This window comes from Rhineura floridana, chromosome 12 (assembly GCF_030035675.1).
Source record: "Rhineura floridana isolate rRhiFlo1 chromosome 12, rRhiFlo1.hap2, whole genome shotgun sequence".
Classification (NCBI taxonomy): Eukaryota; Metazoa; Chordata; class Lepidosauria; order Squamata; family Rhineuridae; genus Rhineura; species Rhineura floridana.
This window is the reverse complement of record NC_084491.1, coordinates 32,195,564-32,256,511: the sequence shown is the minus strand read 5'-3', so window position 1 is coordinate 32,256,511 and position 60,948 is coordinate 32,195,564. Positions and strand designations below refer to the sequence as shown.

The 60,948-nt window shown below is 42.3% G+C and overlaps 1 protein-coding gene across 3 annotated transcripts; it reads right to left on the bottom strand.

The window, feature by feature from the left end:
- Positions 1–2,807: 2,807 nt before the first annotated feature.
- TMEM45B (transmembrane protein 45B) lies at positions 2,808–38,852 on the bottom strand. 3 transcript variants are annotated; one of them, XM_061592518.1, is made up of 6 exons: positions 38,800–38,852; positions 18,667–18,863; positions 14,697–14,909; positions 7,817–8,001; positions 5,638–5,783; positions 2,808–4,909 (listed from the first exon to the last, which is right to left on the bottom strand). In XM_061592518.1, exons 2-6 carry the CDS (start codon positions 18,848–18,850, stop codon positions 4,792–4,794), a joined length of 846 nt encoding a protein of 281 aa, XP_061448502.1. In that variant the 5' UTR covers positions 18,851–18,863; positions 38,800–38,852; the 3' UTR covers positions 2,808–4,791. The 3 variants fall into 3 exon arrangements, with proteins under 3 accessions (XP_061448502.1, XP_061448500.1, XP_061448501.1); XM_061592516.1 differs by lacking the exon at positions 38,800–38,852 and adding an exon at positions 19,241–19,368; XM_061592517.1 differs by lacking the exon at positions 38,800–38,852 and adding an exon at positions 19,245–19,331.
- Between the last annotated feature and the right edge of the window lie 22,096 nt (positions 38,853–60,948).

The window sequence follows — 60,948 nt, the reverse complement described above, 5'->3', positions numbered from 1 at the left end:
TATTCTTTGTAAACCACTTAGAGGTTTTATTTACAATTAAACAGTACTCAGATGAATTCTGTGTCTGTTTTAATGGCAGACGACCCTAACCCTAAGGTCACAGACAATATAGCCAAGTTCCTTGCGGTAGTCAGCAACGCTGGGTCACAATGATGAAAAAGAATATGAATTCTGAGACAAAAACTGCCTGCATTTTTAACAATTTCTGATTGTTTATGGATTTTGTTATATTCTTATTAAAAGGCACACCCACACAGAGTGTAAGATCATCAAGACCCCTATGGCAAGATATATGCCCCATGGTTGTCTTGATAACCCTACACAAAGGGTAGCCAACCATGGTGCCCTCTAGATGCTGTTGGACTCGAGCTCCCATCACCTCTGACCATTGGCCATGCTGCTGGGACTGTTGGGAGATGGAGTCCAACAATATCTAGAGGGTACCATGTTGGCTATTCCCATCCTAAACTGTATGATGTTTCCAGTCTGTAGTAGACCAAATAACCCAAAGCTTGACTTGTTATAGTTTTTGTTCAATGAAAGTATCATTCAGTACCAGGGCAGGCATACTTCCCACCCACCCCTGTTCAGGTGTTGTTGGTGTTGGTAGAACAGAACTACTTTGGATCCAGGGGCTCCAAAGAGAGGGGGATGATCAATGCAAAGTCCCTCTGGTTTAGGGATGCCAACTCTTGTAATAATAAATTCTAGTATTTGGATAGAGCCTAGAGGTAGAGAACAGAATAATTCTTGGGGAAGGGTGTAGCATCTCTCCCCCACCACCACGTTTGGGTGGGCCCAGAGGTAGACCACTGACGTTTTGGATGGGTCTGGTGGCAGAGGCCAGTGCAATAGTAGTTCTACCTTTTTTCAAGACAAAATGTCATAAAAGGTGAAACAAACATTCAAGGTGGTGATGGTGGAACCTGGCCTTCCCCCCTTGATTTCTACCAACTGGCCTGAAACATAAGAACCCTGGTCAGTTGGTAACCCTTATTTGATTATGCCCTTGTAGTAATTGAAATTGTACATCATTGGTGTTCACCTGGTTGGTCAGGCTTTGCCTGCAGTAGATTGCTCCAGTCCAGACTGAGGCACCACTGCACTGTTCTTGTTTGGTTTCAGGAGAAAGATTGGGAAAGAGACAAAAGGGAAATATGGTATGGGAGGAAGAAGAGACAAGAACGGGGGAAACGGGTGAGAGTGCGAGAGTGAGAGCAAGAGATGGGTATGTATGTTAAGGTAAAACCAAGGGTCTGAAAAGAATGAAGAAGATTCTTGTGCTATGCCATCCTCTCTATTTCTGCTGCCCTCTTTTGGACGTTTGATTTTTGCATCAGGAGAACTCGTGTTGCATTTGTTACATCAGAATAGCAATATTTTAAAATAAACAAACAGAGCATGGGGGCAGAAGATAGACCTGTCAGATCTCTGAGTGATTTGATTGGCAAAGATTTCTGACTTGCAACTGATAAACAATAGTAACAACAAAACAACTCCCCAAAATTATACTAATACAATTAAGAAAGCTGGGCGGGGGATAACTAGGAGTGGATTTTTGCATTGAAGGACTACTATGAATCCAGTTCAGCTCTGGTACTCCAAACACATTTCTTGAGCTCAGAATTCCTTAATTCTGAGTGTATATCTTTTGCATCAGGCTGCAGCTGGTGGATCTTAGAAGGTTCTATAGAAACCTTATGCCAGTGTTGGAATTGTTTTTAAGATGTTTTCAAAGTTTTTTTTTTAAGTTGTTTTGCTTTAAAGATGTTTTATAGATGCTTTTAGTGTTTTGTTGTTTGTTTGCCACCCTGGCCTCCTTCAGGGAGGAAGGGTAGGATATAAATGTAATAAATAAATAAAACAGCATAAAACAAAGTAGATCCTGCTGCAGTCTGTCCTTCCCTGTATTAAGCCTTATATTTCTCCAATACAGAGAAGTATCAGGGGAAATGCTTGATTGGTAAAGAGATCTCACTCCATTCCTACCTCCTGCTCTAAGCTTTCATGCAGGGGTGGGATAAAGAATGCTCCTCTACTCTTTCTTTCCTATGATTGGACAAAAGGCACCCTTAGGAACAAGGAGGGTCTACATAGCGTTTGACCCATGAAGCCATGCACGCATCATTCCCTCCATTATAGGATCTCTGTTGGTTATTAAATAAGCATCCCAGAGGACAAAGACAGCATGATTGTCCATCAGTTTGTTAAAGGAAATTTTGGCAAGCTCCTGTAACAGTATGACAGGATTTTGCATTAATTCCCCCCACAACTCATGCATCAGTGCCTACTTGCTGTATTCACGCTAAGAAAGATGGCTGCTCAAAGGATGTTCTATGAATACAGATTATGCATATAAAAATGTGGCTGGTTATAAACAGAGGGGGGAAACAGAGCTCATGGCAATTGCCTTAAAAAGAAATGATTTGCTCTCAGATAATCTGATAAAACAGCTGAAATAAATCACATAGCTGATAAAATTGGGATCGGGGAAGCTGAGGATTTGAGGGCAATCAGGATGGTGAAGGGGGTCTGGAGTCCAAGTTATTTGAGGAATGGTTGAAAGAGCTGGATATGTTTAACCTGCTAAAGAGAAGATTAAGAGAAGACATATCTTATTTACTAAACTCAGCAGTGGCAGGATCTAGCTGAGCTTTTTCACTCAGTTTGTATCTTACAGTCTGCTCTATTGATGAGATAGAACAGCTAGAATTCTTTCTGCAGAATGTCTGTATAGGCCAGAGGAAAAAGAAAATTTGGTTCACATTTTTTCCCCAGCATAATTATTGCAGTGGCTTACATGAAGTGCTTATTTGAACACTGCTTGGACGTCACTCAGGAAGGTTTTTTTATTTCAATTTTCTTTTAGAAGATAGCAGGCCTTACATCACAGAAGAAACAGCTAAATTTTTGGCTGATAATATTGAAACACATAGCAAACTCGCACCTTTGTTATCAAACAGACATTACATTCAGGGGAACTTTTATTTTACACTGCTGTTTAAAACATTTGCATAGTATGCTTTTTAAATACAAGACACTCTTGTGGATTGACATGTTTAGTGCCAAATTTCTGTAATCTGCAATAGTCAGACAGTAATGTGAAATGTTTAGTGCAGCCCTTCTTCAGCCTGGTGTCCTCCTGATGTTTTTGACTACAACTCGCATCATCCATGATCACTTGCCATGTATAAAACATCTAGAGGGCACTAGGGGAGGGAAACCACTTTAATCTATTCTAGCAATGAACTTTCCATCTTCATGTGTCTTTCTTGTTTTTTTAAAAAAAGATATTTTACTGCATAATAGATAAGAACAATGAAAAAACAAAACAAAACAGAAAAGCTATACAACATTGCAGTATACAGCGTGTATAGCTTCATCCGTCTTTCTGAATCTTATTCCCCACAGTAGTGATTTCAAAATGTGTCTCAGGAATTCCTGGGGTCCCTTAATAAGAGAAAATAATGAACAGTAGACAAAGTTTATTGAAAAACAGCTTGTTCTTGCTCACCACTATTGTCTCCCTGTGTTTAGCCACAGGAGAGTACTGAATATGGTCCAGGGTGCACTCTTAGTTTATGTGGAATGGTCATGAGGGCCAAGTGTCCTGGAGGGAATTCCATATTAATCATGTACTCTAGACTGTTCCCCTGAACCTCTACTAAAGTCATCCCCAACCTAATGCCCTCCAGCTGTTTTGGACTCCTAACTCCTGTTGGCTGCAGCCAACATGGCCAATTGTCAGGGTGATGGGAGTTGTAATCTGAAACATCTGGAGGGCACCAGGTTGGCAAAGGCTGCTATACTGCATCCAGAGTAGAATGTGGCAACTCTTCTAAGGTTCCTTGGCAGACAATTGATGTGGCAAGAGAAGCTGGGAAACTTTGAATACTGTTGCTCTAATTGAAGCAGACAGAGGGCACCCAGATACACTAATCTCAAATCAGGCATAAGTACACTTCAGAAGGCACCTTAAATCTGCAGTACTTCCACAGAGATAAAACATGGATATTAATCCTAATATTCAAAGTGGAATCTATTCATTATTTATCACATTTGTATCCTGTCCTTCCATCAAACAGATCAGGATGGCATAAACAGGGCTATCCATTTTACACTCACAACAACCCTGTGAGGTAGGTTAAATGGAGAAATTGTCAACAGGGATATGAATCTAGCTCTTCCTGGTCCAAGTCCAGCACTCTACCCACTATACCAGAAGTGTGGAACATGCGACCCTTGAGATGTTGCTGTAATACAATTCCTGGGTGCTGGAGTTCAACAACATCTGGAGGGCCACAGATTCCTCACCCCTGCATTATACAATATCAGCTGTCTTGGATTTTGGAATTCACAAAATATTTTGCTTGTACTCTAGAGCCACCTCTCGTTAGAGGTTTAGGGCAGCAGGAGTGCTTTTGCCATTGGAGTGTTTAAGCTGTCTACCTCCACCTGTGCTCAACTTGTATATCTGTAAATACATTCAAATATAACAAAACACCAATGAGTCTCGAGTGACCTCCTTCTAAAAGAAACCAAACCTGTCAGAGTTATATCCCTGTAACTTCTCACCATCTGGGAGACAAGAGCATCAATACATTTCAAGTTGAAAGGATTTAAAGGAATTTGAGGAAGTGCAGCCTTCTTGCATCTCATATGTCTTTGTACTGCACAGCAGACGTCCCATGGGAAGTGCCTTTGCTGATCCTCCAAAGCAGAGTTAATTTGAAGGTATGATTCTCAAGTCTTCTGGAAAGGAATGAAACCAATCAGGGCAGCCACTATGGCTCATTCCTCATCTGATCCATTTAACAGGGCAATGTGAGAGCTTTTCTCTCGCTTCTGCTTCCGAATTCCAAGCCCAATTTCTATTAGTCCATTGTTTCTCTTCCACCTCTTGGTGCAGCTGTGAACAATGAAGACAAGCACAGTTCTTATCAGTCAACACACTGGTGCTATTAAGAAGGTTATTCTGAAACTAAGGCATTGGGTGGTGAGTGTCTCTTGAACTGGGACTCCCATGCTCAGATTCTGATGCCTTCAGCACTCTGTTTCCACTGCAAGCCTCTTAGGCTGAGCTCTGAGGATGCCATCTAGGCTTCAGGACTAGCTTTTGGAATGTTCAGTCAGTTGATCTGAAGGGCCAGTCCTTGCTCACTTGGTCCTTATAAAGCCCTCACCTCAAAACTTGCTGCTCAGGTCCCAGGCCCACCAGAAGCAGCAGGCACATGCATTGCACAGAGGGAAGAGACTGCACCAGAATATGATAGAGAGGGAGTGGGGTGTATTATGAAAGAGATCATCTGCTGCAGGCTCTGGTCATCATTTCCTGCACTTGGCACTTTTGAAGAACTGGCTAGTTATATTATATTAATAGTATTCGTAATCTGCCTTTCAGCCAAAGGTCCCAGGGCAGATATATACACAACACAAACAAAACATTAAACAATAAGACTAAACCGGCATAAAACAAGATACAGAGTTCAGTTGCCATTAAAACTGACTGCATTGACTGAAATTCAAATGCCTAATACTCCACCCCTCCCCCAAACTCTGGAAAGAGGTGTGTTTTCACCTGCTGATGAAACATCAGCTCGATTGGGGTCAATGATTTTAACATCCCAGAAAACTTACCAATGAACCAGAGAATAGTTCACAACCATAATGAGCATACTTGTGGCATAATGCCAGCAGAAGCACATAGTGATGAACATCATGTTGCTGTGGTCATTTTCATCCCAAGCTGGTCCTCCCCAAGGTGAGTAAAGCACAAAACCTATCTGGGTAGAATAGAAAGACTCATGATCTTCCATGCAAGGTGTGGCACGTCAAGTGGTGAAGCTTTGCAGCAGGGAACAAACTGAACAGGGTAACTGAAAAGTGCCCAGTGCAAAGCATGGTAATTAGCACCTTAATTACTCTAGCTACATTACAGCAATATCTCAATGATTGTGGTAGTGTGCCTAAGGCAGTGGTTCCCGACCCTTTTCCCCTACGGACAACTTGAACAGTGCTGAGGGTCTTGGTGGACCACTTCATGATTTTTTTCTACCTGTTGTAGCAACTGTAATGTGATGTGCTAGATGATGCATGATTTTAATTGCACTTTATTGCTTCTTTTATTTCTTATATTGTATTTTATTGTATTACAATTTGAATTCCATAGATTTCTATAGAATTCAAATTGTAAGTGTTCTTAACAGACACACCATGGCCCACATGAATGAAGCCCATGGACTATTGGTGGTCCACTGACCACAGTTTAGGAACCACTGGCCTAGGGAATCAGAGTAAAACGAAATATAAAATTAAATGCTACAGTGTACAAGTTACCATGACTGTACAACATTTGGAAATCTGGTAATAATGAGTTTCTAATGCTTCAGTTCCATTTTGGAAAATAGACCAGTTAATTTGGAAGTCTGTAATGTGGGCAAATACATGGATGAGGAGAATTTTGGAAGCAAACCTTATTAAAACACAAAATCATAGAATAGTAGAGTCGGAAGGGGCCTATAAGGCCATCAAGTCCAACCCCCTGCTCAGTGTAGGAATCCAAATCAAAGCATTCCCGACAGATGGCTGTCCAGCTGCCTCTTGAATGTTTCCAGTGTTGGAGAGCCCACTACCTCCCTAGGTAATTGGTTCCATTGCCGTATGACTCTAACAGTTAGGAAGTTTTTCCTGATGTCCAGTCAAAATCTGGCTTCCTGCAACTTGAGCCCATTATTCCATATCTTGCACTCTGGGACAATCGAGAAGAGATCCCAGCCCTCCCGTGTGGCAACCTTTCATGTACTTGAAGAGTGCTATCATATCTCCTCTCAGTCTTCTCTTCTCCGGGCTAAACATGCCCAGTTCTTTCAGTCTCTCCTCATAGCGCTAATCACTGCATGCAAAACCACCCCAACCTGGAAGACCTTATTATCTATTTTAAATCTGCTCCTGTTGTATATCTGTATACTGTACATTTCTTTTACTTCCCAATACAATGGATCAAACACTTTACACAGCTGTATTAATCTAAAGCAGGTGTAGGGGACTTTTGGACTTCCAGATGTTGCTGGGCTACAACTCCATGCAGCCCCAGCAAGTATGGCCAGTGTCTAAGGATGATTGTTGTTCAGCAACATCTGGTGGGCCAAAGGTTCCCCACACCCGATCTAGAGCCATGGAACGTACACGGTGCCAGTTCCAGGTTTTGGCAGGCCCTTATCAAGACACCTTTCATGGGCCCTGTTCCTTTTGTGGGCGTACCTCTTACTTGCCATTATCATTACCATTTGCTCCACTTCCTCCTGAGCCTTTGCTCAGTAGTACTGCTTTGCATGCAAATGTACTCTGGTTCAGTTCCTGATGTCTTCAGGTAGGGCTGGGAAAGACTTTGCCTGAAACCCTAGAGAGCTGCTGCCAGCCAGTGTCAGCAATACTGAGCAAAATGGCTCAGTAGTCTGGCTTGATATAAAGCAGCTTCCTATGTTCTCATCATTTCTATGAGCTGCTTGCTTGCCAGGCAGAGAGCCAATGAGTAAGTAGGCAGTGGCATCAACTGCACCTCTCTCTCATCACCACCACTGTTTGGGCCAGTGAGAGGCTGGTGAACAAGTAGGGGAAGAGGGGATGCAGGTGTAGGGATCTCTTGTGAGTAGGTCCTCTCCTGGGGTGTGGGTTCTGGCAGGGGCCTGATCTTGCCAATTTTGACGCCATACTGAAAGTACGGCCCAATTCTTTAGACAGGAATTTTGCACAGTGTCATAACCTTTTGGACATCATCAATAGCAATCCTACTTATTAAAACCCCAAAGTGGCCAACCTGCCAAAACCAGGTTCCTTGCAGGAGGGAAAGGCTGGCACGGAAGAATTCCAAGATGATGTTATCTCGCAGGAAAACTTCCATTAGGGTGCTGGCAGCTCCACCAAAAATGGCAGTCAGCAACAGGGAATGGATGTGTTGATCCAGCATTGGTCGGTTGCTAACATGGAAGTAGAAGAGGAAACCTGTTGAAATAGGTAACATGTTCAGAAAGGCATAAAAACAAATATTTCACTGTCACAAGGATATTGTATTTTTATCTCTTCTCTAGCATACATATGGAATTGTAGGAGAACACGTGAAGTTTTGCTGCAGTCTTGTTTATGGGATAAATGTACAACATTGAATTGGCATCTTATTAATGCAGAGGTTTGCAGTAGCATGTCTTACACCATTTAGTTTTAAGCCTTGGGCCCAGTGGAAAAATGGACCGATGTGAATTACTTATAGAAAGCCACAATGGAGTTCACCCATGTTGCCTATTCAGACTGTGGGTTGGATTCAGATCTTGTAATGTTTAAAGTAGACCCATTGTAATTCATTAGACTTTAAACTGGTAATCACTAAAATCCTCATTGGTTTCAGTGGGTCTCCTCTAAGCTGTCAGGATCCCATTGAACTCAGACCTTGGAGAGACCTCTTCAGAACCCTCTGTAACCTGTTGTTGCAAGTTTCAGGATAAAGTTGCTCATCTCTGCTCTGATCTTCATGCCACTATTAGTGCAGCCTCAGAACATATTTTATAAGAACATATTTTAAAGCATCTTCCTTGTTGGTTATGGTTAAATTTAATATGGGATAGTACCAACTCTGATGGGAAAAGACCTGGGGTGAGCCTTCAGACCCTATAATATTTGTCGCATATTTTCATAACCCTAGGTGGATTTAACTCTTCATATTTCTTCTTTCCTTGCTGCCGTTCCCCCCTCCCCGTCCAAAGTGACACCACAAAAGACTTTCTAATGGAGCCTGAATGCACTATACTACGGAACAGTTACAGGAGAGACTGCTAGTTTTATACTCTGATCAATTTGCTTGCTTAATACAAGAAAAGCTTGAAAAAAGGCCCCAGACTCGCATGAAAATGAGCAGAGAATACTAAATTATATGCAGTCCATGAGCCTGCTGCTTGGATTGGATGTGCCAGGTGAAAGCAGACAAGGCTGGGATTGCCCAGAGAGGCATTAGTTGCTCTCTGGGGAAAAGCAGGACACAGGAATGCTACCTGATAATGTCCTACAACCTCTGCTAGCTATTATTGTAACATGACAACAAGCTCCAATATTACACTACCTGAGGGATTCCGCACAGCCAGCTGGCAGATTGTATGGGGAGTCTTTAAACTCCTTGCCATTAATTAGAAGGTAATGTAAGAAGAGCTGCTTGTCTTGAACCAAATTATAATCTTTAGCTTTGTCAGTCAGCCTATTCACTTCATTTGCTCATGCAAATCACCTGCCCAATATTCAGTGATGGGCGTACAAAGGAAAGTTTTAGGTATTTTGTATTATACATTGTCTTAGGTTTTCTGGTTTTAATCATTTTTATCTGTTGCACTTTATCTTGTACGTCACCTTGAGACATTTTGAAAGGTAAAAAGTGATTAACAGATGTTGCTATTATTAATAATTGGTTGAGGGGGTGCAAACACTGTCACTAAGGCTGGAGACAGACAATAGCTTTTAAAAGAGTTGGCTTGAGAAATAGTTATCTTCTCAGGTGTGGGGAACCTTTGTCCCTCCAGATGTTGCTAAACTACAACTCCTGTCTGCCCCAACAAACATGGGAGTTCTGGTTTAGCAACATCTAGAAGGCCAAAGATTCCCCACACCAGCTTTAATCCTACTGCCTGTTATCTCTCATTAAACAAGTTTTGCCAAGTTTTTGAAATAACATCCAAAGTCTTTAACTAGTGGTGAAAGGTGAGAAGAGTGTGTGGTAGGGATAGGGAACCTATGGCCCTCCATATACATTTAAAAAGAAGATATAGCAATGATATTATAAATTCTGAGAGTCCTGCCACAATAATCTCTCTGTAAACCTTTGGACAGGATGATTCTCTCTTCTTTCACTGTCCTTGGGTTTGTAGACTAACCAGAGCCATGCTATAGCTCAGGAGTACAGCACATACCTTGCTCATAAAAGGCCCAAGGTTCTGTCCTTGGCATCTCCAGCAGCACAGGAAAAGATTCCTGTATGACACTCTGGAAAGTCTCTGCCAGTTGGTGTAGGCAGACCACTGCTCTGACTCCAATATGAGGCAGTTTCCTATATTCACCTATTATCACTCAAAGTCTCAAGATTACATAGACATGAGAGTGGCTGTATACTATAGCCAGCATGGATTTTTCACATTCTGCCATGTCAAATTGAAAATACCCCATGTCATTCTGCTGCTTCCCATAAACTCATTTCAAAACAAAATCTTACAGAACGTATAGTCCTGAACTTAGAAACACTTGCTTAACAACCCTCTAAGATTTTGTGGTGATACACAAAACACTCAGAGGGAATCTAGAGTTCAAAGTCTAAAACAAGAGAAAACAAATGCAGACTGTCATGCCAGTTTGATCCCCTTAATTATTTTCCTGGGTCACTGGTAGTAAATAGTTAAATCTTTTGATATTTTCCATCCCGGTGACCTGGTGATTTTACAGCCCAGCTGTATCAGCTTGCAGCAATTTGGCACCTCTCTATCAGCAAGAGGAGCCTGGTTCCGTCAAGGCCGTAAAAACTCCCTCGGCTTGTTATGGGAAACCAGGAGGAACGGCACCTGGTGCTGTGGGAACATCATTTCATCATTCCTGTGATGAAGCTGCTAATTAGTTGATTGTCTCCGGCTGAGGCAGGAATTTTCTCCATAAGAGGAGGCCTCGGACTTTGGGCTGTGTTCCACTTGTGGGCACCACCTTGCTTATGGTGATGCTCTGCAGTGGCTCCATTATACCTCCTGACTGGCAGTCCCTGAGGGGAAGGACGCTAACGACTGAGAGAGAGCTGAGGCTTTGTGAGTATAGCTGAGGCAGTTAGTTTTATTATTTTCATTTTGTGCCAAGAACCTTGTGTAGACTGTTTGTTATATACCTTGCCCCTTTGGGTGTTGGTTTTAGGATTTGATTTGCTGCTCAAAACTATTTGTATGTACCTTTTTATCTTTTGTACTCTTTATCCCTTTTTTATTTTTTTTATTTTAATAAACTTTACTTATTTTAAAGCAACGTGTGTTTATTCCAGAGAAGGGGTTCAGTTCCTAAATTCAGTCCTGGCTACTTGACCAAACTACCGTGTACTAGAGGAACGTTTTCACTTAAGACTTCTGAAGGGGCCAGGAGGGTATCAAGCCTCTGGTCCTGAGAGGCTTAGGTGTTCAGTGGGCTCTGGGGGTCCCTTCACCCCAGAGTAGTTAACCAATAGAAGGGTGGTGGCAGTACTACCATGCAGGGTTGGTGTAAGCATACACAACCCTAGCAGACCAGGTTTGCTAGGATCAATTGCCCAAGGCTGGGGGTTGATTCCTGGGACAGTAAAAGTAGGAGGAGTGGAACTCCCTGCTTTCACTACACAGACATCTGTTGGACTTTTTTCTGTCAGTGGTCTCTATGTTGAAATTTTTTAAAAATAAGCCATGTTCACAGAGGACCTGTAATTCTATTAGTGACCTTGCCCCCATACTCTGACTTTCATCTTCTGCAGTTTAAAAGTGGAAAAAAAATGCATGGCTGATTTTTAATTAATTTAAGAAATTTAACATGCAAGTCTATGATAGTGCAGGCATACTCAGTAAGAACCAACTATCAATGTCCTAAAAGCCAGACTAACAGCTGTTTCCCTTGGCTAATCAGGGAGCCACACTCATACCAGTCATTTTTTCTACTTTAAACAGTCATGACTTCTCCCAAAGAATCCTGGGAAGTGTAGTTAGTGAAGAGTGCTGAGAGACTCCTATTCCCCTGACAGAGCTCCAGTGGCCAGAGTCAGCCCCTCTTCTGGTGATTGCAGCTCTGTAAAGGAAATAGGACCTCTTCTAACAACTCTCAGCACTAGAGTTGCCAGGTTCAGGGCCTGAGACTGCTTCTGTATCTTTAGGAGAAGAGAAAGTCAGCCAAGTGCAGGTGTTCTTGCAGCACTGTAATGGGAAAAACCACAAGGTGGAATTCTCCCTTCCCCCTGCACAACTTTTAAAGATACAGAAGACTTCTGGAGGCTGGCAACCGTACAGCACCCTTAACAAATTACACTTCCCAGGATTCTTTGGGGGAAGCCATGACTGTTTAAAGTGGAATAAATGTCTGGTGTGGATATGGCCAGGGACAGCTTTGGTTTAAATTTGATTGTCTGCTGTAGATTAAAAAGGTGGGGGAAATCCCCCAAAATAATGATACTGTTAACAATGTTTTCCTTTTGGAAAGGAAAGGAAAAGAGCTTTCCCTCTACCCAGTGCCCACCCACCCAATCTATTCCCTCCCCTCCCCCTTCCTCTTCCTCCCCTTTCCTCCCTCCCCCTCTTTCCCTTCCCTCCCCCTTTCTCCTCCTTATCCCTCTTCCCCTTTCCTCCCCCTTCCTCAGGTCAGTTTCACCTATTCTAAGCATGATTGCACAGGTGTAAATCCCACTGAACTCAATAAGCATGCAAATGATCAAACCTCCCCTCCTCCTCTCCCTTCCCTCCACTCACCATATGCTCAGAGGCACATGTTACCAAATTTTCCAAGCTACACCGGAAGTGGATTGGACTGTGAAAGACCAATCCAAATTGTGTTTGCATTTTGACAAATTTGTAGGGCAGTACAATATCTCAGGTCTCCTGCTCCCCTGATGCATTAACTATAGCTGCCCAATTTCCCTGCTTTTTAAAGTTTGAAGGAAATATCTGTGGGCTATAAGTACATTCTTAACCACAAGGTTTTTTTTTTTTTACAATAATTTTTATTCAAATTTTCATAAAACATACAAAACAAAATCATAAAACATTCAAAGACAAAAAACAAAACAAAAATAATTGAACAAAAAAAATAAAATATTGACTTCCCATTTGTCACAGATCAAATCAGTTATAGGTCTACAATATATAACAATCCTGTCTCTTAAATCATATTATAAAATCACTTTCCTCCAGTAGTTATCTTAATTAATCATCAAATCTCATAAACATTACTTTATTCTTTCCACAAAAAGTCAGAGAGGTTTCAATTCTTTAAGAAATATATCTATCAATTTTTCTCCAAATAAACATGTCGATTAATCCATCTCGTTAATAATTATAATAATCTTATTGTCATAACCATAGTCCAAATAAACATTTCGATTAATCCATCTCATCAAAATCTGTTAGGTTCAATAATTTCAATAGCCATTATTCCATTATCCCTATTAGTTCCATCTTCCATCTCCAATAGTCCTGTTAAGTCCAGTAATTTCAGTGTCCAATCTTCCATTATCAGTATTCCATAATAATCTTGCTGTCGTAGCCATAGTCATATAATAAGAGTCTGATGGGAATTTCCTCTATCCCAAATATTTTCTTGCCGTCCATTCTGAATAAGTTGCTGAAATACTGCTGTAAAGTCATATCTCTGTTCTTCTTTTTTACAAAATGCACTGGCTCATCTCTTGAGAGTTTTTCCATTGTCACATGGCTGCAGTTAATTCCATAGATTTTCTCTATATCAAACTCCATCACGTCATTCCAGTCCAAAAGATTATCCAAGCCATTGATAACTTTATCTCTAATATCTTCATTAATTTCTTCAGAGATAACGTTAAATTCCAAACAGTAGATTTTATTTCTAAAATCCATAAACTCCAGATCTTTTTCCAATTCCACATTTGTTCCAATCTCCAGGGCTTGTATCTTCCCTTTATTTTTTCTTTTCTCATCTCTGATCTCATTCTCCTCTCTCACAGGATCCCCTATTTCTTTAAGCTCCTGTGTCATTTTGCTCAGTTCAATTTTCAGCTCCTTACTACCCTGTCGCAGGGTTTGTTTGGTTATCTCAATCTCATCCATTATTTTCTGAAACATAGTTACTTCCAGATTCTCAGCCACTTTCTTGATTGCCATTTTTAAAACCACGAAAACAAAGCAAAACAAAAATAAAGAAGAACCACTTCTTATTTCAGCAACAATCGGGTTAATATTCCAGGCTTGATGACATCACAGTATAAACAGAGCAGCCTGCCTTATCTCTCTATGTTCGAGAATGCAAAACAAATTTAGTTCCCAGCATCAAAACAGTTAGTGGCGTCGTGAAGAAGCAGATTCGTCAAAGTAAAATAAACCAAAAAGAGAATAGTCCCAGACAATATAATATTCCTCGGAATAGAAATCAGGAATAGAAATCCCTCTTCTGTTTATATCTTTAGAATGCACTTCCAGGACAGCTTTTTGCGACAGAAACAGAGATAAGCTGTTAATTTCGTGAATAACAGAGAAGAGTTATAGCTCACCCAGAAGTTGTCCAAAGCCGATCAATCTGACAAATCTCCTTTTGCTGCAACAATTTAGACCAAGTAAAAAAAAAATAATAGAAAGAAGAGTGCTTGCCTGTTAGTCCGTTCTCTCTTTAAAGAAAAGATAAACGTATCGCTTAAACAGATAGAGCTTGTTCGGAAGTCCGTCCGGCATTGTTGGCTGGACCTTATCTCATAAATTAATGAAATCCAGTCCTCCCAACAAAAACAGGCTTTTGAGGTTGATCTCTGTTTCTCCCTGCCCGGGAGAAATTTCATCAGTCAAAAAAAAAAAAGTTCTGACTGATTTATATCTGAATAAGCTTCTTTTGAGGCGGGAGCCCGTCCCAAAAGCAGGCACAAGCGAAGTCACCCTTCCCGGAAGTCCACCACAAGGGGTTTTTTTGCCTATTAGTGAATTAGTAGTTACCTTCCATGAAGAGTGCAACAGCAAGTGTGAGGCGATCCAGTCCTACAGGGATTATGGCTGGGGAATAGGTGAGTATCTCAACTGCTCCACAGATACCAAAGAACAGGTACATGGTCGAATGTTGCCAGTTCATCAGCTTCACCCAAGAATGCTGCTCTCCACTGTAGAGATACAAGTGGGGACCATCTGGAACAAATTGCTCAGCCAGGATCCCTAAAGAACAGAGGCAAAGGATGAGCAGATCCACCTGGAGGAAAACCCTCCCCTTCCTTGCAATTAAAATGTCACAATTAAAATGTCACAATGTCATTTTTGAACTGTAGAGCAGTGTTTCCCAACCTTTATGAGTATGGGACCCCCTTTGTAAGCTCAAAAAATTTCATGACCCCACCCTCTGCTAATTGTAATTTTAGTCTCTGTTAATTAAAAAAATGGTGTGTGGCAAAATCACATCTCCAAATATCCCTTTCCATTAAAAACTCCCTGCAGACAGGGAGATGTTGTTTTCTTTTCTTAATGCAAAGGTCCAATCAAATTGGTATACCCCTCCCCCCCACAGTATGAAGATGTATAGTCCTGTCTCCCAACACTAGGGGGTTAGTGTTGGACTTAAGATCCAGGTTCAAATCCCCACGCAGCCATGAAGCCCACTGGGTGACCTTGGACCAGACACAGCCTCTCAGCCTCTCACAGTCGCTCACAGGGTCTGTGTAAGGATAAAATGGAAAGGGAGGGAACCATGTGCACCACCTTGAGCAACTTGTTGGAAAGGTGGGATATAAATGCAATAATAAATAAGTAAATACATTTCAGCTGCTGTATGTGAACCCCAGCCTCAGCCAACCTGAAGCAGCAATGTGGTGGTGGTGGTGCTAGATTGTGCAGACAAAAGGATGGATAGATTGAGGAGGAGGGTTAGTGCTTTTAGGCCTTGAGATGATAATCAGAACTGATGACTTGGGAAATGAGAGCAGAGCAGAAGACAGATCAGCACACACACGCATACAAACACACCTGCCCCTCCTGCAAGCATCTGCATCCATGCATGCGTTCAGGCACATTGGAGGGGGGAAACCCTAAACTGCCACAGCATCTTGGAGAGAGAGATTGGGTGTGTGGAGTGTAGGTGGAAGAAAGGGGGGGATGCTGGCACAAACACAGCCTCAGAGATGGGGAGCAAGGAAGTGCCGGGCTTCCTCACTTTCTCCTTGGCTCCATCTGGGCCAAAGGTGAGATCTGGGTGGCTGCACAAATAAGAATAATTTTTAAAAGGAGTTGGCAGTGAAGCAGGAGCCAAGAAAGGCAGGCAGGCCGGCCGGCTGCCAGGAAGGAAAGGGGAAAACAGCCTTTCCTTGCAGCCTTGCTTCTTTTGCTTCACAAAAAGCCCTCTCATTCTGAGCAAGGGCATCAGCAGCAGTGAGGAGACAGGAGTAGGAGAAGACAGAAGTCAGCAATAGTAATCCCCAATTCTTCCCTGATAGCTCCACCCTCAGCCTCCTTCAGCGTCTGCCATGTTTTATATGCAGACGCTTGCCCTCGGCACACCTGAAAGACACTTTGCCACTTCAGCAAAAGTCCTCCCCTCTTATCTGGAGCAAGGGGAGGTATAGCCTGCAGCAGCAGTGGATAGCAGACAGCATCCAGGGAATAAAGACTTTTTTAAAAAAATAATAAATAATTCTTTTCTTTTCTTTTTGCTTTTCTGGATTAATTCATGGCCTCCCTCAGGGTCACGGCCTCCAGGTTGGGAATCACTGCTGTAGACTATTGAAGGGTGCACCAGGCTCAGGGTTGACTTCTGCATGCTCCCCCCCCCTTTTTTTAAACTTCTGCATGCTTCTTGCCCACTGATGACAAACATAAGTTTGTCTGTCAGTTATATCAGGCTAGCAAAGATTTCATGTTTCTGTGAGTCAGAATGCTGTTACAGGGATGTTTTTAACATTTTTTAAAAAAAATTATTAAAATTTTTGCCTCTCAACTTCCAGTTTAAAATAATTTCATAAGGGAGCTAACAAAAATTAAAAGTGAATTTGTTTCCAGGCTCAGTTCAAAGTGCTAGTTTTGACTTAGGCTGTGAACACATTAGTCACTAGATTAAAGCATTTCCATTAGCCACATGTGGAGGGGGAACGGGTTGATCTGCTGATTAGTTGTGAAATCTCTCTTTTTTTAAAAAAAAATCACTCAAGCTGCTCCCACCAGGTTTTATAGTAGAAAGAGGCGGGACTTGACCCCTTTTTCATCAAAGAGAGGTGGAGATGCACTGGAACAGGCAGAATTGTGAGTGTGTTTCTACACTTATAAAAGCCTTATGTGGCTCAGAACCACAATACCTCAAGGATTGCCTCTCCTCGCGTGAACTGACACAGATGCTGCAGTTGTCGTCTGAGACTCTTCTACGTGTGTTCCCTCTATGGGAGGTCAGGGGTGGCAACATGAGAATGAGCATTTTCAGTGGTGTCTCCCCCTCCCCCTTCGTGCAATACTCTTCCCAGTGAGGCATGCCTGGTGCTATCCTTATCTACTTTAAGGCACCAGGCAAAGACTTTCCTCTTTACCCAGGCTTTTGGCTCTTAATTTGAAGGGTTTCAGGAATTTGTGCCTCTTTTAGTGGAGTGAAACACTGTCTTCATAGATGTGTTTTTAGTGATTTGTGTTTGTTTTAATTCGTTTTAATGTAAGTTGCTTTGGGTCACTTTTGTGAGGAAAGACACTAACAAATATAACCACAGCTAAAGACAAACCAAAACATTAACAGCAGCATTAATACAAATCCATATCCGATATCGTACAAGTTCAAAAACACAGGGACAACATAGCTAAACACCACAGTTTAGGCTGCAATCCTAACCCTACTTACCATTCAATTCAGTAGGATTTACTTCTGAGCAGACATGGTTAGGATTGCATTGTCAGTTGGTTAGAATAACCTAGTAAAAACATTTCGGCCAATGAAAGGTTGATCAAATTTTTAAATATACATATTGCTAATAAAATTACTTATAAAAATTTCAGATGGTCCACAACGCTTTTTAAAAAAATGTTTTTCTAATGCAAATCTTACCAGATTATTTGTCTAAGGACCAAACTAATTGTGACATTATTCATGCAGTTTGTAGGAAGATAGGAAGCTGCCTTATAATGAGTAAGTCAACTTTCAACTTTCCTCTTTCAACAAGCCTTTTAGGTTGAGACCTATCCCGGTCTGCGTCCATGTTAGAATTGCTTAATATGTTTTTAAATAATGTTTTTAACCCTTTTAAAACATTAAAAACATGTTTTTAATGCTGTTTTGTTTTAATGTATTTTAAGATCTGTTTTTATGATGTTTTAAAGTGTTTTTAGCGCTTTGTTTACTTCCCTGGGCTCCTGCTGGGAGGAAGGGCTGGATACAAATTAAATAATAAATAAATAAATAAAGTCCATTGGTCCATCTAGCTCAGTACTGCCTACACTGACCAGAAGCAGCTCTCCAGGTTTTCAGGAAGGAGTCTTTTCCAGCTTTATCTGGAATTAAAGGCATGTGCTATACATCTTCCACAACCTGTGTGAACTTTAAAAAAGTAAATAGTAGCTGTCCTCCCGCACCATGTCCAAATCTGGATTGGTACCATGGGGTGGGGGGAGTTAAGGTTTGGCTTTTTGCTCGTTGTGGTCCTGATCCAGACCCCTCCCCCACAACCACTATATCCAGAGGAAAGCTCTTGCTGGAATCAATCCGACCTTTCCTCGTAATGCAAGTAGTAGCTCCTCCCCTCAGGCCTGCTGCCATGCTCCTGAACCAGATCAGGCTCCCTGTGACTGCTATTTAAAACATTCTTTACCATGTGTGAATAATGTCACTTCCAGTTTGGCCTTAATATTTTATTTGATTAGGGGACAGCCTGAGTTGAAAGGCACAGGAGAAGTTAACTAGAAATGGTGGCAACCCCCAACACTTGGTAAGTCATTATATTTTGAAACTCACCTATGATTGCAAAGACAACTTTGACTGTCCCTTCAACAATCTCCAGGTGCTCAAAGCAACGGTGTGCATGGCCATTTTTGTTTAGTTTCCTGCTGTGGTATTTCAGCGAATATTTCACAGACCACCAGAAGCCAAAGAGTATGAAGAAACTGCCTGGAAGAGCATGGCCCTTAAAATTTGCCATTCTCTCATGAACCCTACACGGGGAAAACAGAAGCTAGTTTAAACATCCTGGCAGTGATGGACTCCATAAAAAGCATGCAGATTATAATAGTGAGCTGTGAAACAACAAGGTGACCAGAACTTAATGGGGAAATAACCTCCACCCTCCTTTTCCTGGTGCGACTTCTGGAGGCACCACATTGGGGAAGACTGTTCTACAGCATCAACCTATTGTTTGTCTATTCATTGTCCCCTCCTGTTATGGTTTTGAGCAGGAACAGGGGTTCAGACGTAACATAACAAAAGTCAGGATACATTTATTTTTGTCCTTTTAACGACTTCTCCTATTTACTCGGATATAGCACATTAGTAAACAATAGCAACATAAATGGCGTAGCTGCTAGCTACATACATACAAAGTCTTTTCACAAGATGTGTTTCCTTTAGATAACCAGCGTATAGTCGTAGTATCATCCAGGCGTTATCATCTGCAGCATTCCATTCAGACAGGCACAATCATGTGTTCCTTATTCCCTCCTGCTGCTGGTACACTGTGCTGCTTTTCTTCTCATGATGACTAAATGCTTTCTTCCCTTTAAACAGTCCCACCTGTTCCTTCTCTTAGCTATTAACCCTTTATGATACTAATGAAAACATAAGGTTCCTTTGTAAAACAAACACATACATTAACATACCCCTCCTGGTTTTTTTTTTTTTTTACAATGGATCAGAGGTGTTAATCGGTTTTATTGTTTGTTCACCATGCCCAGCTGTTTCATAAATTCCTCATGTTTTTCTGTGGTAAGAGGTTTAGTAAAAATATCAGCAATCATCATATTAGTGGGACAGTAACGTAGGGTTATTAGGCCTTGTTGTACACAGTCTCTTACATGATGGTAACGAATATGAACATGCTTAGTTCTATTAGTCCCTGTATCTGTAATACAGTATTTGCTAACTTGATACACGCTTGATTATCCTCATATACCGTGAAAGGTGTTTTTACATCTATCTTTGTGTCAGAGGTCAATTGTTTAAACCAGAGAAGTGTACTGCATGCTGCTGATAGGCTTATATATTCAGCTTCTTTGCTTGATATTGCAACCACTCCTTGTTTTATGCTATGCCAATCTATTATTATTATTTATTATTATTATTATTTATTATACTTTTATACCGCCCGACTAGCAATAGCTCTCTGGGCGGTGAACACAGAAGATACAATAAAATCACACAATATAATACAGCAAAAACATAAAAACAATCTGAGATCAATTAGAACAAAATTAAGTTAACTTAAATGAAATGAAATGAAATGAAAATGCCTCGGAGAAGAGGAAGGTTTTAACTTATTACTGAGTCATGATATTTTATTACAATGCCTGAGGTTGATTTTCTGCATATTTCATCTGCTGCGTGGTGAGCATCAACATAGCATATTAAATCGTTATTTCCAGCAGCAGACAAACATAAACATGTATGTAGAGTTCCCTTTAAATATCTGAGTAGTCTTTTAACACTATTCCAGTCCTTTAGGGCTGGTTTTTCTACTTTTCTACTTAGAATACCCACTGTATTGCATATGTCAGGTCTGGTTACTTTCGCAATGTAGAGCAGTTTTCCGATAATGCTCCTATATAGTATGGGATTATCAAAAAACGTTTCCTCTTTCTCCTTTTGAAAGTTCACTGTCATTGGCGTTTTGACGGGTTTGCAGTCTTGCATGTTACTATCTTGCAATAGCTGCTCTATTTTGTTTCTTTGATGGAGAACAAAACTACCATCACTTTCCCTTTCGATTTCTATGCCTAGGTAGTGTTTTACGTGTCCAAGGCTTTTTAGTGCAACAGTCTCTGATAACTGGGTTTTGAACTCAATCTTGTCCTTATCTGATTGGCATATCAAAAGAATGTCATCTACAAACAATAAACAATATGTATAGCTTTTTCCATTATGTTTGACGTATATACAGGGATCAGCAATACCTTGTTTGAAACCCATGGATTCTAACAGTTGGTTTATTTTGATGTTCCAACATCTAGCACTTTGCTTTAGTCCATATATGGATTTGTTTAATTTGCATACTAAGGTAGGGTCTGTAAGAAAACCAGGAGGTTGTTCCATGTATAACGTTTCCTCTAATTCCCCATAAAGAAAAGCTGTTTTAATATCAAAATGAAATACTTGTAATTGTTTCAAGGCTGCTATTTTCAATAGAAGTCTGATTGTCTCATGTTTTATTACTGGTGCAAAAACGGCATCATAGTCGTCTCCATATTTTTGACTATAACCTTTTGCAACCAAACGTGCTCTATATCTTTCGATGTTACCTTCTGCATTCCTTTTTATCTTGTAAATCCATTTACAGCCTATTGCTTTTCTATCAGGGGGTAATGGAGTCAGTGTCCAAGTGGAATTTTGTGTCATGGCATTGATCTCCTCTTCCATGGCCTTTTGCCAGTTCTGGGCTGTTTTTAGGGGTAATTTTTCTATATCAGCTAGTGTTTCAGGTTCTTTATCGGCACATACTTTCTTTACTGTACTTATCTGGAATCTGTCAGGAGGTTTGATCTTTGTGATCTCCTAAGAGCTCTTGGGGAAGGACCCATATCTGGGCTTACCTTAGCTTCTTCCCCCTCCTCTTCCTGTAATCCCTCGGAATCCCTTACCTCATCCCCGTTTTCCTGTTTTATCTTAAGTTCTTGCCTGTCAGGCGGGTGATGTGATTTGTCTTTATATATTTTTTGTGGGTTGAGCTCCTCGATTTCTAAATTCACTTCTGTGAACTGTCCTACCTCCTTCCAATCTTGTTCAAAGGCTTTTACGCTTCTACTCACTATCAGCCTTTTTTCGGCTGGTAGCCGTACTCTATAATAAGCATTTTTGAACCCTACAAGGATTCCCTTCTTTGCTCTTGGAGCCAATTTTCCTTTTCTTTTTGCTTTTGGAATATGTATCCAACATTCAGAACCAAATGCTTTTAAATGACTTACTTTTGGTTTATTGCCATGAAATACCTCAAAAGGTGTTGTATTAATAGCTCTGGCATATAATCTATTTTGAATATAATTGGCGTATATAATGCATTCACCTCAGAATGTTACAGGAAGTGGTGAGTCATTTATCATTGCTCTCACCATATCCTGCAAGTATCTGTTTCTTCTTTCTGAAATTCTGTTCTGAGATGGGGAATAAGGTGCTGTTAATGCATGTATAATCCCCTTTTCAGCTAAATAACATTCAAACGTGTCTGCTGTGAATTCCCCTCCTCTATCTGTCAATACATCAGCTATCTTTTCGTTATATTTTGCCTCACTCCATTTCACAAAATGTCGGAACGTCCGTTCAGCGTCCTCTTTTCGTTTTAACAGGTAAATGAAACCAAAATGTGAAAAATCATCAACAGTCACCATATAATATCTAGCTCCCCCTATTGTTTTTTGGAATGGGCCTGCTAGGTCTATATGTAACAACTCCAAGATTCTTTTGGTGCTTCTTTCACACGTTTTCGGAATGGGAGCTGTTGTCGCTTTTTGCTCATTACATATATCACATTCCATAAAAGCATTGCATGGTTTTAATCTCATGTCTGTGCATAACTGTGGCATTTTACTTATTGTTCTAAAGTTGGCATGTCCAAACCATCTGTGATATAAGTGTATACAATTATCATGTGGCGGTTTGTTGGTTATTTTACCTGCTTTTACACTGTTTCTTGTACTACTATTCTTCACAATGTACAATGCCTCTTCTAGCTTTCCTATCGTACATAGCCTTTTTCCTTGTAGTATTTTACATACTCTGTCACCAAACATTACTGTGTAACCCATGGAGTCTAGTTTGGATACAGACATTAAATTGTTTTCCAGCTGAGGAACAAACAAAACATCAGTCACAATTGTTCCTAGGCTGTTAACAAAAATGTTCCCCCTACCGTCCACTTTTCTTCGTGTGCCATCTGCTAAGATAACATACTCACTTGTAGAAACCATGGATTCAAACAGTGTTTTGTCCTTAGATAGGAAATGAGTGGCTCCAGAATCAACTACCCATGTTGTGGCAGCTGTTGTATCTGCTCTTCGATATTGCGTCTTCACGAGATGCGCAGAAAAAGGCTTTTTCCAGTATTTTCCTTTGTCTGTGGGATTATAACCCCGTTTCGTTCTTGGGCAATTTCTTTTGATGTGTTGGTCGGATCCACACTCATAACATCGACGCACGCCGTATATTCTGGATGCGTTGTCATTTTGGTTTTCATCTGTTGCAGCTCTGCGCCGTTGTCTGGGCTCCATTATCTAGCTTTGTTCCTGCTGCCTTTCCCATTCTTGTAGTAGTTTCCCTGTGACATATTCCAGGGATAGATCTGCTTCTGCTATTGCTTCCATGGTACAGATAAGAGTATCCCATGACTCGTCATGGGATGAGAGAATGATATACACCTGATGCAGAGGGGTGTAGGTCATGTCTCTTTCTTGTAAGTCTGCAAAAAAACGTTGCAGTGTTTTCAAATGGGCCGGCAAGGAACCTCCTTTGCTTAATCGTGTCTGATATAAACGTCTTGCTAAATAAACTTTGCTTCCAGCTGTTTTTCTTACATAAATATCCTTCAAGGCAGTCCAAACAGCTTTCGCAGTTGTTAACCCTCTTATCATCGGCAATTGGCTGTCCTCCAAACCAAGAATAATAGTGGCCTTGGCTCTTTCTTCCTTTCGAAGCCATTCAGGGGGAGGATCGTCTGGCGGATCTTTCTCTATGGGATCCCATAAATCCTCCCTGCGGAGCAGCATTTCCATTTTTACTCTCCAACATGCATAATTCCTCTCAGTTAACCACTCTAATGGCATACTAGAGCTCAAGGACATAGCCATTTTTTCTATTTATTTTATTTTCGTGTTTGTCTTCTTTCGTGCAACATGAGCACTCGGTCCCACTGCTGTGCAATGGTGCCCCCTTCAGGCACAGCGCTGGCACCTAGGGTCTGGGCCCATAACCTTTGTTATGGTTTTGAGCAGGAACAGGGGTTCAGACGTAACATAACAAAAGTCAGGATACATTTATTTTTGTCCTTTTAACAAGTTCTCCTTTTTACTCATAGCACATTAGTAAACAATAGCAACATAAATGGCGTACATACATACAAAGTCTTTTCACAAGATGTGTTTCCTTTAGATAACCAGCGTATAGTCGTAGTATCATCCAGGCGTTATCTGCAGCATTCCATTCAGACAGGCACAATCATGTGTTCCTTATTCCCTCCTGCTGCTGGTACACTGTGCTGCTTTTCTTCTCATGATGACTAAATGCTTTCTTTCCTTTAAACAGTCCCACCTGTTCCTTTTCTTAGCTATTAACCCTTTATGATACTAATGAAAACATAAGGTTCCTTTGTAAAACAAACACATACATTAACAGCTTCAAGCCACATGATTAGTCCTCAGGAACATCCGTATTTCTCAACAATTCATCTTGTAGGTGTAGTGATAACTGCTATTAGTGAAGCCATATGTTCAACTTTACAAAGACAGTCCTCCAGGGTTTATTCTAAGCTTTTTTTCCTACTGCACAAGCAGCCAGCACACTGCCTGCCCCCAAACTTGTCAGGTAATTTGTCCCATAATATACTATTGCGTCTTTTTTGTGACAGTACTCACCAATATGCAGTACCAACACCTCTTCTTTTGCTGTCCATGCCAGCCATTTTGTGCCGGCACCCACAGTACTTTTATCAAGATATGAGTAGTGGCACCTCATTTTTTAATAAAAAAGTGCTGCCTATTAATATATGAGGATTATTATGCGGATCTGAAAGGTGCCAGCATTTATCTTCACTTTCTTATCTTTTCTCATCTATTTCTTTTTTAGAAACTAACTCCTTATTAAACCCCATATGCTCAACTGCATAAAAACTTATTTCACACAGCACAAAAAGTTTTGATACTGCACAGAATGTGTCTAGCTGCACATCAGAATAAACCCTGCAGTCATCTGTTTGAAGAGCTGTCTGGTCCAAGTCCAGTTAAACAATATAGAACCCTAAAAAGGGAGAGCAGGAGGGGCCTTGAAGTTGCCCATCAACAATTAGCATCTGGACAACTGAATGAGCAGGTACACAGGCCAACTGGTCACAGGCTTCCTGCTATGGTGATGTCTGGTATTCCTATCTAAATCATAGTATTTCTAAATTTGCACCTATGCAAATCTGTGTCCTCTTTTGTGGTTGATGTATAAGTGGGCCACCCTAACTGTTATAAAGGGTTCAGAAGGCCAGTGCACTAGCTATGCATGCCTGGGGCACAAATACCTTTGCTTAGAGAGAGAGAAAAGGTGGCTATTTGATAACACCAATCAATTATATGTATATCACCCCTTCCTCTGAGAGGACAGAACACAAGGTTATTCCCCCTCCCATTTTATTCTGAGTGACACCAATCCTATAAATGAACTGAAATGTTGCTGCAGTTCAAAACATGTACTTTTCTGAATTTTACAATGCAATTCTTCAACCAAAAATGCTACAAAAAGTGTATATTAGGGGGCAATTAACACAAAAGTGTGTGCATTATTAAAAAAGGTACAAAATGCATTATGTTAGGGAAATGGTTTATGAATTGCTTCCGATAAAACATCTCGAAGCAATTTCACACTAAAAACACCAGCAATTAATTTCACTTATAAAAGCAATGAGAGCAATTACAAAAAACTATTAAAACTCATATATATATATAAATTAAACAACTCCATATGTAAAAACAATTTCAAATCCAATACAGATACAGACTGGGATAAAGATCTCAATTTAAAAGGGTTGTTGAAAAAAGGCTGCTAAAATGCAATAGAAATGGCACCTGTTTGACAACACCAAACAGTCAATTACATGTCCAAAAGGAAGGAGGTCCAAAGGGTAAATGCCACCATGCTAAAGACCCAAATCCTTTTTGTATGGAAAGGGCCTCCTTATGAGATATCTGCAAGAGGCTCTTTTCTACACAGCACATTAGTTAGTTGTATTGGAACATACTGTACATTTTGGAATGTGCAAATTTGATGGTTTTGGCTTTAAATGCTAATGGGATCAAATTTCTCCCCCATCCCTAATCAGCACCCTCATCCATGATCAGATCATAAATGACTGAGGTCTTATAATGTGCTGATCTGGCGTTAAACAGCAGCATGCATAGGTTGGTGGGCACATCAGAGAAGCAACAAAGAGTTCTGCCATGTGGGGGATGGAAGTGAGGAACTGTTTTTGCAAGGAAACATGCAAGTTTGCCTATTCCAACAGAAACAAGGTGTAAATAGTCTCTCCCTCACCTCCCCATGCCCATGTCTTGCCATGATCACTGAAACGGGGATGGCAACACTCATGTCTCTCCTCCTGAAACAACTCATCCCCAAAACATAACATAAAACCAGAACCCAGTAATATAATCAATGTCAGTTATCCCACAAGGTATTGGGCTGATCAGAAAGTTTTATTAAAAATGTACAGGAGCCTGCCAATCCCTGCCACATGAGAACATATACTCCCACTCTTGTCTCACACTTATGCTAAGTAAAGACTCTCACCACGAAGGCACCTATCTCTTATCATACAATTCACAGCACAGACTTCCAGTGCCCTCACCTTTGGGACAACCTGTTTTAGGTGTAACCTCACTGGCACCAGGCCCACTGCCTATGAGCTGCTAGGCTTTTACGTCCCTTCATCCAATCAGCTGATGTAAAAGGCTGCAAAATTAGATGCTGCCTCTGTCTCGGTGCTGAAGCAAGGTAGGGGTCTCATAGCATTTATAAGGGACCTCAGCTGTCTCAAGAAACAGTAGTCCAGGGAGGCCAAAAGAGCATAACAGATGGGAATAATCACTCCCTGGGAGATCTTCTCCAGTCCCACTATGCTGCAGCTCTTATTAAACAAAAGTTCATACAAAAATGCACATATTAGGAAAATATACATAAAATACATGTGTGTTTTTGTGTGGACTGTTAAAAAAAGAATTGCAAACTAATGCAGAAGTTAGGTGAAGTGAGCTCAGATTGGAAAAATGAGAATCCGAGAAAAACTGAAATTGTCAGATTCATCAATCCCTAGTTACAACTAAATTTGGTGGCTAATCAGAGCAATTAACACTTTGCTGAGAATCTTGCCACACCCTAGCAGGCAAGTTATTTTGTAGGACAACTCTGCATCCCTCCAGGAATGGGTTTGTAAAGCAACCCAAGTGGACAATGATATGACTGCTTTTCATGTGAACATTGCCAGACCATGTTGAACAAATCAGTCCTAGTTACTCCCTTCCACACAGAGCTGCTCTCCAGTGGCCATGCTGGCTGGGGCTGATGGGAGTTGTAGTTCAAAAAAGTAACTTTTCCAAGCTCTGCGCAGGGGGTGCTCTCAGCCTGATGATGTAATCAGCCCAGAGCCATTTTAAGTTCAGTTGAGTAGCTGAAAAAATGGAAATGGAGTGCCTTCAAGTCGATCCTGACTTATGGCTACCCTATGAATAGGGATTTCATGGTAAGCAGTATTCAGAGGGGGTTTACCATGGCCTCCCTCTGAGGCTAGTCCTCCCCAGCTGGCTAGGGCCTGCTCAGCTTGCCACAGCTGCACAAGCCAGGCCTTTCCTTGTCTGCAACTGCCAGCTGGGGGGCAACTGGGCTCCTTGGGACTATGCAGCTTGCCCATGGCTGCACAGGTGGCAGGGAACGTAACCCCTGAGCCACTCACTGTGGGGGTGATCTTTAGTTGGCCCTTGACACCCAGGAGACATGAGCGGGGATTTGAACTCACACTCAGGACTCCCAGCCAGGCTCTCCTCCTCACTGTACTATACCAGCTCAGTTGAGTAGTTAGATTGAGTCAAATGATATGTAGGAAAAATGAAGAACATTATAACAGGCAGCAATTGTTTAATAGAAACCTCCAGGTTTAGAGACAATATTAGGGTGGCCCTGTATTCTACTTTACACAGGACAGTCCTTTATTTGAAGAACTGTTGAAGAACAATCCTCAATATGAGACCTCTGTTTGAAGGGCTGTTCTTTAGAATGTCTGGTTTAAACTTAAAGAAGAACAGAAGAGCAGGAGGGGCCTTGAAATTGCCCATCGACATCTGGGCAGCACATTTAGCATTGGGGAATCCTTGTCAAAAATTTAAAGGGGGGAAAGTAGACTGCACTAGTGCTGTATTATGAACACCACAGGCCCATTGCTAACCTGTTCAATAATCCGGTCTTTGTCACAAATGCTTCAATGTCGTTGTCATAAAAAATAAATCAAAAGCAGAGACAAGTACAGAGGTGCATGACTGTTCTACAACCTTTCTGCAGTCCGCTTGAATGGAGAACCCCTGTTCTAGGGTGCCTACTTCATTCAGATGAGGTGCGGGCCAGCTTCTTGACCACTGACCATTACAAACATTGTTCTCAACAGAACAAAACCTGTGTTCCTCTGTGGTGGACTGTTATGAAAAACAGTTTTGGTGTCTTGGGGTCTTCTCCTCCAGGATATTGATAACCTTCTGAGGAACTCCAGAGTTCTCTGCATCAGTTTGAAAATGACTGTGATATCAAAACTATAATCATTTTTCATAAAAAAAGTTTTACTTAGAGGCCTGACATGTGCTTGGTGACACTTTCTAAGGTCTCAAGACATGCTGGTCCTGACACCGGCCTCTAAGAGCCTTTTGCCTCAGGCCAAATTCCCTAAATCTCCTCCCGAGCTAAATTCACTCTAACAACACAACCCAGCTATTGAATACCATCTACCCAAACCCCAAAGGTTCTCCAGTTGCATTTCTGGGTGCCTGGAGAGTTGAGCTGATTTTTAAAGCCTGCTTGTTGTGTCCTTCTTCCGGTAAGGCCTTTACACAGGGTAGCCTCTTAGCTTAACCCAGCCACCGGCTCCCTTCTTCTGGTCTTTGCCAGCAAAGCATAGTTATGACACCGGGGAAGAATAGCTTAATATTCAGGCCTCAGATGTCCCCTTTCACCTCAGCTTTCTGTGGCCTTTGCCACACACCTCCCTCATCAACTGACTTTCCCAACTGACAAGTGTCCTTTCTTTGCTGACTAGAAACTCAAGCCAATCAGAGCCTGCTGTTTCCCAGACCAATCAAACATAATTTACTTAATCCAGAACCACCCCACCTATAAATACTCAAAGGGATCATTTGATCATTTGATCATTTGAACCTATCGCCGAGCAGCTACTATTAAGCAGGCCTGGAATATAGCAACAGCACAAGGCCTCGAAGTTGGGCAGTTACCACTGACATCCAGAGGTCACAGAAATCTTTTCCAAAGCCCCAAACATAAACAGACAGACATATACACAGCATTTCTCCACACACTTCCCCCAGAGCCACAATTATGCACACGCATAACACTGTGCTATAGGATGCCCTTAAATTGCTGTTGTGCCACTCATTCCCCCTCTTCAGGGGGAAGTAAAGTAACGGACACATAAAAGTGTGTGTTATGACATACATTCTTAAAATGCACACCAGAGGGCATTCTCTTACCTTTCCTTATCTATAATTTGTGAACAATATATGAGTGAAATATTTCTGACATTGTTGTGTGTTTTTTAAAGCACACTCTTCAATTTCCATTGTGTCGAACATTTGAGCAAACAGTCAAAAGGGGGCAGGACTCTGCAATCAACTGTACATTATGCTGGAGTGCTTTGTTGTTGTCTCATTGCAACACACACACACATTTGGCTGCTGAAATAGCCAAGTCATCTTTCCTGGGGAAGGAAGGAGAGTGATCGAGCTGAATGCCAGAGACAGCAGAATGACCACTAACATTTTCCTAACCAGGATAGTCTGATTTCTGGAATCAGAACACACAGCTTGGTCTAAGATTAACCAAGTTTTTGGAAGGGCCATAACTCAGTGGTAGAACATCTGCTTTGCATGCAGAAGGTCTCAGGTTCAATCCCTTCCATGTATGGGTAGTAGGGTTGCCAGGTCGGAACCATCCAAAAACCTGAGAAAATGGGGCGGGCCTTAGTGATGTCATGGGGCGGGCCCTAGTGATGTCATGGGGCGGGCCCTAGTGATGTCATTAAACATGATACATTGTATCAACCACAGTTGCTTGGAGCATACCATTCAAAAAAGAATTCTCTGACTGGAGATTAAAATAGAAATCTTACCTAAAATAGGGTGTTCCTAGGTCCATCTGAAGTGACAAGGTCATTCTTTCTCACAAGCTTAGGGTGATGCAAAATGGACTGCCTTCAAGTTGATCCCAGATAGTGTCTTCATGGTATGCAGTATTCAGACAGAGGTGGTTTACTATTGCCCTCCTCTGAGTCTGAGAGGCAGTGACTGGCCCAAGGTCACCCAGTGAGCTTCATGGCTGTGTGGGGATTCGAACCCTGGTCTCCCAGGTCATAGTCCAACACCTTAACCACTATGCCACACTGGCTGTCTTTTTGAAAGCATCCTAAAATTCTCAGCATGTAATCCCCAAACAGTTCCTGTAACAATACATTGCCACTGGTCTCCCCTCTTTATACCCCCAGACAAAAGTCTGGATGAAGAGGTAGGTTTTAACTGGCACTTAAAACTAAACAGAATTGGCACCTGCACCATGGTGCCACCACTGAGAAAGCCCTTTATGGAACTTCCATGTTCACAACCAGTGTGGCACTGAATACCAGTTGCTGGGGAGCAATCATGGAAAAAGGGTTCTATCTTCATATCCTGTTTGTGGGCTTCCCACAGGCATGTGGTTGACCATTGTGGAAAATAAAACACTAGGCTAGATGGTCCTCCGGTCTGGTCTGATTTGGCTGGGTATTTGTTGAAGAACATAATCACAGTGAGAGGGAGACAAGGCTAGCAGAAGGAACATCTTGCAAGGAGCTTGCTTCTCTTTCCCTTCACCCTGCACCCCCCCCAAATAACTGTTTGCTCCCGATGCCAGTTGCCCTGAGGCTGCAGAAATAGGAGGGGGGAGGGAGGACACTGGCCCATCCATTGACCCAAGGCAGAAGAGCTACCAACTGCTGTTCAGGCAGGAAGGCCTGCAAAGGAAGGTCAGCCTGGCCTGAAGTGGATGTAACTGATTCTAGCTCAGTATTGTCTGCCAGGTCACAGTTCAACGCCTTTAGGGAACATTTAATCTAGTTTACTTGCTTCTGGCAAGAAGGGTTTACGTGCCCTCAGGCCAGGCCATTATTGGAACAAAGAAGCTCAGTGTTGCAGAGATGTTAGATTGGAGCACAGATGGATGCCCCTGAAGGCAGCAACTGTAAGCATGCTTATTAAGGAACTAAGCCCCATAGAACTCAATAGGACTTACTTCTGAGTAGATATGGTTGCAGCCATGTTAAACAAATTAAACCAGAACTATCACTAGAAGCTAAAATGATGAAACTGAGGTTATCATACTTTGGACACGTAATGAGAAGACATGATTCACTAGAAAAGACAGTAATGCTAGGAAAAACAGAAGGACATAGAAAATGAGGAAGGCCAAACAAGAGATGGATTGATTCCATAAAGGAAGCCACAGACCTGAACTTACAAGATCTGAGCAGGGTGGTTCATGACAGATGCTCTTGAAGGTCACTGATTCATAGGCTCGCCATAAGTTGTAATCGACTTGAAGGCACATAACAACAACAATACCTGGGTTAAAAGCTTCACCCACAGCATTTCTTAATATAGTGTTGGCCAATACAAAATGATCTGGGGATTATATAAGGAGGGTAATTGGTCCATGGCATACTCCATGTTTTGCATGTAAAAGTTTCCAGGTTCAGTCTCTAGCATCATCAGATAACAATAGAAGGGCCAGGAATGAGGGCGCTTCTGCCTGAGACCTTGAGATTTTTTTCTAGTAATGATTGAAAATATGGTTCCAGATGGTCCATTTGTATTGCTTTCTAGTTTTTTATATATCCATACTTTTAAACTCTAACCATTGATGTGTGACTAAATGTTCCACATCAATCTTATCTTCTTTCATGTTTCTTTAATGATTGCAGAAGTGCATATGCTGGCAAACCTTTGCAATCACTTTAGGAATTTGTGTCTTGTTTGTTTTGTAGGGAGGAACCTAGAAACTTGATACAAGCCTTAGATCCTTCTAACCTGATCCTTATCCCATATAGAGCATGTAACTAGTGAAGTGGGATGTATTGCGTTTATGGTATCTCCCTGATATCAGATTATCTGATCCCAGAAAGTGTGGGAGAGGCCCAGGAAAATACAGCCTTCAAATAAATGTAGTAGACTTGTACCTTTTACTCTGAGGGGAGGAGGATGAGTGTGATGTCCAGAAGTCTTCTGTTTTATTCTATTCTGATTGCAAGTAAAATATTCCCTTAATATCATGGTTGCGTTCTTGAGCTCTACTTCTGTAGTGGGGAAGGAGTGATCCATGTGACAAAATCATTACAAATGCACTAACGCTAGCACTGAGGTGAAAGTTCTAACAGAAACATTTCTCAGCAATGTTCAGGGGCATAAAGGAAAGGAGAAAATTGTTGATGTTTTTCAGAGACTGCTGAGCCCCATCGCGGCCGCTGTCACCCAGCAGTGCCCACAGCATGAGGGGTGAAGCAGCCAGGTGTCCTTTCCGGAGCAGGGGAACTGGCTCCGGGGCTAAGAAGGAGCCGGCCCGGCATGCCCTCCACAGCTCCTGCTCGGACTGCCAGGCCGTGTGGGCGCCGTCTCGGCAGCAGTTGCTAGGAGACGGCGTCCGAGCGGCCTGCCAGCCTCAGCAGGAGTGGAGGCCGGCCAGAGCCAGCTCCTTCTTAGGCTGCTCCGGAAAGGACAGCCGGCTGCTTCACCCCTCATGATGTGGGCGCTGCTGGGTGGCAGCGGCCGTGATGGGGCCCCCTAGCCAGAGACTGCTGAGCCCCATCGCGGCCGCTCCCGCCCAGCAGTGCCCACAGCATCAGGGGGTGAAGCGGCCGGCAGTCCTTTCCTGAGCAGGGGAACTGGCTCCGCGCCGGGGCCTAAGAAGGAGCCGGCCCAGCCTGGCCTTCGCTAACACCACCTCTTCACGGCTCCTGCTCAGACTGCCAGGCCGCGTGGGCGCCGTCTCGGCAGCGGTTGCTAGGAGACGGCTTCCGAGCGGCCTGCCAGCCTCAGCAGGAGTGGAGGCCGGCCAGGGCCAGCTCCTTCTTAGGCCCGGAGCCAGTTCCCCTACTCCGGCAAGGACGGCTGGCCGCTTGATCCCTCATGCTGTGGGCACTGCTGGCTGTCAGCTGCCGCGATGGGGCCCCCCAGGCAGAGACTGCAGAGCCCCATCGCAGCCGCTCCCGCCCATCGGGGCCCACAGCATGAGGGGTCAAGCAGACACCCGGCGCTACTGCTGGGGAGGGCCCTGCAGGGGCAGCGACTCGACGAAGGCGCCCACGTTGTAGCAGACGCGGCCCAGGAGACGCGGCCCAGGAGGCTGCTGTCACTCGGCCAGGCAGCTACGGCCTTCACTCATCACCCTCACCTGTACTTGTGTGGGCGGTGGGAGCGGGCAGGGGCTGCTGCTCGGGGGGGCTGCAGGGGGGGCGGCTAGACCTTGCAAACGACTATGGTGGCAGCTCAAGTCCTCCTGTCTCTCCAGTCCCTGCCTCAATGAGAAAGGGCGGGAAGGCGGCCAGCCACAGCCGTCACGCATGCGTGTGTCAATCACGCATGCGTGCCTGAGGGAGACACTCAAAAGCCGGAGATCAACATCTTCAAAGAAACAATGGCCGGAGGCTGGAGACGGCCCCCTTTTGCCAGAGACTCCGGCAGAAAACCGGAGATCTGGCAACCCTAATGGGTAGCATTGAGAATGCCCCCTGTCCAAAACCCTGGGGAGTCACTACCAATTAGTGTGGTCAAACTAAGTTAGATGGACCAATGATATAAGACAGCTCTCCTAGGTTTATATCTGATGTATTACACCAAAATACATGAACACCATTTGTTCCCGACGAAGAGTTTTAAGAAAGTAAGATATCTGAGCCAGCAGGCTTTGTTGCCCTGGATCTAGGTGCCAAGGTCTGACCCTAATGGCACCACTGGGTCAACCCGTGGGGATGGACCATAGCTCAGTTGTAGAGCCATGCTTTGCATGCTGAAGGCCCCAGGTTCAATCCAATTAGGGTGGGGAGAAATGCCTGCCTGAAAACCCTGATAAGCCGCTGAAAGTCAGTGTGGACGATACTGAGCTAAATAGACCAGTAGTCTGTCTCAGAATAAGGCAGATTTCTATGTTCCTAACCAGATGCCTACGGGAAGCCACAATCAGGAGATGTGCTCAATTCTTACTTTGGCTCAGTCTTCTCCCAAAAGAGGGTCTATGACCTTCCTGGCAAACATGAAGTTGAAGGTGCAGGATTGTAGCTTGAGATTGATGGACAAATGGTCAAGGAATACCCAATCACTTTGAACAAGGTCAAATCTCCAGGGCCAGTTGAGCTGCATCCTAGAATATTGAAGGAACTGGTTGAAGAACTTTTGGAACCACTGTCTATTATCTTTGCGAAATCTTGGAGGATGGGTGAAATGCCTGATGCTGGAGGAGGGCTAATGTTGTCCCTATTTTCAAAAAGGGCAAAAAGGAGGAACCGGGGAACTACAGACCAGTCAGCCTGACACTGATCTCTGGGAAAATTCTGGAGCAGATTATAAAGCCGCCAATCTGTAAGCACCTTGAAAATAATGCAGTGGTTACTAGAAGCCAACATGGATTTATCAAGAACAAATCCTGTCAGACTAATCTTATCCCACTTTTTGATCAGGTAATCTCCCTGGTAGACTGTGCAGATGCTGTGGACATAATATATCTCGACTTTGGCAAAGCTTTTGACAAAGTGCCCCATGATGTTCTGATTAGCAAGCTAGCTAAATGTGGGCTGGATGGAACAACTATCAAGTGGATCCACAGTTGGCTCCAGAATCATACTCAAAGAGTGCTTATCAGTGGTTCCTTCTCAAACTGGGGGGAGGTAACAAGTGGAGTACCGCAGGGCTTGGTCCTGGTTCCAGTGTTCTTCAACATTTTTATTAATGACTTGGATGAGGAGGTGCAGGGAATGCTTATTAAATTTCAGATTATACAAAATTAGGAGGGATAGCTAATACCTTGGAAGACAGAAACAAAATTCTGATAGGCTCTTGATAAGCTGGAGCATTGGACTGAAAACAACAGAATGAAATTAAACAGGGACAAGTGCAAAGTTCTACACCTTGGAAAAAGAAACTGAATGCACAATTATAAGATGGTGGATGCTTGGCTCAACAATACTACATGCAAGAAGGATCTTGGGATTGTTGTTGATCACAAGCTGAATGTGAGCCAACAGTGTGATGTGGCTGCAAAAAAATGCAAATGCTATTTTAGGCTTCATTAATAGAAATATAGTTTCCAGATCGTATGAAGTATCTATTTGGCACTGGTTAAGCCTCATCTTGAATACTGCATCCAGTACTACACCACCACACTTTAAGAAGGATACAGACACTTTAAGAAGGATACAGACAAACTGAAATGGGTTCAGAGGAGGTCAATGAGGATGATCAGGGTACTGGAAACAAAGCCCTATGAGGAGAGACTGAAAGAATTGGGCATGTTTAGCCTTGAGAAGAGAAGACCAAAGGAGATATGATAGCACTGTTGATATGATATGATAGCACTACTTGAAAGATTGTTGCACAGAGAAGGGCCAGGATCTCTTTGTGATCATCCCAGAGTGCAGGACACGGAATAATGGGCTCAAGTTACAGGAAGCCAGATTTCAACTGAACATCAGGAAAAACTTCCTAATTGTTAGAGCGGCACGACAATGGAACCAATTACCTTGGGAGATGGTGGGCTCTCCAACACTGGAGACCTTCAAGAGGCAGGTGGACAGCCACCTGTTGGTATGCTTTAAGTTGGATTCCTGCATTGAGTGGGGGGTTGGATTTGATGGCCTTTTAAGCCCCTTCCAACTCTACGATTCTCTGAGACTTTGATTCTATTCTGTCAATAAGCCCCTCCCACTGTTGTTCCCCAGCAAATGATATTCAGAGGCATTCAGCTGTCATAACTAGTAGCCATTGACCTTATCCTTTGATGAAGCAGAGTATACACTTCTGCCCTCACTCTTCAGTGAAAGTTTTATTACGCAAGGAAGAGTTTTTTGCTTGTTGGTAGAGATGACTGATTGCTCAACCAAGTGCTTCAAGGTCACGGTCTTCACCTGCACATGCAAACAGGGCCTCTGCTGTGTCCTGAGATTAGTTACTAAGGTGAACTGCAGTCATTCAACCAGACTTCCCCAGCAAATCAGTTCCTGGTTTATATGTAGTGAATCTGTTTGCTCTTTGTTTTAGCCATGCTCATGAACAGTAGGAAAACACCGGTCGTGTGGAATGATTTTAGCTGCAGAGATTAAATTAATTTGCTCCCTCTCTCCCAAAAAATTTAAAATAAAACTTTGTTATATATTTCCCAGCTGTTGTCTGAATGGTTGCATATTTCCCAAATGTTATTTGATACCTGCATTTGACAGCTTATGCAATTCTGATTTCTATGTCTGATTTCTTGCAGCATTTAATAGACAACATGCAGTGACTCTTAGCTCTCACCATCTGCCAATTAGCTACCAAGCTGAGTTCAAGTTATTGGTACCGGTGTACAAAACCCAATTGTCTCGCTCCTGCCCCTTATATACCCAATGAGTCACTGCACCAAAGGGAGCCCAGGGCAGCAAACAGATGATAAAGCACTAAAAACATCTTAAAAACAAAACATCTTAAAGAAGCATTCCAGTACAGACGCAGACTGGGATAAGGTATCTACTTAAAAGGCAAGAGGAAGGTCTTCAGTAGGATACATACTGGGACCGCTGAAACCTCTCGCCGCTTGGAGACTGGGCACCTTCTTAAAAGGTGGTGTTATCATTGTTGTTTTATGCAGCCCTGCCTCCAAGGAATTCAGGGCAGCACACATGATCTACCCCTTTGAAAGGCTCTTCCTTAACAATCTAGTTAAGTGTTATAACAGGGCCTTTCAAAGGGGTGGATCATATGTCCTGCCCTGAATTCCTTGGTGGCAGGACTGGATAAAGCAACAATAATGATAATATCTTCTTTTTTCAGGAAGGTACTTCATGCATTATTTGCTCATAAAGCTAAGAGTACAATGGAGCCTCTATATCACAAGATCTTAGATGGCTGTCGCAGCAGGGCAAACAAGCAAAATGATATATTGGAGGTCTTCCCAGGGGCAGATTTATGCAGAAGCTAAATACACTACATCTTAAGGCCTCAGATTATGACGAATCTCCAACTGCAATTTTTTTTTTTACTAATTTTCAACTTTCACATAATCACAAAAGTGTTTAATTGCATTTTATGCCGTCAGCAAAACACACACAGTGCATGTCATATTGCCTCTTCCGTTTTGTAAGTGCTAAAGTGCGTATAACTGCTTTTGTGTTGCTGTATGTTAAATGTTTTCATATAAGCTAAGGAAGAAATAGCAAAATATTTTCATTTAAAGGTATATCATATGCATACAGGCTTATCACAAGATATAGACTTTACTTAGGTGTTTATTTTTTAGTGATATCCTTGTCCTGTGCTTTTTTGGTAGAAAAGGAGGTGCAGGTACACTTGCCTTCATAAAATTGCTGTGGGTGCCAGCACAAAATAGTTGCCAATGGCAGCCAAAAAAGAGGTGCCCCTACTCCGCACACAAAAAAGCCCTGTCCTCGCCTATATACTGGTATATATGCAAATATAAAAGTTTATTATTTCTATTTTCATTGAGCTTTCTGTTTGAATAATACACATTTTTGATAACGCTATGGGACCTCTTAAATTTAGCTCACAGCCTCAACATGTCTTCATCAAGCCTTGTTTTGTCCTTATTTGCTCCCTCTTTAAACCTGTAACATCTAAAATGCACTGTGTACACACCATTCATTTTAAACACATGGCTTCCCCCAAACTGTAGTTTACCCTTCAGAGAGCTACAATTCCCAGCACCCTTAACAAACTACAGTCCCCAGGATTCTTTGGGGGAAGCTATGTACTTTAAATGCATGGGGGGTGTATACAGCCTGTTGCATTACTTCTGGCTTTTTATAATGAATCATCAGGAAAAGTGCATTGTAGCACTGGAAAAAGTACAGAAAGGGGCAATTGAAATGATCAGGACTTTTCCTAGGTGGAATGTCTACGATGATTGGGGTTTAAAATTTTAGGCCGGACTAGATGGGTCTTTGCCATGATCCAGCAGGACTCTTCTTATGTTTCCATGTTCTTAGCAGTTGCTGGGGAGCAACAGAAGAAAAATACTATTTGTGTAGTATTTTTCCAAAAGTACGTTTCCCAAAAGTGTTTTGTTGGCCACTGCAGGTAACAGGATGCTGGACTAGATGGACATTCACTAATAGGCAAAAAATCCTTTCGGTTTAAGAACGTACCTATTGCCAACAGATGTTTCTATCAAACTTTTAAAAGCAGGGAAACTGGGCAGCTATAGGGAATGCACAAGGAGAGCAGGAGACCTGACCTCCTCTCTGAGACATTGTCTTGTCCCTATTCCTCTCACAGAGCTACAACCCCCAGAATTCTCTGAAAAGTCGGATGACTGTTAAACCACTCTGGCCACTGGGGCTCTGTTAGGGGAACAGGAGTCTCCTAACAACTCTCAGCACCCTTCACAAACTATACTTCCCAGGATTCTTTGGGAGATGCCATGACTGTTTGAAGTGGAATAAATGTCTGGTATAGGTGTGGCCCCGATTAGCTAACAAGAAGAACTAGCATCCAAAACCAGGGAAGAAAGAGGGACGGAACCCAAGATGCTAGAAAAATATGTATTTATTATATAATGAAAGCCCAACGTGTTTCAGCCTGTTAGTTTTTAGGCCTTCATCAGGGGCTGTAGATAAAAAGGCAGGAACAAATTTACTTTCAAGAACATACGATATCTTACATATAAAATCTATAAAACAATCTTATCACTTACAATGCAGGCTGTCAAGAAGTATCCTCAAATGAGCAATCAGCTTTCAACAATGTAAACGCCTCAGAGTGAAGTTCATTAGGCATGTACACGTATATACAACCAAAAATCATGATGACGGTGGAACCACTTAACAATTATTACTTATTACTCTATGACAACCACCTGGAGGTGGAAAGCATGTAAGGGAACCTGGATATTTTCTGAATTTCATAGGAGCGGAAGAAATTTGAGCTCCTCATTAAGACCACTAGGGGTCATCATTTTCAAATCCAGAACCCATGACATCTCTCTCCTTAACAAAACATGATCATTAATCCCACTTACTTTTTCTAAAACCCAAAACCTAAGATCGGCAATGGAGTGGTGACAATTAATGAAAAAATCCACTAAGGGCCCCCCAGACCTCTTATTTCTGATATTGCTGAGATGTTCTCCTATACGTCTTTTAACAATTGCCGATCATAAGTTTTGGGTTTTAGAAAAAGTTGTTGTTATGTGCCTTCAAGTCAATTACGACTTATGGCAACCCTATGAATCAGTGACCTCCAACAGCATCTGTCATGAACCACCCTGTTCAGATCTTGTAAGTTCAGGTCTGTGGCTTCCTATATGGAATCAATCCATCTCTTGTTTGGCCTTCCTCTTTTTCTACTCCCTTCTGTTTTTCCCAGCATTATGGTCTTTTCTAGTGAATCATGTCTTCTCATGATGTGTCCAAAGTATGATAACCTCAGTTTCATCATTTTAGCTTCTAGTGACAGTTCTGGTTTAATTTGTTCTAACACCCAAGTAGAAAAAGTAAGTGGGGTTAATGATCATGTTTTGTTAAGGAGAGAGATGTCATGGGTTCTGGATTTGAAAACGATGACCCCTAGTGGTCTTAATGAGGAGCTCAAATTTCTTCAGCTCCTATGAAATTCAGAAAATATCCAGGTTCCCTTACATGCTTTCCACCTCCAGGTGGTTGTCATAGAGCAATAAGTAATAATTGTTAAATGGTGCCACCGGCATCATGATTTTTGGTTGTATATACGTGTACATGCCTAATGAACTTCTCTCTGAGGTGTTTACATTGTTGAAAGCTGATTGCTCATTTGAGGATACTTCTTGCCAGCCTGCATTGTGATAGGATTGCTTTATAGATTTGATATGTATGATTTCATATGTTCTTAAAGTAAATTTATTCCTGCCTTTTTATCTACAGCCCCTGATGAAGGCCTAAAAACTAATAGGCTGAAACGCATTGGGCTTTCATTATATAATAAATACATATTTTTTCTAGCATCTTGGGTTCCGTCCCTCTTTCTCCCCCAATTAGCTAAGCCAAGCAGCTGTTAGTCTGGCTTTTAGAATACAGACAGCTGGTTCTTACTGAGCATGCCTGCACTTATCATGGACTCCAATGTTTATTTTCTTAAATTAATTAAAAATCAGCCATGAATTTTAAAAAAACTTTTAAACTGCAGAAGATGAAGGTCAGAGTATGCGGCAAGGTCAGTAATAAGATTACAGGTCTTCTGTGAACATGGCTGATTTTTAATTAATTTCAACATATTATGAGACCACTGACAGAAAAAAGTCCAACAGGGGTCTGGATGTTTTCCCTCTTGTTTTAGACTTTGAACTCTGAATTCTCTCTGAATGTTTTGTGTATCGTCATGAAAGAGGGTTCTTAAGCAAGCATTTCTCCGTTCAGGACTATAGGTTTTATAAGATTTTGTTTTGAAATGAGCTTATGGGAAGCAGCAGAATGGTATGGTGATATTTTCAATATAACGTGGCAGAATGTAAAAAATCCATACTGGCTATAAAATATAGCCACTCTTGTGGCTGTATAATTTGGTTTGATCCAACCATGCTCCCATGTTCTGAATTCACCGCCTTCTCTATTTTACTATATATACACACCCTTTTGATGAGAAACTTTGCACTCTTATCTGTTTGTTATGTTATAGTACCATTCCCTGTACTCATTTAATTATTAACCTGCCCTTTTGGTGGTTAACACTGAAGACACAATTCATTCTTTGAGCTCAGGAAATGTGCTTAATTTCTTACTGAAGTGGGAATGGGCTCCTGACTCTGGCCAGAAGCCCTTCCATTTTAATCCTACGAAAAGTGAATATGGCTGTTGAGCTATAGAAATGGATCCTGCCCATTCAAACCAGTGCAGTGTAGTGCTTCCAGTGGTGGGCTAGTACTGGAGAGATCTGAGGTTAAGTCTCCCTCATGGTTATCAAGTTCACCTGTAGATTGGGCTAGTTATCTTCTCTTAATCTAACCTACCTCAGAGGGTTGTTGTAAGGGTAAAATTGGGATGGGGAGAACCATGTACACTTGTCTGAACTCTTTGAGGAATAAAAGTGAAATAACTAAATACATAAAATGCTGAAACCATTTTCTTTTCTCAAGGCATTGAATTTATACACTGAAGCCGAGCTGCCCTAGTGGGTCGCTCATCATGTTACCCCCCAACAAACTATTAATCTTTTGACTTACCTCTTCTTCTTCTTTATACACGTAATAATAATAATAAGCTATTATTATTATTATTATTATCTGCCCTTCACCCTGCTTTAGCCCATGGGGGTCAATGATCATAATTCATTTTTATGGGAGCATGGAAAGTGGTGAATGTGAGGACATGCATCAGGGTGGCAGCTAAGCCTGCTCCTTGTCCCACTTGAGTGAGCAGCAAGTTTGGGGTCTCTGTAGCCATACTCCATTTTGATGCCTGTTGGTCTTCAACTGCTGATGGGCCAGGACTCATAAGTGAAGCATTTCCTCACCTGCCATGGGCCACATCAGTGGTACCACCATCATTTTCTTGTTGCCATCTTTTATCATTTTTTAAAAACTAAACAAACAGGAGGGGAAGATAATTTCCAGATCCAGATCCAGAAGAGGTCAAAAGGTTCCGGTGATTCTAGGAAGTCGTTGATTCCCACCCCTGCATGGCAAGTGGTATCTCCTTTGATTCCCTCTTGGGTTAACCTTGCAGGAGCTCCGTTCCATTGCATCTGATCAAGGCCATATGCAACCATTAATAATTTAAATTGGGTCCTGTGTTGCAGGTTGGGATTAAAGGTGGGTTCTGATAAGCTTGAAGAAGACTCACAGTCATAGAAGACTCTCTCTGCACACGCTCCCCCTATAGACCTCCTTCAAAGAAGGTCCTTGGCCCAATGCTAGAGTACATATTTTTCATGCAGAAGGTCTACGTTTCAATCCCTGGCAAGTGATGGGAAAGAACTTTTGCTTGAGACTCTTTAGAGCCTCTGAATATCAGTTGCTGAGGACTGCAAGTGGGGAGAGCGCTGTTGTACTCAGGTCCTGTTTGTGGGCTTCCCAGAGGCATGTGGCTGGCCCCTGTCAGAACGGATGCTGGACTAGATGGGCCTTTGGCCTGATCCAGCAGGACTCTTCATATGTTCTTAAGGCAGCTTTCTATGTTTGAGCTTGATTGCTTTTGTCTTGCTGATTGTTTGAGTTTCACTGACTTCATTGCTGCAGACACTTTGGCATTGTATCCTTGGATTTTCTTCACCAGCTTTCTGGTACCCATGGCAACCCTCATCTCACTTTGGAAGAAACCAGACCTCTGCTACTACTCCCCACCCTCCCTCAGGAACAATAACTTCATCTTTTTATTTATTTGCTTCTCTTTTTGGTTCCTCTAATGGCTACCTCCTGTTGTGATGAATGTGCCATGAGCAAAATTTTAATCGGTACCACCTAAATATAGATTTTTGTGGGGGGTTTTGGCCAAGGATGAGAGACTGGGTTGTATGATTTATTTGAGCAATGCTGATTTTTAGTATTTCATATTATACATGTTGATACATTTTCATTTCCATATTCCATCTTTCTAGAATGTTGCCTGCTAACCATCTGCTGATGCAAGTAGGATTTCACAACTAAAAATCCAGTTGTTCAAAAGATGAGTTCAGAAATTCTGTTCAAGAAAATTGCAAAATTCGTATTTGCTGCTGATACTGCATAAGCAGGCACTAATGCTCAGCCTCACCTATTGATTGTTCCAGATCATCCATATATCAAAGCCACAGGAACAGACCATGCCATCCTTTCTAAATAGTTGAAAACTCTTACCTTTCAAGTTTGTTATGTACACATTGTTCTTGTTTGCATCTGCATTCAGCTTTGGGCCAAAGGGCTCATAAACTAGTCAAACACATGGAGTTCAGTCCTTTGTGATTGTTTGCAGACCAAGGAGACCATTGACACATTATCAATTATGTTAAGATATTGCAGTGTCAGCGGAAGATACTATTTTTGCATGCTCTGCCCAATGTAAAAATTCCTTGCAAGCAGAAAGCTATCATAACAGGAGATGGTAGAAGGTGTGGGAAGCTGAGAGTCAGGAGAGCCTGAGGGGAGCCTGACTTTGGAAAGGAGGGGTAGCAGGCCTCTGGCACTACCTATTAGGGACAGAAGGAACAGTCTATTTCGGTTCTCTCTGTTTCTAATTTTTCCAATCTTAAATTCAATTCTCCACTTTTCTGCAACAATTTATAATTTAAAATATCCTATTGAAAATTCTTAAGAATTGTAGTGTGAATTTCTCCTAATAAACACATTTTTGCAAGCAATATTGCTGAATATAATATATTGTATGTTATTTTCATTAATATATTCATTATTATGCACCCTTTCTGCTACCATATGCATTTTTGTAAGCATTGTTTGGTTGGAGAATTGCATTGCAAAATTCAGGGAAGTGTGAATTTTGAAGAATGACTGTGTTTCGGTTCTCATATTGTTTCTTGTAGTGTAGTGGCAAATGCAGAAGTTCAGTGTCCCTTCCTGATAGTCACAGGCACGCCCCGTCACTCCTTTATTTGCTGCTGAGTTCAGAATGAGATCCTTGTTAATGCCTTCTCCCACAACAACAGGCATCCCTAGGAACCAATAAGAGTGGAAGGGGAAGTGTGGGTTAGCTACCAAAAAGAGTATTCTCAGTGGCTGACTCACCTCCTTTCACTCTGATTGGCTCCAATCAGCAGGAACGGATAAGGAAGCATGTTAGAAGACTCTTCTCAGTGGCTAACATATTCCCCTGTCATGCTGATTGGCTCATAGGATGCAGAAGACATAGGGACACTGATCTCAAAAATGTAAGGGGTCTAGGACCCCCTGAGACCCTGGCCACTACACCCCTGATAGTTTCAGAAAGTGCACATTTGATAGATTTGGCTTTTAATGTGAACTGAATCAAATTTCTGCCTATATAGAGTGGGAGTAGAATCCCGCCTGGATGAAGGCTGCATTCCCTCATAGTTAATCTCTTGGGGGCCACATAGTGGCACTGGGTGGAACCAAAGTCAAATATGGGTGGAGTTTGCAGGATTGCATGGCTTTCTCTCCTCACTCTTTCTATGGGTCACCCCATTACTCTCTCTCTGCCATACAAAGCCAGAATACAGTGATTGGGGGACCTGGTGGATTTCCCAAAATAGCCCCCCTTCCTCCAGAAAGGACTACCTGAAATAAGGTACTAGAAAACATCTTGAGGTATTTTAAAGACTTAACATATGTATTATTACATAAGCTTTCATAGACTGCAAAAAATACCCTGAGCATGTGCAGTTTCACAACTTTTAAAATTTAGTGCTTGTATCACAGGCATTACATTTTGGTTCCTTTAACCAGAGTGATGTATCTTTATAACATGAAGGTCCATATTTTTCTGGCTACTCCACCCCTGCAAATTAATACAGCTCCAAGGTTTCAGTCAATCTGATTATTGGAAGTTTTACCAATGTGTTCAATTGCACAGGGGATTGATTCTTAGGAGTTATCTTAGGCCTGTAACCACATGGAGTGGGAGGACTGTGGAAAGCAAAGTGGTGTACTTTACTTTTACTTTTTTAATTTTATAGGTAAAATTGTAATCCAGGGGGTGTTAACCTGGCACCCGTGGGTTTCATGTTCTTTTAAAAAAATGAAAGCTCAGAATCTGGGCCTGCTTGCAGGCATGGGCCCTGGCACAGTTGCACCATTTTCATCATTGTAAATCCAGCCATGCTGCCACTTCACCTGTTTTCTCTCCTGTAGCCCGATTATTTCAATTTATATTTATGAAAGTGTGACCTAGTCTTCAGTTAAAGCAGGGGTGGGGAACCTCCACCTTCTGGGCCAGTCATGACCCTTTAGGGGGGTCCTATTTGGCTTCTAAGGCCATTTTCTCCCAACCACATCCACCTGCCCATCAGCTGACATCACTAGTGGTATCAGTTGATGGGCGGGGAGAGCAGGGTTTAATCCTACACTGGCCATGCAATACTGTTCCCAAGGCAGCAGGATTTAATCCCCGCTCATCAGCTGAGTGAAGATTAAAGCCCTGTGCAAAGTGCCATTTGAAAAAGCTCTTGTGTGTAAGCTACTTCAAAGAGGTTTCCACAAAGGCTTTAAAATAGCCTCTGAACTCCCATTTGAGCCAATGGGAGTGCAGGGGCTGCCTTAAAGCCTTTTCCAAGTCTCCCTGCATTTTCCTTTAGTCCTGACTTGGAAGAGGCTTTTGCAAGTCTCTCTCCCCTCCCCCCAATCTCAGAGACTTAAAAGCGAAGCACAAAGGATTTTGATAGATGGGGGGGTCCCTTCCACCTGTCATTCATGTAATGTCATAATAACAGAATGTGCCTGACAGGCTGGCGATCCCACCTACCTGTTAAATTTGGTCTACAAGGCAGACCCTGATAAGGATCTGGCCAATGAAGCCAAAAAGGTTCCCCATTCCTGAGCTAAAGAGAGGCTTTCGAATGATTCTCTGAGCAGAGATTGAGGAGTTTGATTGCCCCCTAGTCCTACATTCATGGGGAATGGCTATATAGATCCTTATCAACAATGGAAAAGAACCCTTTGCCTGCCAACCTGCATTGAGATACAGTCTCTGACAATTATAGGCTAAGAGTGCAGGGACTGCCTGATGCCAGGAAGCCTCTTCAATGGAGGAAGCCCAAGATCTCCGACTCTGATTTCTTTGTAAGGAAAATGTGTGGATGAGGAGGCCATTTGCAGAGAACTGATGGGCAGGAAGAAGCACTTAATTTTTCCATTACCCAACAATTCTCCCCAGTAGGAAGAGGGGAAAAAACCTCCTCTGGCAGTCTTTAATTTTTTTCACCTCATCGAAGCTCTGATACTGGAAGAAAATCTGGCTGAAGGGAAAACAACCAAAAGGATTTGCAGGAGGAAATAATCTGGCACAGGAAGGGTTAAGCATCCCTCCTATCTCTCTATCAGTCATCCTCATCAAGTAGTCTCCCATTTCCTTGAAATTCATATGATTTCCATAAATGCAGTTGCGAGATCACATTTGTCAATAAAAAAGCATCCTTGTTCTTTTATTTAGAAATGAAGTTGTTTTTCTTGTGTTGCAAAACTGCAGGGTATGTCATGTTTGCATAGGTGGAGTCAAACCCATTGGGCAGGTAAATTTTCGATGTGAACAGGTGTGTGAGAGAGGGTGAAGAATGGATACAGAGCAAATACTGCAAATTGAAAAGACACCTGCAAATATCTCCAGATCTCCACTGCTGATTTCCTATTATTTATCCATCACATTTGCACCCCAACCTTCCCCTCTCACAGTAAGAGTCCATTGCACAATAACCTGGCAAGGTTGCTTAGGCTTAGAGATCATGGGCATATATCTACATGGCAGCAGACGGGTAGTGGCAGGGATGGCCCAAGACATTTTGCTGCCCAAAGACAATATTGTTGCGTGCCTCCCCAAACTCTGAGCAGTGAGATCTCAGGGGTCTCTGCGCTCCTCCAGGGTTTGGTTTCCTTTGGGAAGAAGGTCAGTGGAGACTGTGGTATCTTTATGAAATATGGTTTGTTTATTTACACACATTCCAACCTGAGCTTAAGATGGAGGGGATTCAAGGCATCAGCAGTCCAATATCCAGCTTCCCCATCAATGCTACAGGAAGCACCCCAAATGCCATGGTGCAGAGAGCCAGTCTCTCTGCCTGCCTCCAGTTACCAGCCTTTCTCTAGACACAACTAACAACACAAACCTCTCCTAGGCTCCAGGAGAGGGGGGGGAGGAAAGGCTCTCCTGAAGAGTTTCAATGGCAAAAGGATCTTCCTCGCTCACATCAGTTGCTGGGCACCTAATAGGCCCATCAACTACCTGGCCACTATATTTGTTTAACAAAAGACATTCATCTGGCTAGCACAGCCAGGCCCAAGGCACAGGATTCCAAATCAGAGGCTGGAAAGGGGACCCACAGGAACAATCCATTCCAACCCCCATGCTCATAACAATATTCTAGCCCCCACCCCACCCCCATTCCATGTACAGAAGCAAACCACTTTGGCAGCTGAATCGTCCTTCAACTCTGGCAATGCGATAGTGTCCCAGGTTGGTGAAGGCTGGGATAGATAAACTTGAACTAGAACATTCTCTTTATTTTTCTTAAAACACCATTCTGCCTTTTCCCTTTGTCCCCGTGCATTTTATTCCTCATATATTTCCTAGCATTGGCTGCTAGGGTTCGTGCATGCATTTTTGCCAGGCCCAAAGGGGTATTTCCCCTTCATGTGCTTAGACCATGCTTAGCTCCCCAAATGACAGTCCGTGGACCACCAGTGTTTTGCAAGCTTCGTTCAGATGTCCCACGAGTTAATGGGAGGCTAGCATCACGAAGGTTAATCTTAAGAATAGTTTTGCTTCTAATGGAGGCAATATGTGTTTTTATTGCTTCTTTCATTTTCTTGTATTACCGTTTTAATTCTGTGGAAACACAAGAAATAAAAGAAGGAATAAAAATGCAACGAAAAAGCATACAGCATCTAGCACTGCTGATTACAAATTGCTACAGCAGGCTGAAAAATCATGAAGAGACTCAGCATTCTCAAGTGGTCTGTTGGGGAAAAAGGTTGGGAACTACTGGCTTAGACTGTTTGGTTTTTGCTGCATGTAGTAGAAGAGGGGTTTAACAGGAAAAGGGAGCTACTCTGGGCTCCAGTGATGGGATACTCTCTCTGCTTCCCCTCGTGTTTGCCTTGCACCCCTGGATCTCACTGCCATTTGTGGTGGAAGAAACATAAAGGAAGTGTGGTGGCAGTCTACCCAAGTGTCCCTTGCACTTTTGGCCTACCTGGACTGGTAGCTGTGGAAGAAAGGGAGTAAAACACCCACTTCCATTACAATAGCAATATCATTATTATCATCATCATTATTAATTGGATTTATTAGTCGCTTGTTACCCAAAGGTCTCCAAGTGACTTACAACATTGTTAAAAACAAGAGTAAATACACCGTATCATAAAAAATAATAGTAAAACCACCACCACCTCTTCCATACAGCCAAAGAAAGCTTTGGCACTAATACTAATACATAAACATCTTCTTGGTCTATCAAATGTCCGGGGGAAAAAAAAGATTACCTAGTGCTGAAAATATGTCAATAACGGTGCCAGGCAAACCTCTCAGGGGAGAGCGCATGCCACACAATAAGCATTCATAACGTGTTTTAGAGTAGAAAAGGGCAATCTTTTTGCCTCTGAAGGCCACATGGGGAGTGGGCCGAGGTTGTGTGAAGGGTATGTCTTGTGAAGAGTGTGACCAATGGTAGGTAGGGCCATTAATACATATATTGAACACATACTTTAACCTGCCCCTCTCCACTCCCCCAGTGCTCCTGAGACAGGAGAAATCACTTGTCATCTGATTGTGGGAAGGGTAGATCTCCCTGAGGCTTGTGAGAGGCCACAGGGACAGCAGCCATGAGCTGCAGGTTGCTCATCTGTGCTTTAAAAAAAAACAACTTCACATGCACTGTCCCAATAATTCATACAACAATCCTGCAAAGTAGGTCAGTATTGGTAGATGTGGAGGGGGTGATGAATGCTGAGAAACGTTAGCCCTATGCAGACATTTGGGATGAACACAGGGGAGTTAAAGTGGGGAGAGGGTGGGGGCATGCACACAACACCTCTTCCCAACGTCCCCCCTAACCGCTCAACTTCAGATCTTTCTTTAGTCACCATAAAGGTCTGAAAGGGGGTTTCAAACATATTTCAGTGCATGCATTTAGAATCCTCCCTGTCATCGAGAACCCTGCATTGCTCAGGATTCCTGATCACAAGAAAGATTCTAAGCACACTCACATGTGCTTAAAAACTCCCTTCGGGACTTTGTGCTGAAGTGTAGCTGGTGCTTTTGGGGGGTGCATTAGGAGTAGGGATGGAAAGATCTGTCACTTTTAGTTTTCTCAGTTTCTAATTTTTTCCAATCTTAAATTCAGTTCTCCACATTTCTGCATCAATTTGCAAATTTTATATTAAAAAATCCTCATGAAAATTCTCCAGCATTTAAGTGCAAATTTCTCCTAATAAACACATTTTTGTAGGCACTTTTGACTAATGTACACATTTTTGCAAGCAATTTCTCATCATAATGCATTTTTGTATATCATTTTCACTCATACATTCATTTTTATGTGCACTTTCCCCTAACATGCATTTTTATAAACATTGCTTGGTTGGCAAACTGCATTGCAAAATTTGAATAAATGCGAATTTTGAAGGATGGCTATGTGTCAGTTCTCGTATTGTTTCGGAAAGTGTGAATTTGATAGATTCAGCTTTAAATGCGAACTGAAGTGAATTTTTCACCCATCCCTAATTAGGAGTGGGGAATGCCCACACACGTTTACCCCAACACCAGCATGGGACTATTTGTTTGCCTACCTAGTGAGTTCAAAATAGAGCCAAGATGTAAATCAGGGGCTACCTAGACCACAGCTCAGTCTCTTAGCTACAGATCAAATCCTCTTTTTTGTAATACTTGCCTGAAGTTGAAAAACTTCCTCTCCAGAAAGAAAAACCCTTTACAATGTATTTCCTGTACTCCTAGCCATGATAGTTTCACGGACTCTCCTTGTATTGGTCAATCAGCAAACACAAACTGTTGTGACTGAGATTATCCTGCAGGTACTTAAATAGCGAAGGAAGGCTGCATCTTTTAAAAGCTAAGTTAGAAGTAGGGATGGTGCAGAATATTTGCAAAATCGGATTTGGTATCAAATTCTGGGATAACCTGCAAGTTCGTCTCATTGTTGAACAGGCTCCCACTCTTTGTGTGCGTTCATGGCCGTCGGTGACACGGTTATTTTTTTAAAAAAAATCTGTGCCAAGAATTACATAATTATTTACATAATTATTTTTGTAATCTGCTGCTGCTGTATACATTATACAAATATTCAGCAGCATAAGGAATAACAGAGAAAATTACATAATTTTTCAGAAAAAATAATGAAAAAAAGGAAGAACTGGGAATCGCGATAACTAGCGGAACACAATTTCTAGTGAATAGGAACTGGCAGCCCATCTGACAAACTGAAAACAGAATGGAATCAGATAGCGAACCTCCATCCCTAGTTAGAGGGCATTTCATCTGCTCTGTTCTAGGCTGTGAACATGCCAGTCGCCTACCCCAAATCAATTCCATTAGCCACTTCTGCAGAGAGGATGGGTTGATCTGCTGATTAGTTGCAAAATTTCTTTGAAGTTGAATTAAAACAAACAAAAAACTAGACTCAAGCTGATCCCACCAGGTTTAACAGTGAAAAGGGACAGGATCTGACTAGCATTGTGTGCCTCCATTTTCAGAAGAGAGAGGTGGAGATGCACTGGAACCGGCAGAACAGTGGGTATTTCTACCCCTAATGTTATAGTTCTAACCTGGTTGTCTTACTACTGGTTGAGGCTGCAATCCTATACCCACAGCTCAATCCTGAACTCAGTGGGACTTACTTCTAGTAGACATGTAAAAACGGCAGTGTTAATTATGAAATTGTTTTAGTGTAAAATTTATTATTGTTTCTGGGGTATAAATGGTTAGTTTTTTGTGGGTTTTTTGTAAGCCATCTGAAGACCCATCAGGCAGTTGGGAGGATACTATACTTGAATCTGTCCACCCCATTCAGTCCCATACCCAAAGAAAACAGAGTGATTTTACCTGGATCAGGAGGTTGCTGCTTGCTGCCAGCTACTACAGAACTCAAAGTCTACCTGTTCACGCAGCAGGTGAGCTGCTGACGGCAGAGCAATAAAGCCAAGGTGAATAAGGCAGTAACAGGATACTAAATGGTTTTATGCCACACCTTCAGAACAGGGAGGCAGTGGCAATGCAACAACTCTCCATCACTATGTTTCCCAGTGGGGAAAAAGTAATTAGTATAGCAAAAAAAAAATCACTGGTTAAGCTTAGAAGCAGATACACTGTGTGTGTGTGTGTATAGTTTCTTCATTTCACATCTGGATATTTGTGCACTAATTTGCATTCTCTCCCCCTCCCCTTACATTCAGTCACCTGTGTGTTTCTGTTCTTTTGGCCAGCACCTCAAAAAGATCAAGGAACTTCCTTCTTTCTTGTCACTAGTTCCATATCACAGCCTGGCTGTTGCCGATTACACAATGCTTGCTTTCAGGGAAAACATGGAAGGTATGCAGACCTATGTTTATTGTGGGTGGGGTGCTCTCCAGATATTGTTGGACTCCAACTCCCATCAGTCCCCGTCATCAAGGGCAATGGGCAGGAATGACAGGAGATGTAGCCCAGGGACATCTGGAGAGCCACAAGTCCCTCCCCCCCGATTAACATGGAAAGAACTCAGAGCTGTTTCATACTTGATGTGAGTATGCTGGAGCTTGCTTCAGAAATGCACTATACATTTAAAGCAGTATTAACTTATATAAAGAGAGGCACGCCTGGTGCCATCATTATCTATATTTAGGCGCCAGGCAAAAACATTCCTCTTCTCCCAAGCATTTGGCTCTTAATTTTTTGGAGGGTTTTTAGAGGGCTTTTGACTTTGTAGCCTCTTTTAAGGGGTTGGTTGTTCCACCATCTTATCCAAATGTTATTTTTTTAAAAGCTTTTTATTTGTGTTAGTTTTATATTGGTTTTAGTCTTGTTACTGTATGTTGCTTTGGGTTCGTTTTTATGAAGAAAAGTGACTAATTGATAACAGACTAATAGACTAGATATTTCTCCAAAGTGGAGGTACAAAGGCAATATCTAGTGCAATTGTGTAATCAAGTGGTGGAGAAGATGGGCAGAATTGCAATGAACGGGTACAAAGCTGCCTATGTTCAACCCAGGGAGAAAATAATTTTAGTTTACAACTATGGGTCACAGAACAGAGGAGAACGAATGAGAAGCACTCAAGGTATAAGGACTGCATGCACATAGCATTGTGTTTTATGTAACCATAAAGGGATGTGAGCAGACAATTGCCAAGGAACCGAGTCTTTCAAGAACCAGGCTGAGAAATGTGGACAGCAAAGAACCCCCTCAGAGCTTGGCAAAGCCTTTCTACAAACATGTTGCTATATAGGTTACCATATTGGCTTTATGAAGCATAGAGGTCAGGTTTAGCTATGTAAACTGTCCCTTTTTCCTAATTAACCAATAAATAGAAGCTAATGTACAACACGTTGTTTCCTATGTAATCTTTTTTTTGTAATATATTTTATAATATTTTGTTCATCACTTTGGGGGCCTTTTGGCCAAAACGTGGTATATAAATAAACTACACTGCTACTACTACTACTACTAATTTAATAAATAAAGACAAAAATGTAAAATAATTATTTTGATGCAGCATCCAACTATTCAAGAGCTCTGTTTGTGCATTCAGCAAAAGCATGTGGACATAAAGTGTGAAGGGGGCATGGCAGGGGCAGCATGGCTGGGGGGCGTGGCTGGAGGGGCATGCATACAATCCCTGCCCTCAACATCCCCATCCTTGCTTGCTCCACCCTGCTTGCAGTTTCTGATTGCGGGAGAATGGTTTGCACAGTCAGTCAAACGCATAAAGAATTCCCCTGCAGACCTGATTGTTCCATGTGGAAAGATCAGGGGTGGATCTGGGAGGGATAGGAATGTTGGGGGTGGGACTGGTGCATATGGCCCTCCATTCTTTATGCTTGCGCATGCTCTTGGAACTCAAGCTGCAGCTGGCCACAGTTCTACATGACATGTATAGCACATTCTTGATTGAGAGCTGATTTTTGTTTAACACAAACCATACTTTTTCTTGAGCAAGGGCTCACAACGACCCTTGTTGGATGAGACAATATTATTATCCTCATATCACAGATAGCCGCAGCTGAGAAATGATAGCTTGCCTTAAATCAGGTAGAGACCAGATAGTGGGGGGCAGAGTATTGGGGTAGAACTGAGGACATACCCAGTTCCACCCAGCCATGACACTCACTGAGTAACCTTGAGCCAGTCAGCCTAGCCTACCTCAGAAGGCTGTTGTGAAAGGACAGATAGGATAAAATCAGTGGCGGCTGGTATCACTAGACTTGGTGGGATTGCTATGGGGGTGTGGCCAATGAGATCACAGCCAAGTTCTGTTTTCCCCCCATCCTCCTCTCTTGCAAACATACGGTGGACACTTAAGCATTGCAGTTTTACAAACAACACCTAAATAAACTGTAAAGTGTCTCACTTTGGTTCAGAAGGGGTCCCTACTCTCACAGTAGCTTCTCAAACAGCAGAAAAGTTTAGTGGCCTCCACCTGTTCTAGTTCTTTCCCTGTCTATCTCCTTTGCAAAGAAACAGCAGGCACTTAAACATTGCAGTTTTAATAATACTGGTCACCTATCAGAGCTTTTGTCCTATGCTCACTCTCATGAGTGTGGACTAGGGTTGCCAGGTTCCTGGCCTGAGACTGATCCTGTATCTTTAGGAAAAGAGGAAGTCAGCCAAGTGCAGGTGTTCTTGCAACACTGTAATGGGAAAAACCACAAGGTGGAATTCTCCCTTCCCCCTGCACAACTTTTAAAGATACAGAAGACCTCTTGGAGGCCGGGCAACCCTAGTGTGGACACAGTTAAGTTGTACCTCCTCAGTAGTGAACAGAAACCTAGATCTCTGCTCATTCAGTAATGCTCTCCCAATCCTGTTTAAAAACACATACACACAAAGTGAATTGTTATGTACCTTCAAGTCGATCATGACTTATGGCGACCCTATGAATCAGTGACCTCCAATAGCATTTGTCGTGCACCATCCTGTTCAGATTTTGTAAGTTCAGGTCTGTGGCTTCCTTTATGGAATCAACCCATCTCTTGTTTGGCCTTCCTCTTTTCCTACTCCCTTCTTTCCCCCCCAGCATTATTGTCTTTTCTAGTGAATCATGTCTTCTCATTATGTGTTCAAAGTAATTTCATCATTTTAGCTTCTGGTTTAATTTGTTCTAACACCCAATTATTTGTCTTTTTTGCAGTCCATGGTATGCACAAAGCTTTCTTCCAACACCACATCCATATGTGGTGATGAGTTGATTTTTCTCTTATCTGCTTTTTCCACTGTCCAACTTTCACATCCATACATAGAGATCAGGAGTACCATGGTCTAAATGATCCTGACTTTAGTGTTCAGTGATACATCTTTGCATTTGAGGACCTTTTCTAGTTCTCTCATAGCTGCTCTCCCCAGTCCTAGCTTTCTTCTGATTTCTTGACTATTGACTCCATTATACACAAAGTGAGTGGGTCGCTGGAAACACATTTAGAAGGCATTACAAAAGGCTTTACTCCTATGCTTGCTCTCATGAGTAAGCTCCACAGAACACAATGGAGGTGGACTTCTGAATAAGATGAAGAGGGTTGTGTTAGTAACCAGCAGTGCCTGGAAAGGCCATTTAAAAAAGGAACTAAATACTTCAGTTCAAGTTCATCCATATGCACTTTTAATTCATAATAATTTCTGCCTGCCAAGGCACAAGAGTGCTGCTCTCCCCCAGTGCCAACCCTAAACCATGGAAAGAACTCAACTGAAGAGTGAAAAGAAAAGAAAAGACACATTTGGGCAATATATTTCTAAATTGAAACATATTTAAAATATGTTTGGTATTTTAAAAATATAAAATGAAATGGCAACTAATTTTCGTGGTCCCACTTCTTAGCAGATATATAAATGCAAGCAGCAGAGTGAGAATGTAAACCAGTTGTTGGTTCGCGATGAGGATCTGGGAGCTTGTTCTGGGATTTGATCTGGCTCTGCAGCATCTTCCAGTCCAGTCATCTCATCATTCTCATTTGCATCTGTATCTCTCTCAGCCTCGTCATCACTTTAAATCCCTATACGGTTTTGGCCCGACAAGATCAGCCACACAGGGCCTTCTCTCAATCCCGCCGACAAAAACAGCTAGATTGGCGGGTACTAGAGAGAGGGCATTCTCAGTGGCGGCCCCCACCCTCTGGAACTCCCTCCCACAAGATCTCCGGCACGCCTCTTCCCTAAATGTATTTTGGAAAGCCTTAAAGACCTGGCTCTTTCAACAGGCCTTTGGGATCTCCGGGGAGGGTTAATTGCTATGAATGAAATGCCTCCTGCCCTGTTTTAATATTGTTGTTGCAGCTGTATTGCTTTTATACTGTTTTTATATTGTATTACTGTATTGTATCATATTGTGTTTTAACGATTTTGTACGTCGCCTAGAGTGGCCATTGGCCAGATAGGCGACACAGAAATTAAATTTATTATTATTATTATTATTTCTGCAGTGTCTGCCTCTTCCTCTTGCTTAAGGCTTGGGTCAGGTTGTGCAGATATCTGTGGTGTCACTGTAAATGTAAATGACCCCGCGTTTATTCTAAGACCAGGCAATGTGCCCAATGAGCTGAACCTGTTGTCCTCGAGATCCTTATTGTCCGTATTATCCTGGAACATAGCAGGCTGGAAGAATAAAATGGCAGATCCGTCATTTCTACAGTTTTTGAAATCCTATGACATCATTCTTCTTCAGGAAACATGGCTTAACTCTGAGGAATTAATTGGACTGAGGGGCTTCAAATCTTGGTCGAAACTCGCAACAAAATCAGCCCTAAAAGGCCGAGGGAGAGGAGGCTTGGCAATCTTGATTGCTACCCACCTCACTGGCCATGTAATAGAGTTAAATGCTGAGACCCCGGTTTGTGCTTTAGCATTGGGCCTGAGGATCCCCGGCTTTCCGCCCCTTATTTGTCTAAACATTTATATCCCTCCGTCAAATTCCTCTCAACCAGAGCCCCCCTGGATCTTGCTAGAATCTTACATGGATTCGCTCCAAGCTAGATATCCTTCTTACAAATTCCTTCTTGGTGGAGATTTCAATGCCAGGATGGGACCAATTTTCCCTAAGGCCGATGACAACTCTAGCGAACTGTGTTTGGATATTCCTCTTTTGAATAGATCTGCCAGAGATCTCATAACCAATGAATATGGGCTTGCTCTTTACCAATTAATACAAAAATTTCAGCTGGCCTGCCTAAACGGATCCTCCCTGGACCTCTCGAAAGGCAATTTCACATACCTAGCAAGAGCTGGGGCCAGCTTCGTCGATTACTTTATAGGCTCCCAGTTATTAATAAATAGGATAAACCATTTGGAAGTACTCTCGAGACCAGAAAGTGACCATCTCCCCTTAAAGTTAACCCTTAAGGGCTCCAGTAACAGTAACGTGGTCCTCTCAAAAATTTCTGACATTGATTCCCAGCCCGACCATAAACACCTTAAGTGGTCACAGGAGATAGGAACAAGGGCCCATAATATGTTGCTAGTAAGCCCCTTCCCCTCCTTGCGCCATATGGCCATAACAACTTCTCAGATTTGCCTTAGAGCATACGAATCTATAATAGCTGAACTCAGCCCTCGTATGACAGCCATAACAGTCGTTCCAGCTCCCTTACACTCAAGAACTTGGTTCGACAAAGAATGTAGGACTTTAAAGAAACATCTTATTAATTTAATCAAATTATTCCGAGAAAATAATAACCCTACCACTTTTCATCAGCTAATAATACAAAGAAGGGCCTATAAAACATTACTCAAAATTAAAAAAACAACTTTTCTATCAGGCAAATTGGAGGGCACTTGCAAAAGCCGCTCTCGTGAAGAACGAGTCAGAATTTTGGAGACTCTTGAAGGGGAACTTAGAGCCAGCATCCCACATATCCATCCCCCCTATTGTACAAGAAGAATGGGTGGCCCATTTCTCCACTATCTTTGGCTGTCTACTGCCTCCAAGCCCAGTCGAGATAGCTAAGGAATTGGCCGACCTCCCGTCCTGGCCACCAATAACTCCTGAGGAAGTCGGCGAGCTCATATCTTCCCTGAAAAAAGGGAAAGCTCCCAGGGAAGATATGTTACCCCCAGATTTCATATTACAAGATTCTTCATAGTGGGCGCCTTTACTTGCAGCACTTTTTACTTATATAAACAACACAGGCAGCATCCCGCAGGGCTGGTTAACTAGCATCGTGGTCCCAATCTTTAAAAAAGGGGACCCGACCAAACCAGCAAATTACCGCCCCATAAGCCTCCTTAATGTAACATCGAAGCTGTATAGCCGATTACTCCTAAATAAGTTAAAGGATTGGGACCTGTCCAACTCGATCATATGTGAAGAACAAGCGGGTTTTAGACCCAAGAGGAATACAGTTGACCAGATCTACACTCTATACCATCTTACGAAAAAAACAAGAGCTAAAGTTTATCCATCTCTATACCTAGCTTTCGTGGACTTCTCCGTGGCTTTTGATTCAGTGGACAGGGAGCTTCTTTGGCAAAAACTGGCCAAAACAAACATAGACAAAAGGGTATATTGGCTGATTAGGGCCCTATATCAATCTAATGTGGCCCGGGTGAGACAAGGGAGTAATGGCTCCTTGTCAACTCAAATTCTAGTCCAAAGGGGTGTTAAGCAAGGCTGTCTATTGGCTCCTTTTTTATTCAATTTCTTCATAAATGATATTGTGGGAACACTATCTTCGCCTTCCTTCCCCCCCCCCTGCTATTGGGAATAAAAAGATCGCCACTCTCCTATATGCTGATGATGTGGTTCTATGTTCCTTAACAAAAATCGGGCTCAGGCGAATGATCTGCAAATTGGCAGAATATTGTGACTCCCAGAATCTGAAAATTAACCAAACTAAATCTAAAATCATGATATGCGGGAAATTTATGAAAGCTAAGAACAGCTGGCCTTTGAATGGAGCTTAAATAGACCAAGTTCCAACCTTCAAATATCTCGGTATCCATTTGTCTAATAGCCTTTCTTGGACTCCACAAATTAAAGCAGCATCCCTTGCTGGTACTCAAGTTCTGGGCTCAGCTAAAAAGTTCTTTTTCACCCGTGGGGGACAACAAGTTCCCCCAATGTTAAAAATAATGAAAACCAAAATATTGCCTAAAATATTATATGGGGTTGAGCTATGGGGAACCACTGCCAGAACCAAACTAGAGACCATCCAAAATGTCTTTATGAGGTAAATACTGGGGCTCCCGCAGGGGACTCCAGCCGCCCACCTTAGAGCCGAATTGGGTTTGCCTTCAATAGCAGCTCGCATTGACTTAGCCTACTTGAGGTATAGGCTACTTCTCATTAACATGGACAATACAACTCTGGCCAAGAAATGTTGGCAAGAACAAATGCAGTCTGCTAAGGAAGCTATAGAATGGCAGATCATACTTTCCAAATACGACCTCTCTCCATCAAATTTGCTGGAGCTAAGTAAGATTGCCCTCCGAAAACGGATTTTTGACTATGATGCTGCCCAGGACCGAGCATCTATAGAGATGGCTCCCTTTTCAAGATGGTACCCTAATATCAAACTAAATCATTTCATGTCAAATTATTTAGAAGTTCTGGATCGAGCACCCATTAGAAGAGCATTTTCAACCCTTCGCTTCCAAGTAATGCCTATGGCTTACTTAGAAGGGCGATTCCTTGGCATCCCAGCTGCCCAGCGTCATTGCATCTATGGCTGTAAGGCCATTGAGGAGATCGCGCATTATTTACTTCACTGCCCTCTCTATGACGACCCTAGACAAAAGTTCTTATCCCCAATTTTAAATTTTTTAAACACTTCCTCTGATAGAGAAATGATAATTGCCCTGCTAGTTGACAACTCAAATTTAGTAACTACCGCTACCGCTAATTTTGCAGTAGCGGTCCAAAAACTGCGAGAGTCTTTTGTTTCAGCGATGACAGCCAGGACAAAATCAACACAAGATGTTCTGACCCATGATATGTCTTTTTAAAATGTTTGTTTGTATTTTGCACATGGCTTATGGCTAAGTTTGCAATAAAGTTTTATTATTATTATTATGGTATTTCGTATGTGGGTACTGGCATATCTCCCTGAGGAGATACGCCTGGCGCCAACACTTCTATCCTTCTGGCACCAGGTTAAAACTTTCCTCTTCGCCCAGGCATTTTAATATGTTTTTAGTATGTGTTGGAATTGTTTCATCTTTTAAAATTTTAAATCTTTTTAATGTGTTTAAATTGTTAATATGTGTTTATGGTATTTTGACGTTAGTCTTGTGCACCGCCCAGAGAGCTTCGGCTATGGGGCGGTATATAAGTTTAATAAATAAATAAATAAATAAGAGATCGGACGTGGTGTCCTTGCTCTTCTGAAAAATCTAGCACAGTCCCTGTTTTGTCAGCTCTGCTTCGTTCATCAAAGTAGACAACGAGTCTTGGGCTGACTTCACCTGTCTTTAGGTTCTTAACTCTGTAGCCTTTGCTACCAGGAACATAGCCAATTAAAATAGTCTGTTCTATTCTAGCATTTAGCTTCTGCCTCTTTTGTTTTGCTATGTAGGCAAAAGCAATGCTTCCAAACACTCTGATATGTGCCAGGTTTGGAATCCTGCCATGCCACAACTGGAATGGTGTGTGTGTGATGCCCTTGTTGGCAATCTGTTCTGGATATATGTTGCAGCCACGATCGCATCACCCCACAGTCTTTTGGGTAGATCAGTGTCAGCAAGCATGCATTTTGTCATTTCCAGAAGAGATCTAAGTCTCCTTTCAGAAATCCCATTCTGCTCTGGAGTATGACTGACAGTCCTCCTGTGTAAAATGCCTTGTTCCTTCAGGAAACTTTGTGTTTGGTACGATGTAAACTCACCACCGTTGTCACTTTGTAGAGCTTTCAGCCTCCTTTCAAATTTTGTGGACACCATGGAGATGTATTTCTTCAGCATCTCATATGTTTGACTCTTGTCCTTCAATAAGTAAGTCACACAGTACCTTGAAAAATCATCCACAAGAATTAGAACATATCTATTCTTCCCAAGTGAGGGTACATTAAATGGTCCAGAGAGGTCACTGTGTATGAGATCTAGCATCTTGGTGCTTCTCTTTTCAGTCCTTATTGGAAATGAGGACCTAACACTCTTTTCCTCAATGCAATTTACGCACCTGCTTGCTTTATCATGGTACTCTTGGTTTACCTGGATAACTGTGGCAAGGTTCTGCTTTTGTAGCTGTAGGATCCCCTTTGGATTGCGATGTACCAGTCGCCTGTGCCAAAGTTCTAGGCTGGTCTCATCCTTGCAACTCAATTCAGGAACAAATAAAACATGATCTGCTACATTTTCTATGGTTTCATTAGTTAGCAGTTTGCTCTTTAGAGCAACAGTTCCAGAGCCATTAATATTTGGAGAGGTTCCTGTTTCTCCACTGTGTCTGTCACTTCTTCTGGTTTGGGAAGTTACTCAGTGAAGAGCTCCAGAAGGTCACACCAAATCTCTTGAAAGTTTGTGTTTTTATGTGGTTTACTAAACAGGATTTTCACGTGAGCTGCTAATAGCAAAAGGTCCTGCATCCATCCATTTTTTTAAAAAAAAAAAAGAGGGAGAGAAGACAAAGACAGGAGGGGAAGAAAGTTAGAGATAAGGGCTGATCTGCACATCAGTGCATAACACATTAACAGAGCAATCCTAACTATAGAAATCTTACCATTGTTTCAAACTCTGTTCAGGAGGAATTTGACTGACACCACCCCTTCTGCTGGCTAAGCTCTGCCAAATTGCTAGGTCACGTGACTGAGTTGAAAGAGGATCGGAAGAGGTGTCAGTTGCTCCTTGCTCTTTCCTGCCCCACCACACCCTGGAATGCCCCCCTTTTTTGACTTCCGCTGGCTCAAGTTCCACCAGCTGAGTTGACCGAGCCCCAGCTGAGCCAGGGTGAGGGATTTACACTACCTTATCCCTGGCTCAGTCAGGGTGAACGACTTGCGCATGCATCACCCTGGCTCAGCCAGGAGAGCCCAAGACCCAAACTCTCTCATCCAGACGGATCTTGAGTTTGGATCGCGCTGTTA

Excerpts from the sequence above, each read along its gene's own strand:
- TMEM45B (XM_061592516.1), bottom strand. The coding sequence starts at position 19,302 with ATGATACTACGACTATACGCTGGTTATCTAAAGGAAACACATCTTGTG. Across the intron at positions 8,002-14,696 it reads TGTTGCACTCTTCATGGAAG|GTTTCCTCTTCTACTTCCAT; the intron begins GTAACTACTAAT and ends CTATTTCAACAG. Across the intron at positions 4,910-5,637 it reads AACTATTCTCTGGTTCATTG|CTGCACCAAGAGGTGGAAGA; the intron begins GTAAGTTTTCTG and ends CATTGTTCACAG.